The following is a 72,089-nucleotide window of genomic DNA, read 5'->3' on the forward strand; positions in this document are numbered from 1 at the left end:
TTTTTGTTACTTTGGTTTAATAATTAATTTCTCTATAACTTTTATGTTAAACAAATTTGATGAATCAATTGTCTATATGGTCAAAAGTATCTTGGAATAGACGAAGCAGTCTCACAAGTGACTGTACAGGACTACACCAGTTTACCATCTTGCTCGGATCATATCAGAGTCATACGATGTCTGATTTGAGTGATTTTAGTTTTTCTAGTTTCAAAAAATTTTTTCTATAATTTTTTTTTGGGACATTGACTGAATTTATAAGAAATAGTACTTTTTTGACCTTTACAAACTAGACAGTTACAACAAACCCATCTGTGAACATCGATCCATTGGTCTGGTGTTTGGTCCGTATCTTGACCATCATGGTCAGATTTATGAGTTTTTGGATTTGTTGAAAAGGGAAATCTGTTGTCTACAAAATTTGCTTTGGTGTTGTCCTTCAGTTTGGAGTGCAATAGGGTCTAAATGCCCCTGCATTGAAAACTGCCAGTTTTCAAACTACGCAGTTTAGCTTTGGATCATCAGGATCCATTTGTATCTTGGATCGACTCTTTGCCAGATCCACATCAAAAGAAAGTCTATTGATTTTACGCATTTGGCAGCTTGAACAAATGATACTTTTAATGGACTTGAACTTTATTGAGATGGACTTATTTTTTTCAAGAAAGTCAACAACATGCACATGCACATTCCCAAGTTGTTGATGTGAAACATCCCAACTGGAGTTTTTAAATCGTAGAGAAAAGAAAACTCGATGCTTAATATCAACCTTGTTCCTTAAGTTGTCAAATCTATACAAGTCTCCTACTCTACTCCTATCGCCACTTGCCTGCCCGTCCTCTTGTCTGGATTGAAAGTAATGTATGAGGTAGCTCCCGTGTCAGGAAACCAAACTTGATCTTGGCTATAAGCTAGTTTTATGGCAGCAAGAGCCTGTGGAACATCTTAAGCTTGATAGACATGATTAAAGTGATGCCAACAATTGATGGCACTGGGATTCATTTTTTCACATATTTGACACAAAACCCCCTTTTCTTTTTCTTAGTTGATTTTGGCATTCGATTGATTTAAACCAGATTTGGTTCTGTTTTGATTGAATCGATTGTCACCTTGTCCAGCTCGGATAAAGTCAGGTCCCTTTTGAGCTAAATTGTTGCTTTGTGTTGAATCAAAATTTTTTATTATTAAAATTTTGCCCAAAAAAGGTAGAGTACTCATTCACACCTTCTTCATACATGATGCGCATGGTTTCACGCCCTTGAAGCAAGTCAACCATATAATCATATGATGGAATGGGCGACTTTAGCATAGTTGTGATAAATGCATCGTGCTCATGGCCAAATTAACCCATTCAAGAGCCAGAACACCATGATTTCATCTTCAACGGGCTTCCCAATAGCTGCGAGTTCATCACAAATCTTTTTGAACCCATTGACATATTCATTCATCGAGATACTTCTTTTCTGGTAGGATTGCAACTTTTGTGTCAATAGAAATTCACATTCTTTGGAGACATGAGTAAAAGCCTTGATAAGAGTATTCCATACCTCACTGGATGTTTGATGGCCAACGATGAGATCCAACACTTCCTTTGATAGAGTGTTTGTGATCCATCTTCACAGCAGCCTCTCAGATTTTCTCCAGGTAATAAACTCCAGATTTGAGATGCCATCTATGGTTTGCACTGGAACTAGAGTTTCACCATCTACAAAACCAATCATGTATTGGCTCTCGATGAAGCCAAGCAACTATATTTTTCACACCAAAAGATTTGAATGATTGAGTTTAATTGTGATAAAATCTGCCACATTGAGGTTGAAGGGGTACGAGAACTTGATGAAGCAGTCAGTGGATGTTGATGCCATTGAAGAAGACAATACAATCACCCAGGATGCAATAAGCTCTAATACCATAAACAAAAACATGTAAGCCATAAACTCACAATATTGACGTGGTTCGGTGAGCAATCACCCATGTCCACAATACTCCACTCAACAACTCACATGTGGAGTTTTCCACTATTTAAATAATTACATTGTCCGTCAACTTCACTTGATCGATTCTTTTGGTTATTCTCCATTCGGTTACATTTGATAAGATTAGCTACACTGCTAACTTGATCTTGTTGGACTCTTATCGTATTAGCCTCTTGAGTTGGAATGATAATCTTGATTTCATCACATACATCATTATTGTGATCATGAGCTGGAACGATAATCTTGATCTCATCACATTTGTCATTATTGTGATTCTCTGATAGAGTCCCATTTGATGCAAGCTGATCTTGGATAAGCTGATCTGTAATTATAGTGATAAACTCGATTTTATCGAGTTTTATCTATTTTAGCAGTATCATATCCTGCGTTATTAGCGTGACCTATATTCTCATCTTATCCGACGATATTATCGTGATATGCATTCTCTGTTAACATTGTTATTAATAAGGTGATGGATGAGAGCAGACATTGTCAAAAGCTAGGTGAGAGTTTACAACCACAAACCCACGCTGACAGGATCCGCTCTTGTGATGAACTGGTTGCGTCAATTTAACCTGTTTCATGTGGTTCATAGTTGGCGCGCAATGATGGGCTGTGCTAAATCAAGCTAGCACCTCGATAGATAAGCACTCAGATTGCTCGTGCTGGTTTATAGTTGTATCATGCATGTTTTTATGATTTATCATTAATGGACTGCTACATGTCTACCTAATCCCAAATTGCATATCAAACAAGAAAAGCAATTGATTAAATGTTCTCTGTCATTCAAACAAATTCAGTTCTCGTTTATGTTTTTAACCAGTGCTTTCACCAAAACTAAGGCTCCGTTTGGGTGCCTGTCGTGGAAAGAGATGGGATGTAATAGGAGTTAATATGACATAGTACTGATGAATATGGGTAATTTGGCTGACGTTTGGGAGGAGTTGGAGGGAGGCGAGGATTTCGGCTGGAAATCAACCGACTCCAACTCTTCTAAATTCAATTTTTTTACCCCCATTTACCTGGAATCAGATCAGGTCATGCTGAACATCAGCTTTTTTGCTCATGCCAACATCGTGGCCGTCCGTTTTTGTATATTGAAAATTTAAAAAGTCAACGGGCATTCATCCAAAATGCAAACAGACGGCCACAATGTTGGCACGAGCAAAAAGCTCATGTTCAGCATGACCTGATCTGCTTTCCATTTACCTCAGTAAATCTTATATTCACTTATTTTACCTCATTATTAAATGCAATAATTGTTTAGTTAAGAGGCTAACAACTAGGGGTGGGCAATGAGCCAACCGGCCAGCCTGCTAATGGACTGAGCCAATCGGGCTGTTGACCAGCCTAGTCAAAGTCAGATCCATAAATTGATGAGCTGAGACAACAACCCTCTTTGGGCCGGCTCGTGGGGAAAACCTCAGCCCACGGAAATGAAAACCTTCCCAATGGAAAACTCTCTCAAACCTCCTAAATGAACATTTTATTAGATTTTTTATATTTTTTAAAAATTTGGACCATATAGATGTGATATATATGCTTGTTTTTATAAGAACGCGTTCTTTGAGCATTTGATTCCAATGCAGGGATAGGTTTTTATAAGTTTCAAAATCAACAACAACAAACAACAACAATGCCTTCATCCCAAAACAAAATCAACAACATACAATTTTCATAAATTTTTTAGGCTCAAAATACCATTTTTGCTATACAAAATTCATGATCCAAGTATCGATTTATAGTAAATCAATGAACACATCTGGATGGTCAGACTTTTGAAAAAATACCAAAAAAATTTCATTTGAGAGGTTTGGGAGGGTTTCCATTAGAAAAGTTTTCATTCTCCTAAATATGTATATATATATATATATATTATAAAAAATATATATACTTACGATCCGATCGAGTCGGGCTGCTAGGACCAAGCTTAGGCCTAATTTATAAGCCCTAGCCTGGCTGAAATACCATGCTACGGGTTTCCAAATATGGTGAAGAATCTGGAGTAGTTGCAAGCCTAAATCCTGAGTTGTTTATGAAGTCCACAGCTCCTCCCAAATATATTATCCTTGAATTCCAGTAATTCTACTTCCTAGGACTCCTTGCAACTCCCTCCAAGTTCCTACACGGGTTCCCAAACAGAACTTAAATTAACATGGCTTTTCTTGGATGGATTTTGTGGATGCTGTTCGAGAAACACAATCACTATGACTTGGACACATACTGCTGGATTGCTAGTTGTCCATTATTGAGGTAAAAACAGATTTACAGTATACTGAGAATACACAATCAACGTTTTGAACCATGATACCATATGATGCATGCACATGCACTATGTGTCGTTCTAACCTTGTGGACGTGTGAAGCATGATTTGTTTAATATGGTAATATTTTTCATTATCTTTGAGGTACCATAATATTTATCTTTTAAAATAGTGAAATCGAGGCTTAGCAACTTATGAAGATGGAGGTGGTTTAAAGATGGCTCAAAACATCATATCAAAGTGAACATGATCCAAATGTTTAGTTGCTTTTGAAAATTGGATCTATGTTAGCACCGAGAGAGAGAGAGAGAGAGAGAGATCACTTGCAACAAGAGTGAAATGCCTGTAGGTTCTAAGGATGCTTACTCTGCCTCAAAAGCCAAGAACCAGCACGGCCCACTCACACACAAAGTCAACAAGATGGGAATTGGGAATCTCATGTTTCAACTTCCCAAGGGATCGACCGAGCGGGGGAAAGCTTACGTCCAAGAGACCAAATCCACTGTCAGATCACCCAAACCGCTAACCACCATTAACAAAATAACAAAAGGCATCAAAAGGCTATGATGACTGAGGGCTTTATATAATTTGCAATTCCCATTGGTTGCTTGCTCCATGCTAGAAGCAGTCCACGGCAACACACAGAAAGAGAGAAGAAGAAGAAGAAGAAGAAGAAGAAGAAGAAGAAGAAGAAGGTGGGTGTTCCTCATGGCCGAGAGAAGCGGTGTTGAAACTCGCCAGCTACTCTCTGCTAGTAACGCCCTCCCCCCGCTTCCCAAAGGTTGGTCTCCTTCGATCTCAACCTTCCCCTTCAAGCTCACCTTGTTCCTCTTTTCCGGTTAACGTTCTCGAGCATCTGTTTCCCCAAATTTCCCCTTTTATCTCCGCCTCCTGTTCCTTGCTTAAAGTAAATGCCCTAGTTCACCCCATGCTACGTTCCTTCCCCCCTTTGGTCATGGAGTCTTCCCTCTGATCTAGACGTTGGACATTCCGAAACACGCAGAATCCTAAACCCACACTCATTCTCGCGATATATCAGTTTTTCAAGGGTTCAGGTTTGTTTTTTATTTTGATTTTGATGCTGTTGAGGGTGTAATCGGACTGTGGTAAACGCAGAGAGCGAGCCCTTGGAGGGTTCAAGACGCAGGTCTGGTGGACCACCGAAGAGGAAGGCTACCAATTCCTCGTCGTCGGCTCCTTCCAAACGTTTCGCCAAGGAAAGAGCTCCTCCTATTCTTCCTTTGCATAATGGTCCCTGTACTAGAGCTCGGCAGTCTCCCAACAAGTTTCCTAGAGCAGCTGCCGCTGCAACTCCTGCGAAACCAGAAGGTCCCCAGTTGCCGCAGGATGTTGCAGAGGTACCGGACAAAGTTGAACAGAAGCGGGACCCCGAGGATCAGACACCCGAGCCCCTGGTTGACACGGAGTTGGAAGCTGTTAGATCGCGGGATGCCAATGTCCATGTTATTCCTGTGACTGCTGGTAAATGTGAAATCCTTCTGATGCTTGACGTATTTTGGATTCCCCACTTTCATCATGTTTCTTGTAATTCCAAAGGTTCGAGATGTATTGCGTCTGTTAAAATGGTAATGTTAGCCTTTTGATGCTACGATGTGGAATTATATGACATGCCCCTCATGGTACAGAACCGAGATCCTTAAATTCATTCACATACATCTAACAAAAGGAGGCTATCACTTTGGTTCAGCAGGAGATAGGAATCTTAGCTCAAAGTAAACATTTGATGCTTGAACTAGAATTGCAACAACCTTTGCCTATAATTATAACTTCTAATGATGCTGGAAGACAAAATTTCTGCTGTTCCTATAAGTTTTTATTTTCCTATTTCTTTCTGTTGGACTAATATGTTTTTTTTCTCTCTTTCTAATCAGTACCTAATTTATCCCATGCTCGGGAGTTAGGTTATTGGATAGGTATCTGCTGAAGTCATCATTTGGAGGTTTTGGCTGTTAAAATATTGATGTAATTTTATGTTTCATATATATATATATATATGTATATATTCTTTTCTGTTTTGTCCAAAATACCCGATAGGGGTATTTTGGTCTTTTTTATAATGTAATTTTATTTTTTATTTTAGGGTTTTCTTCTTTTTCTCTTTTTATTTCTTTTTGTATTTTTACTTTTTTATTTTTGGGACCATTGGGGGCCCCACTTTAATAGACGTTGGGAACCCCATAGTTCACTAATGTGACCGTTGGGGACCCCAACGTCTATGAGTGGGAGCCCCAATGGCTCCCTCTTTTGTGCTTTTCCATCTTGTATATATAGGGGTTCTCCCCTCCTTTGTTTGCAAGTGTTTTTACCCTCTCCCTTAATGAAGATTCATTCTTTTTAGCTCTTTTGGCTTCACCCCTTTGTGGGTTTATTCAAAATCTTGTTTTAATGGGTCGTTAATAATGTTTAGCTTTCAAGAATAATTTGATATTAATCTCACTTGTGTGTGTAACTTTAAGAGTTTTTGTGACTATATTGTAGATAACAAGTTTTGCATACGACTTAAGATTGATGAATATATAACTTTTTTCTTGAATTATTGTTTTTTTATATATATGACCGTTGGTGCTTTGAATTTATATACTTAACTTTATATATATCTATGAAATTTTTATCTAACAGGGATCACTTAATGCATCATATCATATGAGCAATATTTAATTGAAAAAGTTTTATTATTATTATTTTGAATTAAGAGTAGTTTCTATTAAAAAGCATAGTCTTGTATTGTTATCATATGAAATATGGTTATCTTTTTGCATCTTGACGCTTTTAAAGAATCTCCAATTTGATTGTCTTCAAGTGTGTCCCATTATAAAATTTATGTTTCCTTTCAATGGTTGTTGCACATTTGTTGAATTATGAGTTAGTTCTAACCTCTTAAGTCATATAATGTGGTTTACTATGCATTAAGAAACTTATAAGGTTGCCTTAGTGCAATTTTATGTCGTACAGTTACAACAAGTCTATAAACTTATTAATCCTTTTAGTGTGGGTTTTGTCCCACTTGTATAAAATATATTCTTCACTTTTTCATTTGGAATCTCTCTTGAGTATTTTGTGTGTGAACCCTAGTGTTTGCTTTGTGTTTGAACCTTTATGGTTCTTGAGAGAGCTTGTTCGTGAAGAAGTATTTGAAGTTTGTTTAAGGATTCCTTTTTAAGTGCGGGTTTTTTTCACTTTAATGAGATATTTTCTTTTCTTTTTAAGTGTTTTAGTTCTTGTGAGTATATGCTGTTTGTGAGTTTTTCATCGTTATTGTAAGGAGATTGGTTGTGGGCATCATTTAAAATTTCAATTGTGGACTTCACTTACTTTCATGGTTTTTCATAAGCCTTTTAAACTTCACCTTTATTAAGCGTGGCTATATTGGTCTAAATCTATTATTTGCTCATTCAAGATTGTTGTCATCCGACATCTTATGTTGCATAAAATTGCATCTATTATCATTTGGTATGCATATAATTACATTGTTGAAACTTGATCCTTGGATTATCCCAAAATGGTTCTTTCACATGGCATTGCGTATTTAAAAGAATGTCCTTTTTAGAGTATTCTTTGCCCTTTATGACACTTATGTTGTCCATCACAGGTTGTTATTTGATCCTTTTTTTGCCGTATTATTGTTATATCAGAGATGTTTGTTGAGGTGAGTTATGGGCACCTCGGTTTAGGTCAGTTTTGGTTGTCACATGTGGTTTGACTCAAATTAACTGTTTTATGTTCTCTGATTATGAGTGTGTGGTATCACTCAGTTTTTCTTTGGCCATTGATTTCACTATGGATGCTCTTTATTATGAGTACCTGTGATGAATATATATTGTTTTTTAAACCATAGTGTTTCAAAATATGTTTAAAATTGTCAATTTTATTTGCATTAGTGTTTGTCATCACAAGTCTTCTTAACTCAATTGACTTTCTCCTTCTATGCCTCCTATCTAAGTGTCACCTTATGTAGACAAGAAATGTTGTTCACACTTTCGTGTGTGTTTTTAGCCTATTGCTGACTTTGTTCTCTTGATCTAGTAGCTGGTACACTTGTTTTGAGTGTCATTATATGTAGACAAGGCTTGTTGTTTCACACCATTGTGTGTGATGTTGGCTCATGGTTGACTTTTGTGTTCTTGTTCTAGTCGCTGATACACTCATTTCAAGTATCATTTTATGTAGACAAGAGATGTTTTGTCACACCTTCATGTGTGTTTTAGCCCATGATTGGTTTTGTACTCTTGTTCTAGTCGCAGAACATACTTGATTTTGAGTGTCATTATATGTAGACAAACGATGTCTGTTCACACTTTTGTATGTGACTTTTAGCCCATGGTTGGTTATTGTACTCTTACTCTAGTCGCTGATATACTTACTTCAAGTATCATTATATGTAGACAAGAGGTGTTTATACACACCTTCGTGTGTGTCTTTCACTCTTTAGTGATATTATATTTATGTTCTTGTTCTAGTCGCTTATACACTTGATTTGTGGGTTTTGGAGGTCTAATGAGGCAATTGCTTGTAATGGATGAACTTTTGTTGAGATTTGCAAACTTTTATATTTATGAGAATTTATAATTTATTTTTTATTTGCATTTTATCATATGAGATTTCCTTTTAATTCCATAAAGATTTTTTAATCCCTACTAGTTTTTCTATATCATCGATATGATATATACGCATATTTGAAAATCTCTTGTTTTTACCTTTTTTGCATTTACCCTATAATGAATTTGTGAATTTTATACATTAAGTGCTTACAGTGTTTAGCCTTCTAGTGGGCTTTTGTATTTTCAAATATTTCATCCCTCAATATGTAAGGTTCTCTATTCAAATAACATTCACTCTTGTTTCATGGGTGGGTGTTTTGGTTTATTCAATCAAGCGTTATACTTGATTGGAGTGTGTTCTTGCAAGATCATACATGACATTTGTTGGCGTTGATTTATTTTCATTCTAAGGTGTGTGAGAAATTATTAACTCATCTTTTGTTGATAAAATTATTTGTGTCTTCTATATTAATTTGTTTATTGAACACACTTTCTTTTGTATGCCCTTGTGCACATCCCTTTGTGAAGAATTAGTTTTTGTATGAACATTGTCTCTTTGAAGACATTTCTAATGCATGAAACCTTTCTTAAAACTTTTTAGTGCTGATTCAATAAAAAGAAATATCTTTATACCTTTATGCATATTGAACTCCTTTGTGAGTATTCCTTGTGCCTTTGTGCACATATCTTTCCTTAAGAATATAGTGAGTTTATCAAAGTGTGTTTGAGTTTAATCCTCTTAATGATATTTTCACATAGTTCTCGATTAAAATACGTAGAATATCTTTTGCATCATTGTCTTGATGAATCATATGTTTCTCTTGATCAATGTTATGATTTCTTGATTCATCTTGTTTGAAATATTCTACTTGATTGAAATACAAAAATATTTTTTACTTGAAGCTTTTTGTTTTGTTCCACAGGATCTTAAGGATGAGATGGAAGAAGTACTTATGATATATCATGAAAGGTGCTTGGGGATGATCATTAAAGACAGTTGAAGGCTGACATTTGCAAAATTCTTTCATGTGCTATAAAGATGATGACTTCTATTGAAGACTTGAAATTCTTTCTTTTGTATTTTTCAAACTTTTCGTTCCCTCACGTAAAGTTTGAGGGGGAGGGGTTCTTAAAATATTGATGTAATTTTATGTTTCATATATATATATATATATATATATTCTTTTCTGTTTTATCCAAAATACCCGATAAGGGTATTTTGGTTTTTTCATAATGTAATTTTATTTTTTATTTTTAGGGTTTTCTTCTTTTTCTACTTTTTCTCTTTTTATTTCTTTTTGTATTTTTACTTTTTTATTTTTGGGACCATTGGGGGCCCCACTTTAATAGACGTTGAGGCCAGAGTTACCAATTAAGGAAGCGGGAGCGGGAAGCGATACGGGAAGCGGGAGCGGGAAGCAAGGCACTTTCAAAATTTTAGGAAGCGGGGAAGCGTGAGACCACTTAGAAGAAAATTCTGAACCGTCTCAGAAGCGACCTAGGAAGCGAACCAGAAGCGAGGGGGAAGCGAAAAAAATGAAAAAAATGGGGAAGCAAGGTGGAAGCGTGGGGGAAATGCGGGGGAAGCGCGCTTCCCCCCATAAATGGGAAGCGCGTTTCCCATAAAAGGGGGACACTTCCCCTCACGCTTCGGAAGCGCGACGTTTCGCACTTCCCCTTTTGCCTAGGCGCTTCCGGTAACTCTGGTTGAGGCTCCCCAATGTCTATGAGTGGGAGCCCCAATGACTCCTTCTTTTGTGCTTTTCCATCTTGTATATATAGGGGTTCTTCCCTCCATTGTTGTCAAGTATTTTTACTCTCTCCCTTAATGAAGATTCATTCTTTTTAGCCCTTTTGGCTTCACCCCTTTGTAGGTTTATGGGTTTGCACTTTATGTGCATTTGGTTACTCCTTAGTGGGTTTGTGTATTCACACTTTATGTGCGTGTTTATCGGTTCATTTTTAAACCTATTGCATTCAAGGTCATTTTCTAACATTGGCAACTGGTGCAACTGATTCATGTGTTTGTTGTTTCATTTTCTTACAATAAGATGGGTAGTCTTATCCATTTCTTTAGTTCTTTCCCAATCATTCTCCTTGTCAGCCATAATTAGGTGCATCTGCGTGGAATAATTGAAGAACCTTATTTTGTATTGAACAAGGGCATACTATGTCACCTAACATGATAATTGTTCACATTTTCATGCATGAAAATGCAGTGCTCATGTCATTGAGTTCTCATGAAAAAGACCACATATTTGCTGATGAATCAAGTTGTTAATAAGGAAGTGTGTCGTTATGTCAATGACAATGTATTCTAATTTTTTGTAAGTTCAATGTTTGGATTAAGCAGTTGAATACCTTTTGTTCTGTCATAGAATTGCATGTAAATAAGAAATTGGAAGGTAAACCACATCGATACACAATACATTTCTCCTTTTTGTTTTTAGATATGGTGAACAGGAAAACATGTAGGCACAATTTTTCAATGATATATAGAAATCATGAAGGAGAGGAGATTATATTCCCCAAAGCAGCAACCACCCATCTACAAAAGAGCAAGCTGTCCTTACAAACCTTCTAAGTTTTCCTTGTCTCTATTAAAGAGAAACCATTTCTGAAAGAATTGCATAATCTGTTGGGTGGTCCTTGGATTAGGAAGGAAGAAAGGGGATTCAATCCATTGCATGCACTCTTACACACCCCTCTATCATTTTTATGGGATTCTATAGACCTTTAGAAAACTCTCTTTAGGAAGAAATATGAGTTCTATGGCCTTAAACATCTCTCCTACAATTGTCAATTTTTAGTTCATTTTCATTGGGCACTTCTTTGGTGTTAAGAGGAAGACAATGGTCAAGTTCTAGTGATATTTCTTACTTCTATAGACTTTTTTGTTTCATTGTTTATTCATGTCACTTTCATGTTTGGGGATGCAAGTTATTGGTTCCATTATAATAGTGGCAATTAAAAGATGACTACCATGAATTGATTTTTTTTTTTGGTATTGATTGATATCTGAACTTATATGAGGCTTTTCATCCATTGGATGTCCCTTCCCTTGCGTGGGGTTAGGTATGCTTTAATGGGAATGGTAACTGGTTAGAAGGTTTATGTGGTCTATCTGTAGGAGATGAAACACCAAGTGTAGTATAGCATCTTCAATAGGCCAAGGTTTCTTGTCCTTCAAACTAATCTAACTTTAGTTTTCTCTAACCAAAAAGTTAACAAGGCTGCCATCACATTCAAATCTTCATCCACTTTTCCCACTGGTATAAAAAATAAGTCATTGATATTCATGGTATCAGTTTGAATGCTCAGAGCTATGTCAAGATAATAGAAAGGAGGACCCTGGTGCAATCAAAACTCCAAAAAGGATGCGAGTATGCACCACTACATTATTTTGTCTTTGGCATGAGATACATTTATTGACCAAGTGATTTTAGGTCGACTAGTTCCACCTAGGCATTGACTGCTTTTGACTTCTAAGCTTTACTTACTTTTGGGGACAGGCTTGAGATCTATGTAACTTTGATTGAGGGCTATGCAGCAATTAGGGAGTATGCATAAAGTGTAATATGGAGCCTAATACCTTTTCCATGAGCTAATTCCTCGATTGTTCTTAGTGTAGTTTCTTATTGATCAATGTGCTTCATGTTGCTTTCGTTGGGCTTGTAAAATGCAATATTTAGTAGGGGGTTTAGGGTTAGGGGTTCTGTTAATAAAGTGTGCTTGCATAATTAATGGATCTAAAGATGATTGGGTTCTCTAAGGATTCAACATCATTTGATTATTCAAAGAGGCAGGGTGTGACATTGAGTAAAGTGTACTTACTAAGGTTGCTAGCAACATGATGGTCCATTCAGCTTGAGAGCTATGTCGCATAGGTGCGGGTGCGGATGCAGTGATACAGCACTTTAAAAAAACTTGGGTGCGGGGATGAGGGGAGGGTATATATATATATATATATATATATATATATATATATATATATATATATATATATATATATAATTTTTAACAGTTTTAAGTTAACATTACGTGTATGCATGTGCATTTATGTATTTATATATATAATATAGATAAAAATGGACTTGATTAGGGTTAACTGAATCTACTTTTGGATAGAAATGGACCTCAGCGTGGTGGACTTCACCTAACACAAAGGAAGTTGTGTCCAAGTGTCCCACCCGCCTGGGTGCGGGTGCGGTGCCCTGTTTGAAGAGTCCGTGTGACATAGCTTGAGAGGAACCTTTAAAAATTTGAAGGCATATCTTTTAGTATTCACAACATTCATAGATTATTATGGCATGGTATGAAGAATATTTTGGAAATGCTGATCAAATCCAAGCTTGAGCTTGGGGAAGATTGAATTGGAGACAATGATAAGGGTATGATAACTTTTTCTTAGTTTATTTTGCTTTCCTTTATAGTTGGTTGAGTAGTTTTTTCTTGTAGCCTTTGGCTAGTTTTTCACGCCTTTGTTTCTTGTGTGAACAGACCAAAACAGGTTGCCATGATTTTTCTATCTTCACTTCTTAGTAGAGCCATAGATTTTGTAGATTGGAACATTAGATAGCTGCTACATCACATAGGTAGAGGTGTGGGTACGTATGATACAACATGCAAATGTTTAAAAGCATGGGCACATGGATATGACTAATATATATATGTATAATGTATGTCTTATTTTTTATAAAGATTATATGTATGCACATATGCATGAGTTTTGTGTGTGTGTACATTCCAGTGGGCACAACTATCCAGAAGCTCGGTATCCCCTTTGTGTTGGCCTGTTATTGTTGTTTACAGTTTTCTACAGAGAGCGTAGACCATTTTTTATTTTGCCCTTATTCAGAAAAATATTTTCTTTTAGTTTCTTGTTTTCACGTGTTAATTTCGTTTTTAAAAAGGGCAGAATAGACATTTCATAAACGCATACCCCTTTAAAAGGGGACGCGTACCCCTTTAAAAGGGGGCATGTTTCTTCTTTTTTACGTGCGCTTCCCCATGCGTTTCGAAAGCGCCGCATTTCGCTCTTCCGAAGCGCGTCTCGAGGAAGCACGCTTTCCCTGATACATGTGCGTTTCCGGTAACTCTGAATTTTACCAATTCTTACTGAAATTGTGATATTATGGGAAACTTTTGCAAAGGTTTAGAATATTGTTAGAAATCAATTATGATGTCAAGTTCAATTTGATAGAATCCGTTTTATCACTAAGTTAAGGTCACTTTCGAAAACTATATCTTGTTGTTCGGCTGCATTGGTGTAATTGGTATCTTTCTTGTAAAAAAATGTTTTACCTTATGTTCTCATATGGTCCCTTGTCCATAGTAAAAATATTGGATTTCTCACCTGATTGTTTATAGTCAACCAAGTGATGAACTTGTCATATAACTATGAAGTTTCCTTCTTGATGTTAGCTTACATGGCTGAATGATATATTCTTGATGGTTGCTGTTTTTATATTGTTATCTGAATATCCTTAAACATGCTTTTGCTTGCCTGTTATTTGATATAACCTGTTATCATGATTGATTGTCTTTCAGGTTGGTTTTCCTGGACAAAAGTTCATCCATTGGAAGAGCAAGCACTATCATCATTTTTTAATGGCAAATCTGAAAGCCAAACGTCAGAAAAATATTTAGAATTAAGAAACCTAATCATGAAGAAGTACCACGCTAATCCACAATCGCAAATAAGTGTGAAGGATTTAGCTGACCTAAATGTTGCAGATGCCAAAGAAAGGTGGGAGATAATGGAATTTTTAAGTCACTGGGGTTTGATAAATTTCCATCCATTCCCACCACACAACACTGTTGCAGCTTCCAATGGGGTTGATGAAAATAGTGAGGTGAAATCTTTGGCTGAAAAACTTTATCAGTTTCGCATGCACCCAGTTTCCAAGGTAGGCCTCCAGAAGGGCTTGCCTGCTCCAACTTCGATGCATCGAATCCTTCCAGAATCTACCATTCCAGATGTACTGCTTCCGCAGGAAGGTCCGGCTGTTGAGTACCATTGCAACTCCTGCTCAGCTGATTGCTCTCGTAAGCGTTATCACTGCCAGAAGCAGGTATGAATTCATAGAGATGCATCTGATATGAGGTTTATTTTTGCTCAAAAAAGGCGATGTTGGCTTGTTTGCTTCTTTTTGTGATCAATTCACATCCTTAAATGTTATCTTAAAATATCAAATATCAACGAACAATGGTGTACAAAAAATACTTGCTGATCTGATGTCGATTTTTCATTTTTAATGTGGGAGAGAATCCTTGCTAAAATGTTTGATATCCAAAGAGGACCATTGGATACTTTTTCTTAAAAAAAATAAGGCATAAGTTTCTATAGTTAATGATCTATTTTCTTGTTGAATTATGTGGAAAATTCGGAAATTCATTGATTATCCCTTCCAGTGAGGTGTCTGTTAGGCTAATTATTTATTGTGCAACCTCTCTTTTTCATTAATTGCTTCTATTGTTTTATTATGTGAATTGTGGCAGGATGGTTTCCACTTCTATAGGAATCCAAGTTCCCAACCATCAAATTTACATAGAACAAAGGCCTTTCTCTACTATGCACATAAAAACAGAACTTGGTTGTGGCAAACAGAAAGTCTTTATGTTATCTTTTCCCCTTGTGTTACCCAAACATACTCTTGGAACCCAAGTTGCCAACCATCCAATTTATAGAAATTGGCAGAACAAACGCATTTGCTCTACTATTCACACAAAAACAGGATTTGGTGAATGGCAAACAGGAATTGTATTTTACCTTTTTTCCTGTGTTACTTAAACACACTCTTGGGGAGTACAGGTTTCTGACTTATGCCACTGTAATTCCCAGGAAAACCTTCTTGGTACCATTTGTGTGTCGACTCTCTCCCTCTTTCTTGTATGCTGATAAATGGATAAGTTTCTCATAGTTCATTGTTTGAAAAACTTTTCTGGGAGCCTCTCCAGATTCTCTTTTCTCGTACAGGAAAACAAGTTGGTTGGTATCTGCCAGATGCAACTTCTCACCAAATGCTTTCTGTTTTGGCAGGCTGATTTTGATTTGTGTCCTGAATGCTATAATGATGGAAAATTCGGGTCTGGAATGACATCGGCCGATTTTATCCTTATGGAACCTGGAACAGAAATGTCAGGTACAAGTAGTGGAAGTTGGACCGATCAGGAAACACTGCTTCTTCTTGAAGCTCTGGAACTTTATGGGGAGAACTGGAATGAGATTGCTGAGCATGTTGCCACAAAAACAAAGGCTCAATGTTTCTTGCATTTTGTTAGAATGCCTATTGAGGATATGTTTTTAGAAGGCGAGGACACTTCTGACATAACTAGTCCTGAAGTTCCGGATTTGGCTGCAGTCACCAAAGATCCACCTGCTTTGAAGAGTTCTTCAGATCTACCCAAAACTGCTTCAGAGCAGCCCGATACTGCTTCAGAGCAACCCACAACTGATTCAGAGCCACCTCCAGCCATGAGTGAAACTACTGACAAGCAGCCACCAGCTTCTCCATCTGATGCTGTTAAACCAAGTCATGCTGGTCATGTTGATGATCCTCAGGCAAATGTCGATAATTTTGCAATTGATGCATTAAAGGCTGCATTTCAGGCAGTTGGTGCACCGTCTGGGGCAGGAGGTTCACTTTCATTTGCAGAGGCTGGGAATCCTGTCATGGCATTGGTATGTTGAAGGAATCTATGTTTGGTTCTGTTTAGGTATGCTTTTGGATACTTACCAGAGGTACTTGGGAACAGGTGGGTTACTTGGCAGCCTTGGTTGACCCTGATGTATCTGATGCTTCAATACGGAGCTCTCTAAGGGCATTATCTGAGGATTCACCCGGTATTCAGCTCGCTTCTAGGCACTGTTTCTTCCTTGAAGACCCACCTGATAGCAGCAAGGATTCTGTTGCATGTGAGAGGTTTGGATACCCAATTGGCTGTAGTTTTTTTTCTTAACTTTCTTTTAATTTGTTGACATTATTTGGATTATGTTACTTGCAAATTTGAAACAGTACTGTTGAAATGGTTGATGCTGAGCCTCAAAAAGAGGAAAAAGAAACATTAGTTATGGAGGGCAGTGAATCATGTAAGGAATCAACAAATAAGAATGGCGAAGATATGGTTCTTGAGACAACAGATGCATCTGTACCCTCAAAAGAATGCAAAGAAATACCTCATGTTGCAACTGAATCAAGTGAATTAGCTTCAACCAAGGAAGCTACTTCAACTCTAGAGGCGACAAAACCGTTGGATGTGGATTCAAATTCAGTTCACCCAGAGGAAGAGGGTGCTCAAGAAACAGTCAGCTCTGACCAGACAGTTGAAACAGGTTCTAGTACAGGTAAAATATTCTGTTTAAATCTAGTTAATTGTCAGTTACCTCTGGTCAGTAGGGTTTATAGATCCCATCATATTTTGTTTTGGTCTTTTATATACAGTAGCCATGTTTTTAAGTGGTTCCTTTGTTTGTGATTATGTGAACGAAGCAAAGAAGATTTTGTGTTCTGAAAGCAAAGTGATCTTGGCTACATGTGATATCATCCTTTCTAGTTTCTGAATATTGAACTCAGTGTCCTGATAAAAGACTCTCTATGGATCGCTATGAACCAGGTCACTTAATGGGCTCGCCTCTCTGTGAGGTAAAACTCCGGGTTGAGGACACGACCACCCAGCCTTACATGCCCCAACCGGGATAAAGCAATGACAGCCCATTCTTTTGTTGATTATGGTGTATTTCTTGAACAAAAATGAGAATAGCATATGGAATGTTATAAAAATTGATATATGTTAAGATTGTGTATCTAATATATATATATATATATATATTCAAATGTATGTAAACCGAAATACCCATCAGGGGTATTTCAGTCATTTCATGTTGTAATAGTAGTCAGCCCATTAGGGGCTGACTTTGTCCTTTCTATTTTTTTTGTATTTTATTTTTCAATATTGTAACATGTGACTGATGGAACAACTCCAACTAGCTGTTGGAACTGCTCCCAACGGTCACAAATGTGACCATTGGGGGTGAGCCCAACTAGTTGGGCTGCCCCCACTGTCCCTCGTTATAAATAGGGGTTCTCCCTTTGTATCCTTCAATGCTTTATCAAGCATTTTGTAATACAAATTTTTTTTTTTTTTATCCTCTTGACCCTTGCATGGGTGATGCGCATTGACCCATAAGTGGTCCGTTGTGATTTGGTTGTGTTGTAAGCCTATAAGAGGTACCCATTTGCTCTTGTTCTTATTTTATTACTTGGTATCAAAGCCTTGGTGCTCTTGGGTTATGATTCATTCGGAAAGGCCAAGAGGAGAATTGTGAGATTAGTGGAGCATCGGTTTGTGGGATCGTTGCATTGAGAAGCACACCATCAAAATTCTCTTCAACAAAATTCTTGCTACCCTCTCCTCTCTTTACCTCCCTCTGTCTTTCTCATTATTGTAAAAATGAAAGATGAAAGAAAAGTGGTCGTCTTTATTCCCGTGAGACTTAATGATACTATATGATGTGTGCATCCATAGTAAAATATAAAAATATGGGAAAAGGGTTTATGGGGTTTGGTTAATGGCACCGAAAGAGAGCCTAAACTTATACTTACCAAGATAAAAAATGGAAAGGAAGTGACTTTTCAAGGAGAAGAGATGTCTAAGGCCGTCATTGAATACGATAAAAAATGAAAAGAATGGAGGATGGGTCATTCCAAGATAATTGAATGACTCATTAATAATCTTGACATCAAAAAATGCTCTATCTTAGCAAAATTTAATTTTGCTAGTGATGCATGAAAATATCTTAAAGATATGTATAGTCTTAAGGATATAAGCTTATATATACAACGTGCAAAATAAGGTGAGAACTATGACCCAAAGAGAGATGAGCATTAGAGAATATTACGATGCCCTCTCTTCTTTGGGATGAATTGGCTCTCCTAAAGCCAAAGTGACATTGCCCCAAAATGTAGAACTCCGTGAAAAACAAATTATAACGAATCATTTCTACCAATTTGTTAATGAGCTTAGACCCAAATTTGAAGGGACCAAATCGGTCCTTTTTTATAGAGGAGGTGTACCTATCATAGTTAAAACACTTGAAGAATTAACTATAGAGGAAAATAGGTTGAAAAAACCCTCATCTTCTAAAGAGGAGGAATTTGTGCTTGCTATGTCAAAGCCCAAAAATCACACAAGGGTTTATAAACCTCCTCACTTTGGAAGAAGTAATGAGAATGGAAGAAATTTCAATGATTATGGAAGGAGTCAAAGCGATAAAAGAGGAGACCATGAATACAAGAAGAGTGGCAAATTAATATGCTATCATTGCTATGAGTCAGGTTATATTAAGCCCTTTTGCTCTAAAAGAATGAAAGAAGATCAAATAGATTATAAGAAGGTGGCTTCAGTGGAACCATCCCTTGAAAGAAATGGTGTAGATAACTCCAAAAGCATTGACTCATTGTCTTTGGCACAACTTATGGAGGCACTACAACTGATGTTCAAGAATCAGGTTTCTTCCCTCTCGGGCGTGACCGTATCCACATACATTAACCCTGGTAAGACTTCTTGGATTGTTAATTCCAGTTTTTTTTTCATATGACCCCAAATAAGTGAACATTATCTGAATGCCATATTAACCCAAATGATTCTTATGTTCCAACCACCGATGGAACTTCCTTAAAAATCAAAAGTTTTGGGACTTTACAAAACCATCAAACCTTTTTTGTACCCAATATTAGAATAGTTCCAAAATTAAATTTAAACCTTCTATTTGTTTCACAAATTGCGGATCATGGATGCAAAATCTTGTTTTCATCTAATAATTGTTTGATACATGATCTTAAGTTCGAGGAGTCGATTAGGCGAGGCCATAGAAGTGATTTCTATGTTATGGACAATCTTGAATTATCAAAACATATTTTTTATAATTTTGTGGAAAAGAAAGATATAAAAAATTGACACAATAGACTAGGACACCTTAGTGTATCAAAATTACATTTGTTTTCATTTCTCATAAATTATAAATAAAGGTATTTTGTTTGTGAAGATTGCATTCTTGGTAAAATAAAATCTTTACTTTTTTGACTTAGTCACTTTATATTAAAGAAACCATTTGAGTTGGTATATTTGAATGTATGGGACCAGCTCCGATTATGTGCAAATGAGGAATATCTTATCATATTAATTTTGTGGATGATTATAGTAGACACCATTGGATATATTTTCTTAAACACAAATCTGAAGTATTTGGTTGTTTCAAAAAATTTCATTGTTATACAAAAACTCAATTTAAATCTAATATTAAAATATTTAGAACCGATTCAAGAGGAGAATTTGTATTAAAGGACTTCAAAAACTATCTTGACTTACATGAGATTATTCACCAAAAATTATGTCCTTATACTCCTCAACAAAATGGACTTAGCTGCCGAAAGGAAGCATAGACATATTGTTGAGATTACTAGAACACTTCTTGTATCAAGAAATGTTTTAAATTCTTTTGGGCCGAAGCTGCTATTACAATGGTTTATTTGATAAATAGAATGCCGTAAAAAACTATCGAAAACATTTCTCTCATTAAAAACATATTTAAAACATCTCCCAATTATAAAAGGTTGAGTCTTTGATTTTAAATGCTTTGTCCTTATCGGCAAAAATGACAAGCTTTTCGCAAAAGTTATTCTTTGTGATTTCCTAAGCTATGCCAAAAATTAAAAAGGATATAGATGTTATGAAATTAAAAGGAACAAGCTATATATCTCAAGAAATGTCACTTTTCTTGAAAACAAAAATGAATTTGGTAAAAGATAAAATCCAAGAGCATTGTGACTATTTATTTCTTTTTGACTTGCCAATGAGCTTGTGAATTGTGATGACATTCATGATGTGCATGAAAGTGACAAAGTGGACACTCGTGATGCACATGAGAATGGAAATGAGGGTCTTGATAATATAAACCAACCTTATAATGAAATTCAAATCTATACTCACGTACCGAAGACCTTCTATGTGCTTTAGAAACATATTTTCAAAATCAAGATATAGATTCTTCTAGTGTTAAAAGATCCAAGAGAATTTCAATTGTATCTTATGATTCCTTTGAATCCAAATATAAAGCATATGATGGCTATACACTCGTATGTAGAATCATCATCTTATCATGATGTTAAAAATCATCAAGAATGAATTAGAGCAACGAGTGATAAATTGAAAGCTTTAGAAAAGGCAAAAACTTAGAAATTCAAACATTACCCAAAGGGAAGAAAACTATAAAATGTAGATGGGTTTATAAGATTAAAACTAAAAGTGATTGGGACATTTAAAAAATATAAAGCTAGACTAGTAGCCAAAAGATATAGTCAAGAATATGAAATAGTCTATGATGAGACATTTTCTCCTGTCGCTCAAATGACTACTGTTAGAACTCTTATTTCTATAGCATCAATTAAAAAATGACTCATTTTTCAAATGGATGTAAAAAATGTCTTTTTGAATAATAATCTCAATGATCAAGTTTACATAGATCCCCACCAGGATTATGTTTAACACATGAAAAAATTCTTCGGTTACCAAAAGCTTTGTATGACTTAAAACAACCCCCCAAGGCTTGGTGTGATCGATTTAGTAGTGTGATAACACAACTTAGTTTTAAATGTTGTTATTAGTGACGTTGCATTGTTTATTAAGCCTTCTAATGCAGGATTGGTGATATTATTTTTCTACACTAATGATATGATGTGTTCAAAACTAACTTTGATATGATAGACCTTGGTTTTTTACAGTACTTTCTTAGAATAAAAGTAACTTATTTAGTTCGTGGTTACTTGTCGCAAACTAAGTATGCAGCAGAGATCATTGAACGGTTAAGACTCTAAGATGAAAAACGAGTTGATACTCCAGAGGTCATCAATGCAAAGATGAAGATACATGATGGAGATCCTCTAAAGGATCCAACACCATATAGACAAATGATTGAAGTAATATCTTATATCTCTATTACTTGTCCTAATATTTCTCGTGTTATTCATTTTGTTAGTCAATTTCAGCATGCTCCCACTACAGTACATATGAGTGTTGCAATGCAGTTTATTGGATATATTATAAATTCTATTAATTGTGGGTTATTTCTTTCATCTTCTTCCCTGTTAGAAGTTATTGTATATTCTGATTCTGTTTGATGAGGGAATGTGAATGATAGACGTTGAACCACTGGTTCTTGTATTTTTGTAGGTGATTATCTAATTTCATGGAGATACAAGAAGCAATAGAAGTTGTCCCTCTATTCCACTGAAGGAGACTGCTGAACATTAGCGACAATTACTTCTGAATTAGTATGGTTGAGACAATTGTTAGAAGATTTTGAAGTTCACATTGCGGAACCCTCGAGATTATGTTGTGACAACAAGAGTATAATATACATTGCAAGCAATCACACATTCCATGAAAGGACCAAACATATTTAAATAGATTGTCACTACATTCGTGAGGAATTTATGAAGAAGACCGTCAAGTTGCCATATGTACCATATGAGTATCAACTGGCAGACTTCTTCACTAAAGCGCTTTCATCACCTAAATTTTGCTTTCTACTTGGCAAACTCTCGGTTGTTACACCGTGAGTTTGAGGAGGGTGTTAAGATTGTGTATTTAATATATATATATATGTATATATGTATATATGTATATATATGTATATATTCAAATGTATGTAAACTGAAATACCCTTGAGGGGTATTTTGGTCATTTTATATTGTAATAGTGGTCAGCCCATTAGGGGCTGACTTTGTCCTTTTTATTTTTTTGTATTTTATTTTTAAATATTGTAACATGTGACTTATGGGAGAGCTCCAACTAGCAATGGTCACAAATGTGACCGTTGGGGGCGAGCCGAACAACTAGTTGGGCTGCCTCCTCTCCTTCTCTTGTTATAAATAGGGGTTCTCCCCTTGTATCCTTCAATGCTTTCTCAAGCATCTTGTAATACAAAAGCATATTTTTTATCCTCTTGACCCTTGTGTGGGTGATGTGCATTGTCCAGAGTTACCGGAAGCTTCTTAGGTAGGTGGGAAGCTCGCTTCCCGGAAACTCACTTCGGAAGCGCGATACTCCTCGCTTCCGAAACTTTATGGGAAGCTCGATTCCCCCACACTTCTTCTATGCTTCTCATACACATGGTTTATGCATACTATATACTTTTCTCACGTTTCTTTTCATCTTTTTCGTGTATTTTCTCTCACGCTTTCACTCACTTTCCATGTACTTTCTTTAAATTGGTAACCATCATTGTTAGATTTTAACAAAAATTTAACTCTTTTACAGAAAAATCATGAAATATAAGAATGATTAATTTTATTTTAGTTTTTATTTGTTTCTTGTTTGATTCCATATTGCTTCATTTTTTATTCATATTTCGCTTTTAAATTGAAACTTCGCTTCCCGCTTCGTATAAATTTTAAAATGCCTCGCTTCTCGCTTCCGCTTCCCGTATCATTTCCCGCTTTCGAGTTTGGCAACCTTGGCATTGACACATAAGTGTTGTGATTTGGTTGTGTTCTTGTAAACCCGTAAGAGGCACCCATTTGCTCTTGTTCTTATTTCATTACAATATACAGAGCAGCTCGAAGGCTTAAAGCCCCCAAACCACTTCAATAGTGATGGTGGTAGTCAAACAGTAGCTAGACCTCCATCTCAAGTAGGAGCAGTTTGACACAGCCCCATTAATTTGAAGACGAGGCGGAAGTGTGGCTGGTTGTTGTTATAGTTGGCTCACATTTTTTGTTTTTAATCATTAGAAAGTTATTTAATCATTAGCTGCCCTTCTGATCTTTCAGTTGAAAATGAGATGAAAGCCACAGGGACTGCTCAGGAAACAGATGCTAGCTCTTGCAAAGGTAAATGATTTTAACCGGCTGATAGTTTGAATTCCTTGTGAGAAAACACATTTTTAATGATTAGATATTTTTCAATGCATGATTTTAAGATATTTCTTCGCTGTTTGGTCTTTCAGTTGAGGAAGGGATGAAAGAGTCTAAGGTCACCAATGAGATAAGTGCTGGCTCAACCGAGCAGAAGAAAGATGATACTGCTTCTAGTAAAATCAAACGTGCTGCAGTTGCTGCAATTTCAGCTGCTGCTGTGAAGGCAAAACTTCTTGCAGACCAGGAAGAGGAGCAAATTCGTCAGCTCTGCTCTTTTGTCATCGAGAGGCAGGTAACTCAGAAAACATAAAAGAAATCGGTTGCTTGCTTGTGATTCTGCATTTGACAAACTATCACCAATGAATCTTCTGCAGTTGCATAAGTTGGAGACTAAGCTGGGTCTTTTCACTGATATGGAAAGGGTATTTATGCGAGTACGTGAACAGATAGACCGAACAAGACAAAGACTTATGCTTGAACGCAATCAAATAATTGCGGCACGATTTGGGTTGCCTACCACTATACCTAGGATGGCCTTCCAGTCGACACCAACTAGCAGAGCTTCTCTGAACAACATGAATAATGCTGCTTCGAATGCACCAGGTTCAAGCTTCCCAAAGTCACAGGTTAAGGGCCTGCTGAAGGCATAGTTTCCTTCATATTCATTTATTTCAGGTATATCGACAGGGGGTTTGGGGCAGGCATTAAATCAATCAGGTTTTTCTTCTGCTGGAGCAAATATAGGATCTGGATCTCAAGCATAGTGGACATAGTCCAGGATTCTTGTTTGTTATCCGTGATAAATCACAACTTATGGGCTGCCAGCTGCACCAAGTAAGTAGCATGTGCAAATTGTTTGTTATTTAGTTGTGAATTCATTTATTGGGGAGCAACAGCACTCCCAAGAAAAGCACAAAAAGTAGTGCTCATTTTTTTAAACAAGGGTCAAGCAGCTGTGATAACTGTTGTCTTTCAACTAGCAACTTACAATCCCTATTCATCGTTTTGGAAAGCATCTGTTATATGCATTTTGTATAGAGATTCTGCTTCATCATGGGCATGATTCTTATGTTTCTGAACTTCAGCAATGCTGGTCCTTGGTCCGTCCCTGATTGAATGTCTCTCCGTTCAGGCTTTGGTTTTGCTACTCGTTTTGGAATTTTTGCTCAAACTGGAGCACAGAATATAATTGATGAATGTTGAAGCAGGCTTCTGTTGTGATTCCTCTTATTCCCACAGTCCCTCTAATGTATATGGTACTTGATATCTCTTTTTTTTTTTGGTATAATCTCTGTAGTTTGCATTTAGTTCACAGTTGATTCTTTTCCTCGTGTATTTGTCGAAGCTGTAATTAGTAATGCAACTGTCAGACCTGGGTATCTAAAGATCTTCTTCTGATTGTAGCTGCCGTTCAGGGTCTTTTTTAGCACGAGTTCTTTTCTCCCTTTGCTATTCTAGAAGGGAATTAGAGCAGCTTAAAGGATACTCTATATTGGCATGTGTGAACTGGTTGGCAAGTACTTGTTGGAGTTTCCATCTTTTTAGGGCATGTTTGTAACTAAAGAAAAGAAACTTTCCCTTGGAGGGGAAGTGGCTCTGTGAAACACTTCCTCGAAAGCTTGCATGTGTAAATTTGAGATCGTTGATAAGGCTCTGTTTGGGAGCTGGTGGTGGAGAGCAGATGATAGGAGTGAATAGTGATGGGAGTGGAAAAGAAAATTCCTGATGAGAATGGAGTTGTCAACAACATCCTTCTTTAGGATGTTGAAACGGATCTCCACTCCATCTCCCATCTCAACACCACTCCCATTTCCCAAATTCCAAGCTTCCAAACATGAACTTGGATAGGTGAAGTATACTAAATCCCCATATCCGTCTCTCAAGCAGATTCTAAATGATTCCCATGTTTGCTTTTCGCTGGGAAAGTTGCTATTTTATTTGGATGATGTCTCTTGCATCTTACAATAAATACCAAGGAACAATGAAAAAGGCGTGGAGGACATACAGATTTAGAGTTGGGTGGACTGGTGACCATCATCCAGACTTTTCTTGTATTTTGATTTCCCTCCATCCTCTCCTAGTATATGCCCGAGTCATTCGAAATGCCAATCACCAACCCAACAAGCCTTTCTCTCTCTCTCTATATATATATATATATTCTCCATCTTAATTGCAACCATCATGGAATAATATTATTTGGCGATCATTTGCGGTCGGGCTTGTCCAGTTAGTCTCTCTCTCTCTCTCTCTCTCTAATCCATACGTTGCCCTATATGTATTTTTTTGTAAATGTAAAGAGGTTTACCTTTTACGACAGTGAGTTTAGAATAAACCTATATTGAAGGGATCCGAATCAGGTCATTTGTCAAATGAGACTTGTCCTTATTTGACAATCCTGACCGTTGAAATGAATTTCAGGATTGTTACGCGTGGCTGTCCCTTTTCCCGCCCAAAAATATGTAAAGGCGTTGCGCCGTTAAGGAGAATTTTAAAAAGTAATAAAGTAATAGAAGCCTTAAATGAAGCAAAAAAAATCGCGACTTTCCGTTTTTGCTCTATCTGCAACTCTCTCTCCGTTCGCCATTACCTTCGTTTGTTTTCTCTGCAACGAACTCTCTCTCTCTCTCTCTCTCTCTCTCCGTGGATGGGGTTTCAGCAACGTTGCAATAACCTGGTCTCTCTCTCTCTGGTCTGTCTGAGCTCTCTTGCCATGAATTCCAACGCTACCGTCACCGTTCTAGTTCCATCGCCAAGGGGTCTAACGCATGCTGGACGCATCCCTGCATGTGTTTTCCTCTTCCGCTGAAATATCTCTCTCTCTCTCTCTCTCTCTTTACATGTGTTTCTGGTAACCCTGGTTCAGCCACTCTTGGTAAATGTGAATCCCTCTCTCTCTCTGGGTAGGATTTCAGCAACGTTGCAATAACCTGGTCACCTGGTCTCTCTCTCTCTCTCTCTCTCTCTGGAGTCATCCATGTGCCATTCATCGTTTTTTTTTTCCGGGGGATTGCTGCCGGACAGCCATTGGAAGTTAACCGACAAGCATTGTGCGTGATTCAAGAGGCTCTCAATGACTGGGGACCTGCGTATCTGCTTTGTCGGTGGGGTTTCGACATTGACTTGCCTTTCAGGTTTAAGTTCAAGTTCTTTTCCAAGCTTGCGGCTGTTTTCGATCGCTGCTTTGAGGCGGGGTCGTTGACAATGTCAGACCGTTCCTTAGGGCTGTTAGGAGGGAAGCCCTTGAGGAGTGTTCGGCCAGGGCTATGTTGGATTCACCGTTCTTCATAAGAGCACTTCCTCAGTGGGTGATTGCTCAAGGGTGGAAGCATGTTCATGCCCCCATGCCAAAGTTCCTTTTCAACATTACGGGGAAGAGCTCAGTTGCAAAGGGCAAGACCGGAGGACTGGTGGTGTGAAGCATGTTTTTCGCTAAATTTTAAGAGTCAAACGGAATGTCACAGATGTGGATCGGGGTTTCTCACACGTCGACACCTAGTTTGGAGGCGAGCAAGTTCAGGATCATCTCGTCATCACCACTCAACTGGGATGTCATCCGACATCGGTGCGGTGTCTGGAAAAGGTTTTCAACGTGAAGGTCGAAAATCACAGTGGGAGCGAAAACAAGTATCCTTCTCACCTTGGGTGCAAGTCGAAGATCTGGATGCACCGTCAACTTCCTTCCGTGCGTTTAAGGTTGGTAACATATGGACTTCTGTTTGGGGGGCACCATAATCAGGCCTGGCCGCCTCATGGAAGAACTTTTGTGAGCGTTCCTCATCCTCCGGTGGATGTCCAACGTCAACCACATGAACGATGCATTGACTATTGCATCCAAACACGGCCTAGTTGGTAGGGGGGAAGGATCGAGATGCGCTTTTCGGCTTCTCATGATTATTCATTTCACGATCAGGCAATCATGATGTCGGTTATAGGGTATCGACAGAGGTTGAGTGCGGGATGCCTCTCTCATGCCACTATCCTCACACACCTTCCAAGTGGGTTTTGCGGCAGGTATAACTATAAGGATGCGGGCTGGTCAAAGGTCCTTTTGCCTTCCGATTTCATTATCTTTTCATCCAGGCATAACGAGGGGCTGTGCATTAACATTATGTATTTTGATGCATGCACTCATGAGGCACATAGGACTATGATCATCGGCCAGGAAGATGCAGTGAGAGAGATTTATCATCATCAAGGGCTTTTGGCATGAGACCATTCAGCAGGCGATCAGGAGGAGGGTGAAGGACAATCAAGATTTATACACGCGGATGAGGACCTCGTTATTAAACAGGAGTTTAGGTTTGGGGGTACGATAGGCGGCCCACTTGCTTGGTATCTCCCTTTCTATGCCACAATTGGAGGCCATCTCTACGGAGATAAATATAAGTGTGGCGGCAGTGGTCAAGGCGGTTGAAAATAGTCAAAATGGATTTCAGGGAGAGTCAGTTGTGGCCCGGGGAATACATATGGTTCCAGACGACGAAGATCAAGATCACATGCAATGACCAACCATGCAGTATCTCCACGCAGGTCATCGAGACCTCATACACCACAGATTCTATTAGATTATGTACGATGAAGTTAAGCTGTTGGAATATTAGGGGCTTAAATTGCCCAACTAAGCGAATGTTCTTGACGAACTAGGTGAAACAGGAAAAGCCAGATATTATGGCCGTATGTGAAACAAAAATGGACAATATAGTGCTTGCAACCAGTGTTGTGAGAGGCGTACGCCTCAGTACCTGAAGCGTACGCCTCAGAGGCGAGGCGCACGCTCAAGGTACTGAGGCGTTGCTGTGATGCGCAAATTGCTCCTCATCACAGTTCCCCGGTTACAAATTCCCCGGTGGCGAACTTCGCCGTTGGCTGCTCAGTCTTCTCCGACCACCGGACGCGGCCCCCCCTCGCTTCCGTACCAGCTGGGTGCGTGGTCCTTCTCCTACTACCTCCCCTCCCACCGCTTCACTTCCAGTCCAGTTGTGAGAGGCGTACGCCTCAGAGGCGAAGCGCAGGCTCAACGCCTCGCTTCGCCTCATCGCATCTAACAACCTTGCTTGCAACCGTGTTAGAAATTTGGAGAGGCGCAGGTTACTATTTCAAGCCTGCGATCAACCATGCCAGAGACTTTCTAATCTTGTGGAAGCCATCGGTGAGAGCTACACAGGTGGACTTGGGGCTGTTTTTAGTGTCCATTACATTTTCTTTGCGAGCCGATGATCATAAAGTGGTGTATACATTGGTATATGGGCCAAATCACGCTCCTCTGAGGCCGGCATTATGAGAGGATTTAAGTAGAATTTTGTGCTCACATGGAGATCATCATATTTTCATGGGGGATTTTAATTGTTTGTTGTCAGTACATGATTCTAATAATTTAGTGTCCCCTAACCCGTCTATGCATGGTTTTCAAGACTTTGTTGATAGCCATCAATTCTACTCTGTTTCATTGTTTGGGGAGCGATACTCATGGTCAAACAAGCATGTCCGCCCATGCTGTAGGGTATTGGACAATTTTTATGTCTCCAAGATTGCTGGATATTATCCTTGATATCAAGGGGGTAGTGCTTGAACCTTCGATATCAGATCATGGTCATGTGATCTTGCATTGGGGGGGAAGATTTTCACTCTGCTCGCAAGTTTATGTTTGAGCAGTTGTGGTTGGAAGAGTCAGATTTTTCAACAGTTATTGTAGATTCGTGGAATCAAAATGTAAATGAAAATAGGGTCGCGATACAGTGTCACAGGAAGTTATGTCGGATCGCGAAGGACATCAAAAATTGGCTGCACAGGTGAAAAGTTGAGAAGTTTCACGATATGAAGGGGTGGGAAACAGAGATTTCTTCGTTGTTTCAAGCCTTGTCTTCCTTGAACGACAAGTCATACTTGCAGTTGGAGTCCTTGCAGATGAGGATTACAGAACTCTCGATGTTATTAAAAAGTTGGAGGGTGAAAGAGGAGTTGGAAGCAGCGTGCTTGAGTGAAGTGGTTGGTGACACGCGATGATAACACCAGATTTTTTCACTCCTATGTGTCTCATCGCCATAGATAGAGAATGGTATCGTCCATTTATATTGAAGGCATCTTATATCAGGATCAGACAGTCAGACCAACAATTACTGAATATTTTTAAAAGTTGTATTTCATATCAGCGGATGGTATACCTATCGAGGCTTGGAAATGCTTGGGTGAGAAAGGTTTAGTATGGTTGGAAAAAAATTTTAACAAGATTTGGCGGACAAATAAGATGCTTAATGAGTAGAGGAAGAGTACTTTGGTGCCTCTCTATAAGAATAAGGGTGATATACAAGATTGCATAAACTATCGTGGTATAAAACTCATGAGTCATACTATAAAACTTTGGGAGAGGGTGATTGAGTATAGGTTGAGGAAGGTTGCCATGATATCGGAGAATCAATTTGGTTTTATGCCTGGAAGATCAACTATGGAAGCTATACATCTTCTTAGACAACTTATTGAGAGATATAGAGAGGGGAACAAAGATTTGCATATGGTTTTTATTGATTTGGAGAAGGCATACGATAGAGTACCTAGGGATGTTCTCTGGTGGACAATGATGAAGAAATGTATCTCTCTCAAGTACATTAGTATAATTAAAGATATGTACGAAATAGTAGTAACCAATGTCTGCACTTGTGGAGGGGTGACAAACAATTTTCCTATAACGGTTGGGTTACATCAAGGATCTGCATTAAGCCCTTTCCTTTTTGCTATAGTGTTAGATGAACTTACGAGATCAATTCAAGAAAATGTGTCGTGGTGTATGTTGTTTGTTGATGAAATTGTTTTGATTGATGAGTCTAGAGTTGGGGTTAATGCTAAGTTAGAATTATGAAGACAGACTTTGGAAGCAAGAGGTTTTACGTTGAGTAAGAGTAAGATAGAATATATGGAATGTCAGTTTAGTAAGCAACGAAGTAGTGATGAGAGTGTAGTGAAGCTTGGTGAGCAAGAAATAGCGGTGGATGACTGTTTCAAATATTTGGGATCTATCATTCAAAAGAATGAATAAGCTGATGGAGATGTAAATCATAGGATTAAGGTTGGGTGGATGAAATGAAAAAGTGCAACTAGAGTGTTGTGTGATCGTAGAATGCCATTGCGGTTGAAGGGAAAGTTTTATAGGACGACAATTAGACCCGCTTTACTATATGGTATGGAATGTTGGGCTGCCAAGAGACATCATTTTCAAAAAATGAGTGTAACTGAGATGTGTATGCTTCGATGGATGTGTAGAAAGACACTAAAAGATAAGATTCGGAACGAGAAAATACGTAAGAAGGTAGGCGTTGCACCCATTGAAAATAAGATAAGTGATAATCGTTTACGATGGTTTGGGCATATTCGGCGAAGGCCTAATGATGCTCCGGTTAGAAGGATGGAGAAATGGGAAAATATATTAGCTAAAAGAGGTCGGGGTAGGCCTAAGAAGACTTGGATGGAAATGATAAGAAAGGATATGAAGGCTTTGAACCTCACTGAGGACATGACATTGGATAGAAATGATTGGTGGAGAAGGATTCATGTGGAGGACCCAAAATGATTTTCTTTTTGGTTCATATCGCCGACCCCAATTGTTTGGGATGAAGGCGTTGTTGTTGTATTTCATACCGGCGGATTCAGGTGGCATCATTGGCTCAGACTTTTTTTGGGATGATTCCACAACATCAAGCACAAGTTTTACAATGAAGGTTCACTGAAGATGAAATTTATAGGGCCATTAAAGAGTTGTCTGGATGGAAGGTGCCAGGAGTGGATGGTTTTCATGTGGATTTTTTCAACAAGTTTTGGGATTGCGTTAAGTTCGACGTGGTCCAAATGTTTGACGACTTTTATCATAATTCTCGGTTGCCCAAACCAGTTCATGTGGCTCTTATTTCTCTCATTCTCAAAGATGATGAGGCTGTAAATATCTCTCATTTCTGATCGATATCAGTAATGGGAGCTATTTATCGGATGGTTGCTAAAGTTTTGACCTCTAGAACAAAAACAGTGATGGACCAGATTTTTTTAGAGGCTCAGTTTGCATTCATCCCTAATAGGCGAGTTCATCAGTCTTTTATTATTGCTTTAGAAGTCATTCATTCCCTTGAGGTTAGTGGTCAACCATACTTTTCTTTAAAGTTTGATTTTTATAAAGCTTATGATTCGGTATATTGGCCATTTCTATTTCAAACATTATCCATTCTTGGGTTCGGTTGTCATTTTTTTAATTGGATAAGGGAGCTCGTTACTAAGGCACAAACCATGGTTTCTATCAATGGAGAACGAGGAGAGTTATTTGGTTTGGGGCACGAGTTACTGCAGGGATGTTCGCTATCTTCATTCTTGTTTAATGTTGTCGCAAAAGGTCTGGTAGTGTTACTCAAGCGTGCCGCCTCGAGGGGTTTCCTAGATGCCTTAGGCATTCAAGGTTTTTCAAATCACATTCTTCAATATGCTGATGATATGATGGATTTTTGGAAGGGCTACGGTCCAACAGATGCTTAGACTTAAATTGATTCTTTAGTTTTTCACCGCTTTATCCAGCTTGTCTCTTAATGAAAGCAAATGCTCTTTAACCATGTTCAATATGGATCTATTGACAGCCGTGGCAGGAGAAAAGATCTTTAATTGTAGGGTTGTGGACTTGCCAATCAAGTACTTGGGTTTGCCGTTACAGGTTAAAAATACGAATACGAGTTCATGGGCAAATGTAATCCAAAAAATGTGATGGAAGATACAAACATGGTAGACATGGTATTTGTCCATGGCAGGAAGGATCACACTGATTAGGCATGTTTTATCGGCAATACCATAATTTTTCATGGCCATATTTGTGATGCCAATAAAGGTGGAGAAGCATATTTCAAGATTACTGGCCGATTTCTTGTGGAGTGAGTGTGAGGGGCCGACGAAGCATCACTTGGTAGGTTTGGAGACTATTGTGTTGCCAAAGCGCATGGCTAGACTAGGTCTGTATACGCCCCGAAAGAGAAGTATTATGTTGGTGATCAAACAATGTTGGATGGCTTAGCGGTCGGGTAGTGCATGTGCCCAGTTTCTTTTGGCCAAATACGGGACGCCCTCTACTATTCTAGTCCGCCAGAGAGCTCGGGGGCCGACACTATCACATTTGTGGAGGATGTGGATCAAGGCACTTTCTTACTTTGTCGATCGGGATTTAGAGGGTGCAGAGGATGGATCTTGATTGTAGTGGGTGTTTTCGTTAAAGGAAATCTTCCAAACTCAAAAGGTATACATGTCTTATTACCACTGGGGGCCGATTGGATTCCGAAAGATGCTTTATGGGCTACCACCTAGGGCACGGGTTTTAGTATGGATGATTCTACATGACAGGGTCCAAACACATAGTACCCTAAAGAGGATAGGTTTACAGTTACCGAGTTGTTGCGTGCTTTGTTGTCGGGCCAAAGAAACGACATTTCATTTGTTCTGGTCATGCCCAGTGTTTGGGGAGTTATTCAATAAAACTTTGAGGTGTCCTGTGGTAGATGTTAAGGAGGAATCTTTTGCGTTGGACCTTATTTTGGGACCTGTAGTTATCAGACGCGATAGAAGGTGGCAAATCATCGGGCGAGTATGGCTATTTATAGCTTGGTGGTTTGTGTGGATGGCACGAAATGATGTTATGTTTCATGACGTCCCTTTCATACTTATTAATCTGGTGCATAAGGTTTTGAGTGATGTATATGCAATTCTTTTCATATGCATCAAAGATTTGCCTGTTTTGAGTGCCACAAGATATGGAGTCGGATTCCTGAACTGTTCCTCACTGACTGCTACTGCTGTTTATACTTTATTTTTATGTTGTTTCATCATTTTTTTCTGTTATGATGTTGCAATTGTTACTTGTACGCTGATGTTTGTGGAGGGAGGGTTCAATGTTTTGTTGATCTCCCATGCTGCGTTTTGTTTTGTTGAATGAAAAAAAAAATGTTCATCTCTCTCTCTCTCTCTCTCTCTAAAATCATCCAGATGACAACCAGGATGCTTTTTCGATTGTGGACGTGGTGAGCGTGCACAATCTGTTGCCCAAGGGGGCGTCTTAACCTCAAGCCCCTACGCTCTGGTGGATTTCGATGGCCAGGTGAAACAAATTCAGACCAAGTTTGGGGACCCCAACCCGACGTAGGATGAGACTTTGTAGAGCTAAAAGCGATAGTCAAGTCATTTGAATAGGTTTAAACTGAACCAATCTTTTTGTTTCTTAAATTTTGCTTCAGTAAAACACAATCTTGCTCTTATTAGTAGGATTTATGAGAATTTTGAAGATTGTAAATGAATATGGTTTGATTAACATGTGTTCCTTATTTTTGCTATTAAGAATGAATATTCGTGGTTCGTGTGAGCCGCAACAAATATTTTAAGAGATTAAAGTACCAATCACCAATATTCAGGACATCTTTTGGCATTCCAAAGAAGGCTAAATGATGGAATTTTGTTTTTATTCTTTTCTTATTTCTATTCTTCATGTAGAATATTACTAATAGTTGCCTCAGTTGAATGAATCTTGCCTATTTATTCTGAATCTTTTGCAATAAGTCCATCAATCCTTAACCAAAGAATATCTTTTTTAATGAGCTAGGCATCACTTGGATACCATTCTTTGGGTACCAATACTTAGACCTAGTGCAAGAATGTAAGTCCTTGCCCAACTTGTCTAGACTTGCTGTAACTTCTAGCTTTTGGACCACTTGAAATAGTGGTTTGTAAAGAATCGAGTTGAGAGACTATCATTCCTGCTTCTACTTTCTAACCCTCCAAACTTACCTAAGTCAGCATTCATGCACATGATTGTAACATCTACAAATGGAAAAAATAAACTATTTAAAGAATTTAAAAGTAAAGCTCAAGCATAATTGATTTTAAGATTGCATAAAGGACCTCAACATTATGTAGACAATGTATCACGGGTATAGAATTTTTTGCAAACCCACGACATGCCAAACTGTCCACTCTGACCAGCCTAATGGCCAAAGGTCACACACCAATACTTTTCCATGTGTTGAATCATTTTATTAGCCCTGTGCACCACCTCGTGCATAGCTGCCTAGCAGAAGCAGAACAAGCGTATCTCGAAATGCATATTCTATCTGGTCTATGCTACTTACGTGCATAGTTGTCTCATACCGTTTAGCAAGTGCATGAATGCTTTAGCCTCATGTGCCATGGAGCATATCGTAACTCTGTGGGCATGCCCAAGCGTAACCCCACAACAAAAGAGACAAGAACTTGCGACCCCCCAATTCAAAGACCAGTTGATGATTGTATGTCATAGCGAAGAGTACCACCCACACTCATTCGTCATCTCTTAAGAATTCACTTGTCTAACTCCAAGTCACCATACTCAGTTGGAACCACCTAAGGTGATCACTGGGAGAATTAGCCATAATCCACATGCACCCCTGTGCTTTCAAACGCTATGCATGAGAAACTCATCCAAGTCGAGAGGTCTTTAACTAAATCCTCAAAGGCAACATCCTCTGATCTGGTGGCACTACTTAACCAAAATGCTCCACGTCTCTGTCGCTACACACTGTCGCATCAACGACAATACTGTTTTCTATTGCATGTCATGCTACCATCACACATCACTGATCAAGCCAACACATACTGCATGTTCCTACATTAGATGCATTTTTCACTTAGTAGAGTTTTACACTGTGCATGCCTCATTCCGACGGCTCAGCCCAGGACATTTTCCCTCACCCAAACCATTGTCGTCCTTTACAATTTTAGTGCAAGTAAAAAACACAACTTTTACTAACATGTCAGTTTCTCTTTTCACTTATCTTTGGTCTTTATTTCTTCACCCTATTAAACTTGTTCTGGTTTCCATCTGTCATCGTTGCAACCTTTAGCATGTCAAGTCTCATTCCTCAATGCATCTCAAATCACTTAGACAACAATCTTCTCCTCTATCAACATCGAGCACTCTTCACTTGTGGGACCCCGTGTCATCCCATATACAAGAGAGTTATCCTCACCCACACAAAAAACTTGTCGTCTTCATGCTCATGGTTGGGTCATCTTTCGACCTCAACAAGGAAAATCCCAAGCCCTTCGTGGTCCGCACAAAGAAAAGTGACCACCAATATGTGTCACAAGGATATCAACTCATTTAAAGCACCAACTTGCAGTTTTTCAATGGTCCAAACTAGTGCTCAAGTGGAGGACGCCTACTCGCGTATCACCTCAAAGGAGTCTTTCAAAGCGTCTTCCCGATCACTCATCCACACAAGGGGCAACTTATGGCCCAATGATGAAACTCATATCCAGAACCAGCACGCTGTAACTCTTATATGAAGTCAGCAAATACATTCTCTCAGAAACCAAATTGACGAGCTATGAACAATAACTTTTTCTACACACACAATGCAGAGAGGAACTGCCAAACTCAAGGAACCAAAACAACACGCATTCTGCTTAAGATGGACACTTCGCTAACCCATAATCTCTAGAGAGAACATAGAAGTTCAATTGAGTCTACCATCTCAAAGGTACAAATCCATTCAGCCGAATACAATATGCATTCTCTGCATGCACAAGGCAAACACAACGCTAAACCTACGAGCCTGACACACAACTCATAGGAATCTTTGGCTTATCCACGTTCCCTTAATCAACTGAACAACAACCTTACACTTCTGCTTACCATCGACAAGATGACCCATACCACCCTGCCAACAACTTACTTCTGTACTCACTTAACCACATTTCAGCTTCGTAAATTTGTGTAAATAGGACAAACCATCACTGCCCTCTTCAGTGTCGCATTCAACGAACAACAAGGTCTCCATGAATCTTTCTGCTTTGATGCCAATTTGTCATGGGCATAGAATTTTTTGCAAACCAGTGATGCACCAGACTGCCTAGTTGGCTAGCCTAACGGCCAAAAGTCACACATCACTTTTCCATGTGTTAAATCATTTCATTGGCCCTATGCACCACCTCATGCACAACTGTCTAACGAAAGCTGATCAAGTGTATCTCTAAATGTGTATTCTATCTCATTCATGCTACTTATATGCATAGTCATCTCATACCAGCTAGCAAGCGCACAAATGCCTTAGCCTCGCATGCCATATAGCATATCGTAACTCCATGGGCACCCCCAAGCATAACCTCGACACAAAAGGGATAAGAACTTGCGACCGCTTAGTCTGAAGACCAGTTGATGATTGTATGCCATAGCGAGGAGCACCACCTAAACTCATTCGTCGACTCTTAGGAATTCACTCGCCTAGCCTTGAGTCACCACACTCGGTTGGAACCACCTAAGGTGATCCCTAAGATAATTAGCCCTAACCCACACACACACCCATGCATTCAAACATTATGCATGAGAAACTCATCAAAGTTGAGAGGTCCTTAACCAAATCCTCAAAGGCGACATCTTCTAATCTGCTGACACTTCTTAACCAAACATCACTCCATGTCTCTACCACCACACGCAGTCGCATCAACGACAATACCGTTTTGTATCACATGTCATGCTACCATCGCACATCACCAATCAAGCCAATACATACCACATGTTCTTACATTCGATGCATTTTTCACTTAGTAGAGCTCTGCACTGCACATGCTTCATTTCGAAGGCTCTGTACGGGATATTCTCACTCAAACCATCGTCATCCTTTATAATGCCGGTGTAGGTAAGAACACAACCTTTACTAACATGCCAGTTTCTTTTTACATTTCTCTTTGCATTTCTCTTTGGTCTTTTTTTCTTCACCCTACTCAACTTGTTATAGCTTTCATATGTCATCGTTGCAACCTTTAGCATGCCAAGTCCCATTCCTCAACATGCCTCATCACTTAAACAATAAAATTTTGCTTTATCAACATCGAGCACTCTTCGCTCGTGGGACCCTAGTGTAGTCTCATACACAAGCGGGTCATCCTCACCCACACGACCAACTTGTCATCTTTACACTCATGGCTTAGGCGCCTTCCAACCTCAACAAAGGCAATTCTAATCTTTTTTTGGTCCTCGCAGGGAAGAGTGACCACCAATGTGTGCCTCAAGGATACCAACTCCCTTAAAGCACCAACTTGTAATTTTTCAATGACCCAAACTAGTCTTCAATTGGGAGATGCCTACTTGCACCCAAAGCGATCCTTCAAAACGTCTTTATAGTCACTCATCCACACAAGGGGCAACTCATAGCCCAACACTGCAACTCACATCCGGAGCCAGCATGCTGCAACTTTCATTCGGAGTCAGGAAACACGTTCCTGCAAGAACCAAACCGATGAGCTACGAACAATGATTTTTTTCACACACACAATCCATAGAAGAACTATCAAACTCAAGGGACTAAAACAACGAGCATTTTGCTCAAGATATGTACTCTGCTAACCCATAATCTTGAGAGATAACATAGAAGTTCAATTGAGTCTCTCATCTCAAATGTGCACATCCATCCAGTTGAATCCAATGTACATTCTCTTCATGCACAAGTTAAACATCACACTCTACCTATGAGTTTGATGCACAACTGGTAGAAATCTCTGGCTTATCCACGTTTCCTTAGCCAACTGAACAACAACCTTACATTTTTGCTTACCATCGACAAGATGACTCATACTACCCTGCCAACAACTTGCTTTTGCGTTCTCTCAACCACACTTCAACTTCGTGAATTTGCATAAACAGGATAAACCATTACTGTCTTCTTTAGTATCACAATCAATGGACAATAAGGTCTTCATGAATCTTTCTACTCTAATGCCAATTTGTCATGGGCATATACTTTTTCGAAAATCCGCGATGCACTAGACTACCCAATCTAGCCAGTCTAATGGTCAAAGCTCACACACCAACACTTTTTCATATGCTGAATCATTTTATTGGCCTTTCATACCACTTTATGCACAACTGCCTAGCGAAAGTTGATCAAACATTTCTCCAAATGCGTATTATATTTAGTCCATGCCACTTATGTGCATAACTGACCCATATCAGCTAGCATATGCATGGATGCCTTAGCCTTGCGTGCTATGGAGCATATCACAACTCCATGGGCGTACCCAAGCATAACCTCGCCACAGAAGGAACAATGCCTTGCGACCCCCCAGTTCAAAGACCAGTTGATGATTGTATGTCATAGCGAAGAGCACTATCCATACTTATTCGCCGGCTCTTAGGCATTCACTCGCCTAGCCTCGAGTCACCATATTCGGTTGGAACCATCTAAGGTGATCCTTGGAGAATTAGCCCTAACCCATATGTACCCCCGTGCGTCTAAATGTTATGCATGAAAAACTCATCCAACTCGAGAGGTCCTTAACCAAATCCTCAAAGACAACATCCTCTTATTTGCTGGCATTGTTTAACCAAATAACGCTCCACGTATGTGCCACCACATACCATCGCACCAATGACAATACCATGTCGTCGCCACCGGCAGCCGGCCACGATGGACAGTCAATGGCGATCAGTCACCGTCGACCGTCATCGATTGCAATGATCGAAAGCTAACAAAAAACAAAAATCCTCTTTTGAGGGTTTAGCCCATTCTACTAGGCATTCGTCGGTTGCCGTCACCACTGGCGGTCGGCCATAGCAGCCAATGTCGGCTGCCCCCTTCGAGGGCGACCATCCTCCGTCAGCCAACCCCGTCCACCGGTGATACCAACAATGGAGGAAAATCATTAGAAACATTTTTTTTTTTTTGCAGAGGGTTAATTCCTTTATCCTAGCGTTCATCGATTGTCGTCGCGACAAGCTACCTACAATGACCAGTTTCGGCTGTCATCGACAATAGCGTCCCAATAACGATGATGATTGTCAACTGCAATGACAACTTACCCCCAATAGCCATCGTCGAAAGCTGGCCTTCACTGTCACCAGTGAAAGTGGCTATTGGCGGCCTGCTGCCTATGGGAACAACCACTCTGTTGGTTGTAATAGCTAGTAGAGAGGCTTGCAGGCTCTAACGGAGGAGCTAAATGTGGAGGGATGATGAGGCAGAAAAGATCGGTAGGAAAAACCTGGATTCTAACAAGCATCGCAAGAAGGCCAGTGCACCTACATATGCAGCGAAAGCATAGTGTGGCCTCATAACCTAATTAATGTTGGTGTAAACCAGTATGTAAAAACAAAAAGTACATATCGGTAGCCGTCATGGACGAAAGTGAGTGAAGGAAGCATTGATGCGGGTGTTTGGCGTTCTCCTCAGCCTATCGACACCTTCAATGAGCCCAGGCATTACGTCAAGAATTGTTGTTGTATCCCTCATCACGCTACCATGTGTCTTTATAGACTCTTGAGAGAAGCCTGTAGTGAGAGGTTACCGTAAGGGCCTTCCCAGTTGATGAGGAACTTGAGGTTCTCGCCCTACATCAGGTTGGGTGGTTGGGGTCCGGGGTCCTGGCTGGTCCGAGTTTGCTTCCTCTGACCATCTAAACCCACCACAGTAGTATAGGGGCTAGATGTTCTGTTGTCCCCGATCCAAAAGCTTTCAGGTTGTCATCCGGATGATTTCAGAGAGAGAGAGAGAGAGAGAGAGAGAGAGAGAGAGAGAGAGGCAGATCAAACAGAATACGGTAAATGGTGAGAGAGAGGAAAACGGTGAATCTTTTTTATGTGTTTAAGTTTTTTTTTTAAAAATCAACCTTAACGGCATAATGCCCTTTCTTTTTGGGGAAAACGGGATTGCCACGTGTAAAGCTGACCAATGGGGGCTCAGCATGGTTGGTAGGAGCTGTACTCCTTGTGGTGGGACGTTGCAGGTTTAAAAGCAGTAGTACGTTGAATAATAACTGGTGTGTCTGCATAACCCATATTGCCTTAAAAAATAAAAAACAAAAAAAAAAAAATCCTAAAACTGATTTTAATGATGAGACAAATGGCCTGATTTCACCCAAGTGTCACTTGACCATCCAGCAATCTCATTCAACCCCTTTGCTTCCCTGAATTGATCTTGAATGATGATCCTGTACAGGCAGATCTGCTTTGCCAGTTCTCTATTATGTACGATATATTTTACCAAAAGTCGAGTCATTTAACGGCCCGTGCCAATTTGTTGCAAGCAAATACATAGAGCAACACCACCGAGGTGTCAAGCTGAAGGCCCGGGATCAAATCCTTCTGACACATGGACATGGGGCAGCTATTGTTCCACTAAAGGTCCGCCTAACCCCCAGCTTGCCTTTCAAAAAATAAATAAATACATGAAAGTGAAACAACTACTTGGTAGGTTTTTTTAGAAAAAGAATGCTTTTTTTATTATGTCACTGAATGCACATGCTTAAAGATTTGCACAAGTGAGTCTATGTTTGTTTCATTCACTGTTCATGAGAAATTGCTGAGCTGATCTCTCTTTTCCTTTCTTTTACACAGTGTGTGTGAAACAAACATCAAATCAACATGGTGGGAAAGTGTTACGTTGGTACAAGTGGGGACTCAAGCTTTTCACCGCCTATCATCTTTTGATACCTCCGCCTATTAGGGCTGACAAACAACCCGAGCTACTGGGCTTGTAAAGAGCTCGTTCAAACTCATAAAATAAGCTTGGCAAGCTGAATCTGAATAATATGCACTCGGCTATGCTCAACTCGTATAAGTTTGTTGAGTATTAAAATATATATATATATATATATATATATATATATATATATATATATATATATATATATATATATATATATATATATAATCCGAATTTTTCCAGCTCCAAACCAATGTATTTTTTTTTTCAATAAACAAGCCAGCTTGAACTAGGCTCGTTATGAAATGGGAGCCAAACTAGAACTCTTCAAGCTCATATCTTTTAGCTGGTTTATCAGCCCTACCCCGTATGTATGAAACCGTGCGAAGCATTCTCATGGGAAGGTTGAAGTGACAGAATTTTTTTAGAAATCAATGTCTTTTGGAATAAAACAAAGCGGCGAGTTTGGTTTTACTATCTACCCAGCATTTTATCGAAAGAAATTGGTCAAAAAAGGCGATTTCGCTCTCTTTCCACGATGAATGAAATAATAATTCTTTCAGTGCTTCAATCTTGGATCATTTTGTAACAATAGAAGAATAAAGTTTTTTTTTAAGGGGACAAGAAGAAAAAGACTCTGAGGCTGCACGTTTACGTGCAGTCGACATCGGAGGGTCTCTCTCTTCCTTTTTAAAGTTTGCTCCATTACCGTCGGCTTTATTTTCCAATCACTTTCCATTCAGTTGTGAGATGATAGAAGCCTGGGTCATGGAGTTATGTGGATGAAATAAAGCAATAATATTATGGAGGACAAGAAGAAGAAGAAGCTATATATATATATATATATATATATATATATATATATATATATATATATATATATATATATATATTATTAACACGGTGTGTGCCTTTTTTCTTTATGTTTACGTAATTGGTTATTTGTCGGGTTACTTTGTTTTAGTTGATGTCGCTACTGGCTAACAATAATGCACATGTAAATGTGGTCCGGATGAAGTCCCACAAGAAGGAATATGCAAGCTCGTAAGTCAGTCTTTAACTATATATAACCAATGTGAGGTCTATAAAATCTTAAATTAATTGTGGTGGATGCATTTCCAAAAACTAATGAAGGGAATTAGTGTGTGTGTGTGTGTTTCGATGTACAAAATATTACTAAATATCCCCAAACGTGCAATCACGCACATCTGGACATCTCAACAAGTTCATCCGTTGGTTTAAAAAAAGAAGCAGGCATGGCAGGTTTATGAAGAGAATAGAAGAGATCGAAATAGGGTCGAGCTAAGGATTCGAATGTAAGTTTCAAACATCACACCAAAACTCCATCTTTCTGCAAATTCTACGTGGTGAGGATTACGACAAAACCGCAATCAGGACCAAACAGCTGAGCTGATCACTATGGTCGTCTCAGCTTTCCGGTAGGGAACCTTTTGCTTTGCGTTGCAGAAAGAAAGGGGTGCCCACACTAGGGTTGGAACCCGGGTAATTAAGTGGAGACCTCCTTATCCATGAGCCCCAGACCATGCATGGTGAGCACAACTCCTTGAGGATGAGGATGTTGGCACTTAATAATTACTAGAGGGCGTTGCTTCTGAACACACCCGCTACGAAGCTTAATTTTGCTCAAAAGCGACACTGATCAGGAGTCAAAAAGCCATGACAGTACTACGAGATTCTGAAAACAAGTGACAGCCCAAAATGATGTATACGCCCATTTTGTCCTCGAGATCGATGGTTTTCAGAGGCTCCGAAATGAGTCGAAAGTTCTGCAGCGTATGTATGGACCATCCCCCACCTAACAGTCCTCAATCCCTAAGATGGAAGTTGGACTGGTGCGGTATCTGTGAGCGGACGGTGGAGGTTGTGACTGTGAACGGCAATACGCTGCAGAGTGGGGCTTACCACATGAGGCAGGAAACTTCCCACTCCATAATATATATATATATACGCACGGGCGCTGCTGGCTTCTCCACTTATCTATACTCATCTATTGGGGATCTTGATCTTCCCTTGGAGGAAGCGTTTGGAGTTTTTGCGCTAGGGGTCTGAGTTAGACGGGGAAAGCCAAGAACCCACGGTCGTCCTTAGTTTGCTTCCAGACCGAGTCAGAAAGAACTAATTAGACTGTTCCTATGGGCGATCCCACCAAACCAATCGGTTCACTAGCGCTCTCTCAATCCCAGTCATAGTTTGTTGAGATTAGGATAAGATCATCTTATCCCAACAGATTTCCTGAAATCCTGTAAACTACCTGGGAATTTTATCTCAACAGATCTCTTAAGGATTTGTGATCCATTGTAGTCGTGATTTACTGTAATCTCTTTTATTTCGGTAACCTATGTAACCTTTATATAAACAAAATAGTATTGAAAAACGGATATGAAAAAAAAAAATTATACTCTTGGTAAAACTTCACATCGTATCAAAGCTGGTGTCCAGAAGCAAGCCTTCTTCATTCATCTTCGTTTCCATCCTCATCTTCGTTTCCATCCTCGCCTTTTGGAGTACTAGCCGGACATCAGCCGGTACTCGAACGAGTGCTGCAGGCTCCTCTGCCTCGTCGAGCTTCCTGACGTCCGCTGCAGCTAACAGTGCCTTCGACTTGTGAAGCATGACCGGCTTCCACTTCTACGTGATAGTGCAGTGGAAGAATTCTGTCCTGCCGACTCCCAATCCTACCAAAAAGATTTATTGGCAGTACCTATAATCATTTTTTTTTGTTACTGTCGGGTTCATTTTTTTTTGCTGCAAGATCCTTTGCAGTCGGCTTATGTTTTCATTTCCTGTGTTTTTGCTTTCACATGGCTGAAACCAGTCTTGCAACTCCTAACCCATCCGATGAGTTTGCAAGTTCGTTCTACCTACATCATTCTGACAGTCTAGAAATTATTCTTGTGTCTCAACTTCTTGATGGAGACAATTATAATACTTGGAGTCTAGTTTCAAAAATAAAATCAGCACTTCAGTTTTAAAGCCTGAACATGATTCATCATATTATCCTAAATGGATCCGATATAACATCATGATTCTATCATGGCAGCTAAACTTAATTTCTCCAGACTTGGCCAATAGTGCCATTTATGTCATTACAGCTTAGGAAGTCTGGGCAAACTTACATGAGCGCTTTTTACAAAGTATTGTTCCCAGGATTTATCAAATTTAATGTGCAATAGTTAGTCTTCGACATGATTCTATATAAATAGCCACATACTTCTCTAAACTCAAAGGATTTTTTGATGAATTATCCTCATATAATCATTTACCCTTGTGTACATGTGGTGTTGTCAAACAATTGAAAGAACAACAGGAACATAAATGAGTTTTTCACTTTCTTATGAGTCTTAAATGACTCTTATGATATAATAAAAGAACAAATTCTCCTTAAGGACCTGTTGTCGTTAGTCGCCAAAATATATTTCTTTGTTATTCAGGATGAACGAAGTAGGGAAGCTCGAGTTAACCTTATAACTGCATCTAATAAATCAACCTTTATTCAAGTTCTCCTCATAATGACCATCGTGAATAATCAATTAGTGTCATCCAATTTAGTTCAAATGAGCGAACCAAAGATGCAAGACGTGGTAAACCTAATTGTTCGCATTGTGGTATCACTAGACATGTTAAAGAAAAGTGTTTCAAGTTGAATGGATACCCACTTAGACATAGATTTAATAAATCAATCATGAGTAAGTCCTCTCCTACATCAACGGTTAATGTATCAGTATCACATAGAGATGAGGTGAAAGGAGATGCTGATGAGACTGTTGCGCTCACCTGAAGTGAGTACAACCAGCTCGTGGCCTTCATCAAAAGCAAGTCATCTACAACCAATTTTGTAGGTTTGTCCTTTCATTCTCCTTCAAATACATCTGGGGTCATTGACTCAAGAGCCAGTGATCATATTGTTTATTCTTCTAATTTTTTTGACAAACATGAAAAATTCACCATTCATGTCAGACTCCCAAATGGATCTTCTGTGGGTTCCTCACATCAAGGTTTGGTAAAAATTTTAAATTCAATCTCCTTGCAAAATGCTTTGTGTATTCCTTCGTTCAAATTGAATTTGATTTTTGTTAGCCAGCTAACCAAATCGTTGAATTGTTTAATCACTTTTTCCTAACTCGTGTGTCATTCAGGACCTAGCATTGAAGACGAAGATTGGTGTGGGTGAAGAGTAAGATGGGTTGTACATGTTGAATGCCTCACCACCTCTTATTGTATCCTTATCATCTCCCATGAACAACCCGGGTATTTGACATCAACTCCTTCGACATCCCTTGACTAATCGCATGAGCATTTTGTTTATATGATCCAAAATCAGTTTTCATATTGTATTAAGTCTATTAGATCTGACAATGAGTCAGATTTTTTTTCTCGTGAGATTAAAAGTTTTTTTTTAACACAATGGAATTAATCATCAACATAGTTGTGTATCCAAACCTCAACAAAGCAGTGTTGTTGAACAAAAACATTGGCATTTGTTAGAAGTAGCAAGAGCTCTAATGTTTCAAGCTAGTCTGCCATTCAAGTTTTGGGGTGAATATGTCTTAACCGTTGCTTACTTAATCAATCACACTTTTACTCCTCATTTAAGAGATCTATCACTCTATGAGGTTTTGTTCAACCAAAAATCAACCTTCAATCATCTTAAAGTTTTGGATGTTTATGTTATGCTACTATCATTGATCAAAATAAATCCAAGTTTGATCTAAGAGCCAAAGAATATATTTTTATTGGATACCCTTTTGGACAAAAAGCTTACAAAGTATACGATTTGAAAACTCAATTAACTTTTTTCAGTTGTGATGTTATTTTTTATGAATCAACTTTTCCATATCTTACGATTAAAGAGGGTGACAATGACACAGTGTTGCCAATCCTTGCATCCATGGATAAATTCTCCACAGTTTGTGATCCACTTAAAATTCGTTCTGCTCCAACATCCACTTATGTATACATTATTCCTCTAAGTAACCATAGTACCCAATTATCTAACATTGAACCAAATATTCGAAGATCAGTTTGAGAAAAATATCCTTCTATCATGTTAAGAGACTTCTACTGTACAGTCGCTTAATCTGATCCTACTCCAATCGAAACTTCGACCAATGCACCAAAAGGTACTCATTTTCCCTTAGTCAATTGTATCTCCTTCCAAAAGTTTTCTGCACCACATCAAAATTTTCTTCTATCTTTGTTATAGATGAACCCACTTCATTCCATCAGGCTATTCAAGATGATTGCAGATGTGATGCTATGAGTAAGAAAATACAAGCTTTGGAGGAGAACAACACCTTATCTGTCACTCCTCTCTCAAACGAAGTGAAACCTGTTGGGTGTAAATGAGTATTAAAGGTCACATATAACCTTGATGGTTCTATTGAGTGATACAAGGCATGACTTGTGGCAAAGGAATACTCCCAACAAGGACTAGATTACCATGAGACATTTGCACCAGTGGCAAAATTTGTTTTCGTTCAATATCTTCTTGCTATCACAATCATTAAAAACTGGTCTTTCCATCAAATGGACATTCACAATGCCTTCTTACATGGGGATCTCGATAAAGATGTTTACATGAAATTACCTCCAGGGATTGAAAAATAATGGGAGAATTTGGTATGCAAACTCAACAAGCACCCAAAAATTGGTTTCCAAAACTTTTTACCACCTTGACTCAATATAGTTTTTCTCAGTTTAAAACTGATTACTCTTTATTCACATTTTGCAAGGACAATGTGTTTATAGCTCTTTTGGTTTATGTGGATGATCTAGTGATAGCAGAAAATTATGATGCAACTATCACTGAGTTAAAAAATATCTAAATCAAAACCTTCGTATGAAGGATTTGAGTCTATTAAAGTATTTTTTAGGAATAGAAGTATCTAGATCCAAGTCTAAACTATATTTGACTCAAAGAAACTATGCCTTGAATATCTTAGATGAAGTATGCTAAAAGCTAAGCCAATTGATTTATCAATTGATCAAAAGTTATCTCTAACATCCTCTGATGGTGAAGAGTTAAAAGATCCCTCCATGTATAGAAGATTGGTTGAACGTTTAATATATCTAACTATTACATGTCCTGATATCATGTATGCACTTCATATTTTAAGTAGGTTTATGCAGAAGCTAAGAAAATCTTATTTAGAGGTTGCACTTCGTGTGATATGTTATTTAGAAAAGGGTCCAGGCCAAAGAATTTTGCTATCAGGTGTGTCTAATCTTCATATCAAAGTTTATTGTGACTCTGATTGGGTTGGATGTCCAGAGTCCAAAAAATCAGTAAATGGGCATTGTATTTTCTTAAAAAAAAGTCAAATTTAATGAAAAACCAAGAAGCAAAGCATGGTTTCACGATCATCTACAAAAGCTGAGTATCAGATCATAGCAAATGCAACTTGTGAAATAACATGATTGCTATTTCTCTTTAAAGACCTTCAAGTGAAGCTCGCATGGCTTGCTAATCTTATGTGTGATGATCTGACAACTATTCATATTGCTACCAACCTGGTTTTTCATGAGAGGACACATAGATATTAACTGTATCTTATTCATGAAAAACTCATCAAAGGTGTCATCCAAACACGATATGTGCAATCAAAAGATCAGGTTGCACATCTTTTTACCAAAGTTCTAAGAAAAAAATAAATTTTGTGACTTATAAACAAACTGAGAGTTTTGGATATGCACTTTCCAATTTGAAAAGGAATGTTGAGATTAGAGAGTTTTATCTCAACAAATCTCTTTAAGATTTGTGATCCATTGTAGTTGTTTCCTTGCAACTTACATTGTACAGTTGCACTTAGGGTTTGTTTTGCATTTGTTTAGTTTGATGTAAGCTGCCCAGTTCAGGTGAATCAGTACCTCGAAGGGGTAGCCCGTATACTTGAACTCTAATAGCTTGCGGGCAAAATTGTGAATGAAGAAAATGCGTTGAGCTTTCTTTTGTTCACCCTCATTGTGATTGCTTCTTTTTATTGCAATTTTTCTCCCTCTATTATCTTTTGCTCTCTGATTACAAGCTTCCACAATCGGCAAGCGAGCTGACAAGTAGGCTTGCGGTGGTGAGGAGGGTATGTCTCGCTGCGCTGGCCCATTGAAGGAAATAGGTCCGTGACAGGTGGTACCAGAGCCCGTTCTCATGCTGGGGAAAGGACTCTGGAGTCGGTGTCGACAGACACGCCGACAGACTGCGATTTGTGAGCAAGACATCATGGCACCTTATCAAAACTTACGCAACACCAAAGGCAAGGCAGTTGTCAAAGCTGAGGAGATGGGTTCACTTCGGGGCCAAGAAGAGTTGGCTGCAACTTTTAATAAGTTGGTCGAAGATGTGACTTCGCACGAGGAAGTGATTTCATGCGTATTTGAATTATTCAGTGGACTGAATGATGTGGTGGCGAGCCTGCAAGAGCAGGTAAACTTACTAATGGGGCAGGTCACTTCGTTGACGACTACAATGGCCGACTTGCAGACTGAAGTAGGGGAGCTTCAGTTGAAGAACCATATGTTGCAGTGGACAGTGACCCTAAATGGCAGAAATGGTGAGAGGCCATCAATGATTGATGTGCCAAGACCCACAAAATTCAATGGTTCTCATGATAGCAAGGCCATTGAAAACTTTTTGTTCTAAGTAGAAGACTACTTGGATATCCAGAATGTGATCATTGAAGATCTGAGGATTAAGGCTGCAGCAACCTTACTTGATGGAGATGACATCGCTTGGTGGAGGCAGAAGTGCAGCAACATAAAGAGGGGTCAATGCGTGATAGACAACTTTGACGACTTCAAAATGGAGTTGCGCAACTATTTCATGCCAAGAAACGCGCAGAGTTAGGTGTACCGGATGGTTCGTGAGCTCAAACACTCTGGTTCATTGCAAGACTATATCAGAACGTTTCAAAAGCTTATGCTGAAAATACCTAACATGCCAGAAGACAATATGCTCAACTGGTTCATTGTGGGACTTCAGCCATGGGCACAGTCTGAAGTGAAAAGGAGCAACCCTTGTATTTTAAAAGATACATATGTGGCAGCCGAGCGCTTAGTTGACACTCAGCGCAAGCCTTTTACTTCATCCACCAAAGTCGGGAAGAAGCCTAACCATAGAGGCAAGAAGGATGAGTGGCGCGATGATAAAGGTGAGGTGTCAACACGCCATCAATCCGAAAAGAAACAGAACTACACAAAGCATAACTATAGCAACAAGGGTACGATTGTGACATGCTGGTTCTATGGCGTTAGGCACATCGTCAGGCAGTGCCCAAAGATCCTCGTGAAGGATGATGGGCAAGCCAACACTGCACAAGAAGAATTCAACGATACTGAATATAGTGACACTGAGACGATGCAACCAAGGATGGGGGCCATGCGATGGATTAACACAACTAAAAGTTGCGCGGCTAAGAACATGCAGGTCAGTAAGAAACTTATGTACTTAAAAGTCATTATGAATGGAAAGTCTAGCTACTTCAACAATGATAGACTCAAAGGCTACACACAACATTGTCTCGCGGGAAGAAGCAAAACGGTTGGGATTAAAGCCTAAGCCAAAGCAGAGGAACATCAAAATGGTAAACTCTGCGGCCAAGCTCATCCTTGGTGAAGCAAGAGACGTGGCTATTCAAGTGAGAAGTTGGGTTGGAAAAGTCAACTTCTTTGTGGTGCCCCTAGACGATTTCAAGATGATTTTGGGTATGGAGTTTCTGCGAAGCCAGAATGTTATGATGTTGCCAAATTTTAACATGTTGACGATCATGGGGTCAGACATGTCTCACACAGTGCAGTGCCTTATGCAGAAAAGCAAGTCTTTAGTGGTATCAGCAATGCAATTGAAGAAAGGTGTCAAGCATGAAGAACAAACATTCTTAGTTATAGTGCACGCAGAAGAAGGGAAGCTAGAAGCAGCAGTGCCACCGACCCTAGACCCACTATTAGAAAAATTTTGGGTGGTGATGCCTCCGAAATTGCCAAAGCATTTTCCGCCAAGACGTGCGGTCGACCACAAGATTGAGTTGACCCCGAGAGTGAATCCTCCTACAATGGTTTCATACTGTATGGGGTCAGTTGAGCTGAAGGAGCTGCGCAGACAGCTAGATGAGATGTTGGATGTAGGCATTGTTTGTCCATCGAAAGCCCCATTAGGTGTCTCGGTCCTTTTTCAGATGAAACATGATGGCTCCAAGCGGTTATGTATGAAATACCGTGTTTTGAACAAAGTCATGGTGAAAAATAAGTACCCGTTGCCATTGATAGCGAACTTTTTTTATCAGCTCAGCAGTGCTCGTATCTTTTTTAAGTTAAATCTGTGATCGGATTACTAGCAGGTGAGGACTGCGGAAGGTGATGAGCCGAAAACAACTTGTGTCACTCGCTATGGTGCTTACGAATTCTTAGTAATGTCATTTGGGTTGACAAATGCTCCAGCCACGTTCATGACTTTAATGAACCAGATCTTCTACCCTTAGACAAGTTTGTGATAGTCTACCTGGATGATATCGTGATCTACAATAGCAATATGGAGGAACATGTCGGGCACTTGCGAATCGTGTTTCAGGTGATGAAGGAGAATGACCTTTGTGTTAAACGAGAGAAGTGTCTCTTCGAACATGAGGAGATCAACTTTCTTGGCCACGTTGTGGGGCGTGGTGCGTTGCGTATGGATGGGCAAAAGATAAGGGTCATCCAGGAATGAGTTCCGCCAAGCAAAGTGTCAGAATTGCAGTCTTTGTTTGGTTTGACAAACTACTATTGAGGTTTCATCGAAGGCTATTCCCTCATTGTTGCGCCTCTCACCGATTTGTTAAAGAAAAATCAGGCATGGCTTTAGACAAGAGCGTGCCAAGATGCCTTTGATGGCTTGAAGAAAGCCTTAGTGAGGGAGTCAGTATTGCGATTGCCTGATCATTTGAGACCCTTTGAAGTCTACACGGATGCCTCAGACTTTGCCATTGACGGAGTTATTATGCAAGATGGTCATCTGATCGCATATGAGAGTCACAAGCTGAAAGATGCAAAGAAGCGTTACAAAGTGCATAAACGTGAGATGACCGTCATTGTGTACTGCCTCAGGACCTGGCAGCACTACCTCTTGGGTGCTGAGTTCGTCGTCAAGACGAACAATGTGGTCACGAGCTATTTTCATACACAGAAAAAGTTGATGCCTAAACAAGCTCGATGGCAGATATTTTTGGCTGAGTTTGACTTTGCCTTGGAGTATAAGGTTGGAAAGACAAATGTTATAGCGGATGCTCTGAGCCGTAGGGCTAAACTGACAGTTGCACGTGCGAAACCTTCTGAAGTGTATTTGGAGGGCGCATTGCTGATCCGCATCTGTGAAAGTACACAGCAGGATTCGACTGCACAACACCTTGTTTCTCTAGCACAGGCAGGGAAGACTCTGCGATTTTGGCTACAGGATGGCCTCCTTGTTACAAAAGAGAGACATCTTCGTGCCGCAGTGGGAAAACCTCCGTCGAGAACTACTTAATGAGTGTCATGATACACTATAGGTCGGCCATCCTGGTCAGGAGTGGACCTTAGCACTCCTTGAGTGTGGCTACTATTGACCACAGATGAGAGACGATGTTTAGGGATATGTGCGGACATGCCTCATCTGCCAGCAAGATAAGAGGACAAACCAGAAGGTTGCCGGTCTCCTTGAGCTATTACCAATTCCAGAACGTCCTTGGGATAGCATTTCCATGGACTTTATTGTTAGTCTGCCAAAGGTAGAGGGCCTCAGTTCTATTTTGTTTGTGGTGGATCATTTCTCAAAGTATGTCACCTTCATCCCAGCTTCCAAGGAGTGCCCTGCAGAGTTGTTCGTAAAGCATGTGGTGAAGCACTTGAGCATACCAAAGAGCATTGTGAGTGTTCGCGATGCTTGCTTTACGGGTAAGTTCTGACGTGAAGTATTTCGACTACTTGGCTCTGATTTGTTGTTTTCAACAAGCTTTCATCCGCAAACAGATGGGCAGACAGAGCGCATCAATGGGATACTTGAACAGTACCTTAGGCACTTTGTTAATGCCAATTAGAAAAATTAGGTGAATCTCTTTGATGTGATAGAGTTTTATTACAATCTGCAGAAAAGCGAGTCTTCAGGTCACAACCTGTTTGAGATAGCCACGAGACAGCAGTCACTGAACCTACACACTCTTGCCACACAAGAAAATGGAAGGTCATCTTTCGCCTATCAGTTTGTCCGCGATTGGCACGAGCAGAATGATTTGGCGAAGACATTCTTACATAAGGCGGCAAAGAGAATGAAGAAGTAAGCAGACAAGCATCGTCAGCCCGCGGGGTTCTAAGTTGGGAACCAAGTGTTGGTAAAGCTATATCCTAGCCGTACAGGCATATTCTGCAGGTGATGCCGCAAACTGCTTAGAAAGTATGAAGGACGTTTCACCATCATAAAGAAGATGAGTAAGTTGGTATATAAGTTGGAGTTGCCCCCAGACTTCAAGGTGCACCCGGTGTTTCACATGTCCAACCTCAAACAGTTTCATTCGGATGATAAAGACCCGAAACGCAGTGTGCCACAGCGCGCTTCCATCATGCAGAGGGCCCCGGCAGCACAACGGGCCGAAAAGCACCTCAGTCAGATCCTTCACCACAAGGTCAACTACTTAAGAGAGACAAAAAAAATACTTGGTACAGTAAGATAAAACTGCGAAACCAACATGAGAGCCTGCATTCTGAATGAACACCCGCTACCCGACTGAAGTCAGAGCTTACCACAAAACAGATGGCGCCGATGATGACGCATGACTTGAAGGAACAAGCATGTTCCCTTGCGACTTATATTGTACAATTGTGCTTAGATTCTGTTTTGCTTTGATGTAAGCTGTCAAGTTTAAGTGAATCAATACCCCAAAGAAGCAGCTTGTATACTTGAACTGTAATAGCTTGCAGGCAAAATTGTGAATGAAGTAAAATGCGTTAAGCTTTCTTTTGTTTACCCTCGTTGTGATTGCTTTTTGTGATTACAATTTCTCTTCCTTTATTCTTTCTTGCTCTCTTATTACAAGCTTTTGAGATCGACAAACGAGCTGACAAGTAGGCTTGCGGTGATGAAAAGCTGTCACGCCGAGCCAGCTCATTGAAAGAAATAGGCATGTGAGAGTAGTGGTGATTCAATTTAATCCCTTTTATTTCTATAAACTATGTAATGTCTTATTTAGGTTATCACACGTAACCTCTATATAAACAATAACCTTTATATAAACAAAATAGTATTGAAAAACGAGATTACGATCAAAATAGTCTGGGCATGTTGGTCAACATTGGACCCCAACACTAAAGCCACCCAACCATAGAGAGGGAGAGATCCAATTTTCAACTTCCAATCATATTTGAAGTACTTGATATAAAAAGTACATATAAAGTACCAATAAAATGATAAAAAGACATCGCTCCAGCTATTTGCCATCCAACCTCAATCGCGCTGAACCTGCAAAGGCGCGGGAATCTTTTCAACACCACGTCATGCAAGAACAGAAAACGCCAAAGCCAACCCTTTCTCCCCTAAACAACTCAGACCCTACCGTCCTCTGTATTTAAAGCCGCGCCATCCTTCTTCCCCATCTGCAGCTCACCGGCGTCGGCGGCGGCCTGATCAGGGACAGAAGAAGTGTTGGCCGTGCGATTTCTCCCGGAGAAGAGCGCCTCGGTTTGCTCGAGCGTCTTCCCTTTGGTTTCCGGCAGGAGGATGTAGAAGAAGACCCAGCCGGCGGCGGCGATGCCGGCGTAGAGGAAGAAAGCGCCGCCGATGGACATGGCCTTGGACAGGGAGAGGAACGTCATAGAGATGACGCCGCTCGTCACCCGGTTAACCACCACGCCCACGCTGGCGCCCTGGGCCCGGAGCCTCAGCGGGAATATCTCCGACGTGTACACCCACGTAATGGGCCCCAACCCTATGGAGAACATCGCCACGTAGGCCAGAATGGACGCAACGGAGAGAGCTATGGCCCACACGACCCTCTCCCCCCCGGACGAGTGCTGGTGGTGGTTGATGACCGTCAGCCCCGAAGCCAGCCCCACGAGCGACACGATCATCCCGCCCACGCTCGTCAGCAGCAGCGGCCTCCGCCCCGCCCTGTCCAGCGTGAAGGTGGCCACCAGTATGAAGAACGTCTTGGTGAACCCCACCGCCACGGTCGCCAGCAGAGACGCCGACTTGTTGAACCCGGCCTTGTCGAAGACGCGGGGGCTGTACAGCACGACCGAGTCGATCCCCGACGCTTGCTGGAAGAAGTGGATCCCGAGAGCCGCCATCAGGATCCGCCGGACGTGGGGAGCCGGCCGGAGGAGGAGCTCCTTCCACACGCCCTCCCCGTGGTGCTGCTTCGGCACCGACACCACGACGTCTCCTTCCTCCACCACCCCAGCCGCCGACTTGATGTCCGCCAGCCGGACCTCTGCCTCCTCCGGCGTGTCGGAGGTCCGCTCCAGCACCCGCTTCGCGTCGGCGATCCGGCCCTGCATGACAAGCCACCGAGGGGACTCGGGCATCGCCAGGACAGCGGTGGCGATGATGAGGGAAGGGATGGCACCAACGCCGAGCATGAGCCGCCAGCCGAACCGGAGCGGGAGCTTGGCGAAGGCGAAGTTGGAGACGTAGCCGAGCAGGATACCCAAGTTGATGAAGACCTCCGGGAACGAGGTGAGGAACCCCCGGGTGGAGGCCGAAGCCACCTCAGCGGTGTACACGGGGGCGATCATCAGAGCGTAGCCGACTCCGACACCGGCGATGAAGCGGCCCACCATGAGCCAGGCGTAGGATGGGGAGAGGCCCATCACCAGCGCGCCGGCGAAGAAGATGGTGCCAGCAAGGACGATCGTGTATCTCCGCCCGATCCGGTCCGACGTCCTCCCTGCGGCCAGAGCTCCAACAAGCGAGAAGATGTTGAGCACTCCGGCGATTATCTCGACTTGGACGTCAGTGATATTGAGATCCTTCTTTATGAAGATTATCGCTCCGCTCATCACACCAACATCTGGAGGAAAAAAAACATATATATTTATATATATAATCACATACATCGGTGGGTTTTTTATAAGCAGAAGTTACCCGGTAGCTTCTTTGTCTTGGACCTATACGATTCTTTTTCTTCCTCGTTATGTTTTAAACGTAGAACGAGGGGGCCTAAAAAGGATACTTTCGTTACGGACGGGAGAAAGAGTCATCAAGGGATGAAACACCAGTATATTCGAAGCGAAAAAGTCCAAAAAACGTAAGGAGCGTCTATGGTTCCTGAATGGAATGAAATCCATTCAGCTAAAGTTAATTATTTCTTCCTAGTAACAAAGAAATGCGATGCTTTCATGGCATCAGGTATGCACGTCAGAATTTCATTGAATTAAAACAAGGGGAAACAGAAGAAGAGAGAAAATAGTAAAAAGGAGAAACGAGGCTATATATATATATATATATATATATATATATATATATATATATATATATATATATGCGCTTTGATACGAGAATTACCGTAACCAGAAATAATCGAAGTCATAGACGCGAGAAAAGCGCAACCGTAAGCGTAGAAATTTGTCCGGCGTTTCTGCCGAGGCTGAGTTGCCAGAGATGCGGCTTCCGCCATTTGTCCGTCTTCCTCTTGATCTCTCCCTTGAATCACAGAGCTCAAAAAGGAAGGAAGTCAAGAAGAAGAAGAGGAATCATGAACTGTGGGAACCTGGTGCAGAAGAGCCACCTACGGATGACTTACTTAAATAGACACACGACTTGGCTGTCTGCTATGACAATTTACTGAAACACCCATACAGTCAAACTCAGTTTTTGGCGTCACATACAGTTACCACGCGGGGCTCTCACCAACCACACTCCGAGGGCAGTTTGATCATTTTGCATGAGAGAATAAACGGATGGGAGTTGTCATGTCAATCCAAAGAAGAGTTAAATGAAGTAGCAAAGGCATTCTTATTCTTTTTCTTTTTCTTTACTCTCCTCCATTATTATTTATTTATTTATTTATTTTTGCATTGAATCATTATTCAATGGCGCATGGTCTTGGGCATGCTCCTCCAGTCCTAGAACCACAGTACACTGACTGGACCAATGAGCATGGCAATCTAATCTAGGATTGACAGCGGCGTCTTCTTTCACGTCAAGGTCTAACTAGCTGGTCCAACTGGAGGCCTTCACATGTGGCGTTGCGTGTTGATTATCTAAAACTGGCCCTTTGGTGGTGTAGTGTTTTATTTAACTATTTACCCTTCGGCAATTGTAATACTTCAATTGGAAATGGTGACCATGTATTCGAGAGGGTCCCAGTTTTGATCTTGGAAAAAACAAAACCTATCTAGTTGCGGGTGCTTGTTTGCTTAATCTGAACCTGCACAAGTTTTTTCTCATTGTTTCCTTACTAAATAACATGCTGTCAATCAAATTGATTTATGAAAACAATTATGGATTTTACCATCACCTTTTAGCTAGTGTGATATGAGCTTGATTTTTTAAATTTATTATTTTTAAAATGTATATTTGATCATGAAAAATACCTAATCTAATCTGCATGTTAAATATACCTAAAAGTTCACATTAAGCAAGAAAACACCTACAACTACAATTTTGCAGCTTCCTAACGAAAGCGAGCATCCTAATGAAAATGCGGAGTCATTACTTTTAAAAGGCAACGTAACAAAGTTTATTAGATTTTTTTTTTCTTTTTCCTTTTTTTAATACGACGAACATATGAACCTTCCTGAACTCCAAAAGTCAAAAGAGCCACTAATATTATGTGGTAGCTATCAATTCTTCTTCGCTACGCGACCACACTAGTATGGATCCCTAACTGATGGGAGCCACCAGCCAATACAGTCCACTCACGAGTCTCCTTGGCTTGCTAAAAAAAAAAGTGAAAGTTTTTAGGCTTGCCTGGTCGGTGTTGCCCTCACCAAGAGACATCGACTATGCCATTTCACGGCCGGTGGTTGACCGGAAAATGGCTGGCCAGCTATTAACATGAAAAAACTCCAAATAAGGGGGAATGGCTGGCCACTCATTTTCCCACCAGGTTAAAAAAAAGAAGAAGAAGAAGAATGGCTGGCCGACCATCTTCCGCCAGCCACAGGCAACCCCAAGCAGGCCATTTCCTAACCGGATTCACACAGGTGTGTAGGGAGGTGGGGGCCAGGGGAGAGAGAAAGAGGGTGTTTTTTTGGTGTGTGTATTTTTTTTAGTTAGCTAGGTCACCCAAACACGCCAAAATATGGGGTTTGGGCTGAAAACCCAGTTTAAAACTAGGTTTGTGTGTCATCCAAACGGTACCTAAATAATTATGCGAGCCAAGCTTGATTGGGCTAATTGAGCTTAGTCAAGTTCAACTCATTTACAATGTAACGAGCCTGGGCCATTGCTCGAGCTCGGCTTGTTTACTTGGACAAAGTTCACTTTCTAGATGAACAGCATAATGGGTGATAAATGAACGGCTGAGGTTTGCTCAAAATAAAAAGAATTGGCAACTTCCTGATGCCGTTCATTTGCATGATGGACCACATCAGGGTCGTTGGACAGTTTTCTGCCCAAGACTCCATGGTGGGCCTGATCCGCAGTCGAGCTGGAACGATGGACAAGACTTAATAATTGCAGCAATAGTTTTAGTGTACACATCGCCCAAGATTTGGGCGTCCGAGTGATGGTTACGAAGCCATTCAGTGGACAGCCCACCACTTCTGTTGACTGCGGTCTCTTGTCAAGATAAGCGTCTCTATGGACAATAATTGTCCTACAGTCCAATCATCTGAAGGGAGGGGCTCGAATGGATTTCCTCTAAGCGATGAACCGCTTTCGTGCACCTAGCGTGGTCGATTTGCCATGGAAAGATACTTGGATCATGTTATCTTTTTATAAAAAGTTATGAATATTTATGATATTTATAAAAAATTTACAGTTTATTTTCAATTCTTATAAAAACCTACACGCACATCAGAATCTAACCGACGCAAGAGTTAATTCTTATAAAATCAAGTATGTAGAACACATGAAAAAGAACCTTTTGGTATGTTTTGGTAGGCATGGATTGGAGTAGGCATCTACCCTCCACTATATATATACATAGAATATTTAATGTATGAATTTCAAGCGAGAATATTTAAGAATTCTTGTTCACAAGGGTGAAGGGTTACTTGCTTTGCTAAAAAAAAGGAGAAAGAAAGTGTGGTCTAGACATATATTTATTTTATGCCAGTGATAAACTTTCACCAGCAGGTTTTACGCAAATGATAAACTTTTACTGGTGTAAATTTTGCACCAGTAACTGGTGCAAATATTGCGCTAGTGAAAAAAAAAAATCATTGGCGAATGTAAATTGCGCCAACAAAGCCTTTTACCAACGAGGCTTTTGTTAGCGCAGCGGTTACACCAATAAAACTTGAATTTCTTCTAGTGAGGGTCGAGGTAACATCACATACTTTTGGTTTCTATAAAGACTTCTCTGATTACTTTCTTGTTTTTTTATGTTGAAGGGTTAGTGGAGGTGCTAAAAGCTGTCAGACTCGACTTTTTGGAAGGTTAATTAGACCGTAGATATGAAAGTCTTTGTGAACCTGAGGCTATCGTAGGTCTTCGGGTTTTGGGTTCATATAGGTCAGCTTAGGTGAGCCATTAGTTGTGAGAAAGAGTTGCCCTACATCAACTGAAAAAAAAAAAATAATACTATAGGATGACCAATCAAGATCTCGTCTTAACCACGGAATTATCGAGTCCATTTTTGCCACTAATAAAAGAGTAGGGATCTTATGGGCTTAGTTTCCTTTTATAGAATGCAAAAGGTTCAATTTATGCCCTGTGAAGATCAACTCAGTGCTACATAAAATGGCTCTAATTAGAAAGTAAAGCTATCTTTTCCTGCAGTCTCATCAGTTTGATAGCTTAATTTATGTTAAAATCGCGAAAATTGGTCATTTACGTTAAGTGGTGAACAACATGACATGACGTACACTTAAAACATTTTGAACTTGGTCATGCAAAAAGTAATTGGAACACATTTTTCCAACGTTAAGGCTCCTTTTGTTGTATGAGAAAAAAAAAAGTTGGGCAAACTTTGTGTGAATAAAGTTTTTTCTGAGAAAAAAGTTTCGTATCTTCACGTCAGACTACTCTCCCAAAAAAGTGGAGAGAACTTGTCTAAAATGACTGTTTTTTTTTAAAGAGGAAACTATAGCCATGTTTGTTATGCACCTAGCAAAATGGGCTCGCGGTTCCCACCAGATTTAGAGAAACTTTCTCTTTAATTTTCCCTGCAATTAAACGGGGCTTCAGGATCATTGTCCTACACTCCCAGGCGATCCCAAAAAAGAGAATAAAAGACCCTGTTTGGAAACTGGAATGGGAAGTGGCAGCTGCCAAATCCTGCCTCCTATAGGTGGTAGTTGTCAATTCCATGTACTTTCCAACCCAAATGCATTAACTCCCATCCCATCTACCAGTTTCCAAACAGCCACCAAGTGGTAATTTGACCAACTTTTTGCCAAATTTGCCAAATGAATTAACTCCTATCCCAGATTCCAAACAGGCAATGCTCTCCACAAGAAAAGAGCGACAGAGACACTCACTGGCATGAGTGCCTTCGGGGAAGTGGGGCCTCCCTTTTTAATAAGTGGAAACCACTGCGTGTCACCATTGGGATGGGCCCAAACTCTGAATCCGCTCCAAGTGCCTTCTCAAAAAGTACATCGGTTTGAATCAACCCTGTGGCGCCATCCCTATCTTCGTATCCTTTTTGGGATTCCATTGATCCAAGTTGCTTGCTTGGATCAAATAAGAATCTATATATGTGATCTAGCTATTCATTTAGTGAAGATCAGGCCAAAGTTTTTTTGGCAATTCAAAACTCAACGATTGACAAAACACAATTTTGTGATTTAAAAAAACATTTTTTTTCATCAAAAAATATAATCCAAGAGTCAAATCTTATTAAATCGACCATGTTGAATCCGATCAACTTGCATCATGGGTATGAAAATGGGGGATGACATAGGAGATGAGTGAAACTAGACTCAAAGCTATAATTTTCTTTTACTATTGTAACCATGCACCATAGTCTTAAAAAAAAAGAGAGATTGTCAAACAAAATTTATACCAATTGTAAACACTAAAATTTCATAATGCCCAATTGCTAATATTTTTCACAATTGTTTGCAAGTATTAAGCAAGAATCAGGCATCCCACCATCTAGAAGATGGTTTTCTGAACTGTTGTCCATTACTAGATGATAGAATGGGAACGTCGTCCGTTACTAGACAGCAGAACAATAAAGTCGTTTGTTACTTGATAGTAGAATGGAGCGCCATCTGCTAGGAGACGACAGAGTCCTTTCGCCATCTGTTGCATACATCTTCTAGGGCGGGATGACTCTTCTTGGACAAGTTTTCGTACGAGAAGGCTCTACTAGATAGGCTTTATCCTCATCTAGGATAGACCTAAATCCATTTAGATCGGATTTGGACCTATAAAATCGAGTGATCTATATATGTTCTGAACTCTATAAATAGAGGCTCACTCTTATACCATAATCATCAGAAAATTATCAGACGCCACTAAAGAACGCTTATACCTACACGAAGGTGCTAACAGAGAAAAGAGAGCTAGAACAATAAAACATACCCTGGGTTCGAAAAAGATATTTTTTTAGATCCCTAATCTGTTTATTTCTATTTCATTTATTCTTTGGAATAGGTGCTTATACATGATTCTATTCTTACTTGCATATCAAAATCTGTGACAGTGTGATTCATGCTACGAATATCGAGAAACCTGCCCTGTCTTTACATTCTCGTCAGGCGAAGGACGATCAAAGCTTGCAAGCGGTGTCATAATATTAAAAATGATTTCAATAAATCCATGTAAGTCCCATCTTTTCCAACCACAAATATTTTATCAACAAATTTTTGGTGACCGTGATGGGACGTCATACTTTCTCTTAATTTTTGTGCATAGAACTGTATCATCGGAAGAATTTGAAGGCTTCATTTTTTGGGTTTCTGTCTTTGTTCGGACGACAATCCCTGTATTTTTGTTTGCTAACCATCGTCCAATGTTCTTTAGCTATTCAAATTTCATTGTTTGTTGTAAGACAACATTGTTCGCAGACCCTCGTGTCTGCATGTTTGGCCATCCATAGACCCTTGCATCGGCACGCTTGGTCGTCCATTATAGGACAACATCGTCTGCAATCCCTCACGTCTGTAGGTTCTGTTGTTCGGTGACAAACAATGTCATTCACGGACTCTCACATCTACATGCTCTACTGTCCGTGAAAAAACAGTGTCGTCTGCAGACCGTCACGTCTGCAGGTTCTGCCGTCTGGTAGGTCTTTGCCGCTTGAACACAGTGCATTCTTTTGCTTTGTTTTGTTAAGACCTATTGTTTAATTTTTTGTTAGCCAGCCTATTCCACCGCCCGAACGCGGTGCATTCTTTTGCTTTGTTTTGCTCATATCTACTGTTTAATTTTGTCTTAGACAACTTACTCCATGATAAACGACTTTTACATTAGTTTCATGCATAAATATTAGGCTTAGGTTTTCTTCTAATTATAGAAATCCTTGCTCGAGACTTGTATGCCATATAGAAGATAGAAAAACATAACCTTCAACAAGTTAGGGTTTTTTTGATACATTGTCTGATCTCATTATGTGCTCCTTATTTTTTTATCTTTCTCTCTCTTATGAAATGAGTTCTTTTATTGTGATTTTTTTCAAAAATCTCTTATCCTATCATTTGGATTTTTAGATCCGCCCACTAGTACCCTTAAGTTGTTAGCTTGGGTATATCGGTGTGGACCTAGAGAAGAACCCTGAAATCTTAGAACCCGAATAGACCTCGCGGATCAGTGGATACAACTTTTTAAGGTACCCCTTATTTCAAAAAATTCTCGATTACTTGTTGTGGGCCTATGTGGACCAATTGTTTGGGGTATAATATATACCTGATCTAAAGCCTGTAAACTTTAGATTCAATCCATCCTAGAGAAAATACCTCTAGAGAATCCCACATACGAGATATCACCCCATATAATGCAAAGCATCATATTCGATGAGGATCCTAAAGAAAGGTCTTGATGAGTCTATGGATGACTGAAAAGGGAAAAGACCTCGATGTTTCTTAAGTCCAGCTCACATTGGTACCCTCATCAATCTCGTAAAGTTTCACAAATGGGTTACGAGATGGGTAGTTCTAGTACAAATGAGTTTGCCAAAAAGTGAATCTCCAAGACCTCGCATTTTAAAACTTGGTTTGAAGAACGACACTCTCACCAGTCTTGTAAAGTCTATTATGCAGATTACAAGATAGAAAACTCTAGCACAAGTGAGTCCACCAAGAGACGAACCCCTAGGACCTCACATTTCAAAGCTCAGTCCAAAGAAATGGATGTGTTAGCACAAACAAGACAAAATATGCAAAGGATTAAGGAAAAATGAGAGAAATCCAAGAAAGGTTAGGACAAGAATATACATGAGCTAAAATAAAAGCCAGAAGAGCCTACAAATCAGAATATGAAAGGGCATTGGCCGACATAGAGACTAGAAGAAGGACTAGACATACTCTTCAGTCATAAGAGAACAATGAGTACAGTCAGTGGGGGACAGTCCCAAATATATGATGTGGAGAGGAGAGTCCACAGATCCATGACAACTTGTTCAGTCCAAACCATGTCCTCCGAGTCGTACAAAAAGATCAAATCACTAGAAAACATGGTCCAGAGCCTAACATCAAGAATGAGATACATGGATATAGACTAGAAAGAATATTTTATAAATGACTTTCTGGTAGAGGGATACAATGATGAAGATGATGAGACTCCTAAAAAATTTCTAAAGTTTAGTAGAAAGGGATACCCAATGACTCACTTGTCATTATTTATGAGAAGTATGACCAAATATCAAGACAATGACATAAAGCTAATTAATTGATTCTCCAAAAGCCTGAAGGGAGAGACATTGAAATGGTTTGTCACCTTGAACCTCCAAAACATAAGAGAATTCAAGCATATAATAAATTGTTCATGAATTGATACATATTTAATGTTGAGGCCCTTCCTGCCAACAGTCAATTGTATAATCTAAAGTAGAAGAAAAAGAAAGGTGCCCATGAGTTTATAAATCGATGGCAGTCTATGACCAGTAGGATGAAGGAGTCAATCTCAAACTCTCATACACTGGTCATCCTGATAAACAACTTCTCTCAACCTATACGGAGCCTCATCAACATTAGCTTAGGTTGAAACCTATGTTGAACTCATCAAGAAGGCTACAACCTTCGAGGTAGGAATCAAGAGAGGAGTATATGATGGGTTCCTAAAGAGCAACAAAGACAACAATATATATAGGAAGTCTAACCCATCTAAAGTCCAGGTCAACACAATGCGGGCCATGAGACAAAAGGTCAAGAAGAATGGTAGTTAGAGGCAAAAGGTAGAAAACCAAAAGGGATTCCCGAAGAAGCTGAATGAGAATGGATATGTGGGCAGTCCCAAGTGGACCAGAGATCAAAAATTCACCAAGTTCGAGCAGCCTTAATTACAGGTCCTGGATATACTGCTACAGGATGGCCTAGTCAAGCTACCTGATATGTCAGATCAACACAGATGAAGGATAAAGACCCAACTGAATATTGCAGATACCATGGAGTTGTGGGTCACAACACCGAAGATTGCTTTATCCTCAAGCACATCATCCAAGACCACATAGATAGTGGAGAGCTACTGGTGAATGAAGAACAACTAGAGTCTAGCAACAATGACCGAATCACAAAAAGATAATTCAAGTTTATGAAATAAGAGAGAATTAGTTCTCGAGTAAAGGTGTGGAGCAAGGACCATCTAGCAACACAATGGTTTGTAATGCATGAGTCATCATCTATAATAATTGTTCTTGCTCAATGCCTCTAGTGCCCCATATTTATTATCAAGGAGGGCGAAGGGTCTAAGAAAGAGGAATCCCATGGGAGAACCAGTAAATGAGACAAATAAATGTGATTCATTTAGGCTCATCAGACAACAACAATATGTAGACACCCATTTTTTCCCAAGATGCCCAAAATACTGACATCTTTAGAAAAATCAAACTATAGGTTGGAGTTCACAAATAGAACAATATGAGAAAACCCAGAAAATCCATTTGACAACAAAGTAGTTTAGCCGTCCATCGCTTGTCCCTTTTGAACAACTATCTCAGTTTCATTGTCTGACCCTGAACGACTATCTCAGTTCAACTGTCTAGCTGATCCAACATTTGACTTGTCCTTTCTAGACAACTATCTTAGTTCAGTTGTTCGACCCTAGATGGCTACCCCAGTTCAGCCCTCTAGTCTAGTTTATCCAATATTTGGTTTATCTTGTCTCCAGAGGATGACCAAACATGTTTATTCATCCATCTCTAGATGAACAAAGCAGTTTAGCCATCCAATCAGTTCGACCAAATGAGATACATTTGCCTAATCTCCAACCACTTTTGCACGATTTCGAGAAAATATTCCTCCCAGATAAACTTTCTCTCGAAGAAGACTCCTCCCAATTAACCTCATCTCTTATTCAAGATGAGTACATATCCAAACTTAAAAAGTCCCATAATCTAAAACTGTTCTAAATACCTACAAATAGGGGCCCGCCCGTTTGATTAAGAGAGAAAAATGGGGGGAGCCATTCGAAAACTGACTCTAAAAAGTACAAATCATACCCTTGTCATACCTATGCAGAGGTGCTACTAAAGTCATTGTAATCCTTATTGTAAATGCATGTAGGTGTTGTCAAACTAAATGAACTTAAAAGCTTAACGGATCCTCAAGTCTGAAAAGGTGATTTCCCACACCCATTTGTTTCTTTTATTCATTTATCTAGTTTTTATTTATTTGAATAGATACTTACACATTCTTTGATCTTATTGCATATATCAATCATGCAATTCGTGCTACGAGTTTGAAAAAACTGTCTTGGCTTTACCTTTCCTCTGGAAAAGGACATTGGAGACTTGAACAACGTCCTCACATCTTTTAAAAAAGATTTTTTAGGGAAAATAGGTAAGTATCAATTTTTTTATCAACAGTTTTTGGCAGTCACGATGGAATGTCATAATTTTTTCAAACTTTCATAGTTGAAATAGTATTTTGATTCCTTTTTATTTTTCTGTCTGTCTAGATGGCTAAACCGTATTTGGTGGAATGAAGAATGGCAGCTAGAAACTAAGGTTTGAACTGGTTTGAAGGTCTCTAAACTCAGATGAACTAAGAAAACACTATATCAACTCGACTCCTAGACCAAATGATTGAAAATAGACACAATTCTATATGAAATGATAAGGAATTCACTATAGAGTGAAGTGAGCAACAAGAATGTATTGGGTTTAAGCTAAAATAATAATCACCTAAACTAAGATGAACTAATTTGAAGCTTAAACGAACTAAATCCTAGCTGGGTTGACTAGTGTTAACTCAATTCTAGCTTAAATGAGTTGGATTGAGCTAAAATGAACTCCAAGAATGTGAAAAACAAATTTGAACTGAAACTGGACCACTTGAACTCCTGATGAGTTTAAGTTAAGCACAGGAGAATAAGATCTACTGAAGTTGACTAACTTTAGGATAATTTGGTTGAATTTGAGCTACAAATGAGCTCATTTTATAGAAAATGAATCAAATTTAGCTGAAATGAACATGGTCTATTCATTGTGAGCTAGAAATGATTGATATTCTAACTCTTCTAAGCCTACAAGGAGCTTGGTTGGGTCTAACTGACAGAGATCTAGGGTTACCTGAGGGCAAAATGATAATTTCTAACAAAATGGGGTGAAATGACACTTACATTGAAATGGACCTAGGGGTTAAACTTCTACACTATGCTAAGGTGTCGACATCTGTGAAAGGGGTATCCAGAAGTAAAGCTGGAAAATTTGAGGTGTTTACAGTGATGTATCTCTCATTCTTGACCACAAAAATTCACATGTAATGGCTTGTTGAAAAGATAACAATCGTGGCTATAACTTACATGTTTTGCATATTTGTTGATTCAATCGTCTTAATTGTTAAAAGTGGTATGGAATAAAAAAAACAGTCACTCGAGTAACTATTCAGGACTATATGAGTATATCCTCTTGTTCGGATCGTATCAGAATCATACAATCTCTGATTTGAGTGATTTTTGTTTTCTTGAATCAGTGATAAAAATACCTACAACTTTCATGTTTTACAAACTTTCTGAATCGGCCATTAAGATTGTATCAGTTTGTCCTCTTATTTAAGTCGAATCGGAGACATACGACCTCTGATTCAAGTAATTTTAGTTTCTTTAGATATGAAACTAAAATATCTACAACTTTTGTGTTCGAGACTTCGGCTGAATCCCCATGAAACAGTTCCATTCTGGCCTATCCCTACTGAACAGTTTCAGCAGTCTTGTGATCTGGTGTCAGTTTTGTATCTTGATCATCAGTGGTCAGAAATTCATGATTTTAGATTCATTAGAAAGGCGAATATGCTATCTACAAATTCCGCTTTGGTATTGTCAATCAGTTTGGAGCGCAACTGGGTCAAAACTGCCCTGAATTAAAAACTTTCAGATCCAAGCCATCATGTTTGAGCTTTCGCACATCAAGATCGGTTTGGATCGTGGATCAGCCTCTTGTCGGATCCACATCAAAGAGTGAAGTCCAAGTTTTAAAATAATTCAAATGAATTCCACCCATTGGCCACGTTGGGCGGTGCACTGGAACTTACATCAACATTTAACTCAGTCTTGCTGAGTTCTATAAGGGTTTTAAGAAAGTAGTGCTTAGCAGTTTTGCTTTCAATTTTGAGAAAAAAAAGAACTAAGGAAAATGGTGGAACAAGCCTAGTCGACCCTTACCTCTAGCTGATTTTTTGGTTGTGAACTTTTGGTTAAAGTCCACTTGCTACTGCAACATCTGATCTTTTGTGAGAAGCCTGCTACCTTGTGAAGTTGTTGCCCCTTGGATGTGTGAGCATCTTTGTTGTTGTTGAAGACTACTGTTGGTTTGGTGTAGGCATGAGTGTCAACCTGCTGCTGCTAGAACCTTTGAAACTTGTGGTTGCGCACTTACTTGAGTTGTTCTATGTTGTTGTCGTGAACCCCAGACATGCCAAGAACACTTTGCTATCATATATTGTTGTTGTTGTCCACATACCATTGTCATTTTTTAGAAGACCCATGTTATTGTTGAACACCATTTCCATTATCATTGTTGAACCTCAGAGTTATTGTTGGAATCATCCTACTCTTGTCATCGGCGATTTGGCTTGAATATGATTGATTTGATTAAGATTGCTGCATTTTGTTTGAAAGAAATTGATTTTTGAAGTTGTTTGAGATATCTTCTTTAGGAAGATTATCTATTTTGTAATACTTGTTGATTTAGACTAAGAGAAGTTGGGTTAATAAAGAAGGGATCTTTACATTATAGAAAATACCCATTAGAAGTGTTTTCTATGCAGGTTGAACTATAAACACAAACTAAAATTAGATTAATCTATATTTATGATTATAATGTTTATAACTGATTTAGTGCATTTCGAAATTCTGCCTATGGAGATCCTTCATCAGTATTCTGGACAAAACTCTGACATTTGAAGTCAAAAAATTACGTATCTTAGCATATTGGAAAACTATCAAACACCCCCACAAACTTTGTGTTTTGCCCTTTTCCTAATTCTAGCATTATCATTATCAAAAATGTCCATAAACAGAGAGGACAACCATTCAGGTGATTGTCCAAGCCTGTGTCAGTTTGGTTCATTGTTCAAGCCATATCTGGGACACTTGAGCTTAGAAATTCCTAATTTTTGTTTTGTTGAAAAGACAAAAAATTTATCTAAAACTTTTGAGTTTTATCAATCGACAAAAACTATCAAGTTAACCATCATTTTGGCATGTCACCAACTAGGCTCCCGAGTGTGAGTCTCCAAATCCAGCAATTTGTCTCCTTGTCCAAGTCATATCTCAACAACCAGTTGTCAAAAAATTATAAATTTGGGCTCAATAGAAAGGTGACAAAATTATCTACACCTTTCTTGTTGCCTCTATTTGCAGAATGGGTGAGTTGATAAGTCAAAACACCTCTAGACTGAACCCTGTCAAACTTTGAATATACTTTATTGCTTTCGTGTGTTGGATCCATTTGGATCTTGGATTATGGACTGACCCATAGTCAGTGCCACATCATATGAAGTTCTAAAAACATGTCTTGTCTTTACCTTCCCGTCACCTGAAGGAAGATCAAAGCTTGCAAACGGCGTTCCCATAATCTTAAAAAGGATTTCATTAAATCTGGGTAAGTCCCATCTTTTCCAACCTCAAATTTTTTATCAACATTAGTCTACCCCTATTTCAGATTTAATAAGGGTCAGATTACCACATGGACAAGATGAACCAAATAAAATCTAGAGCACGTGACTTTCGAGTTTTTGACATGGTCATTAAGTAGCCATCTTTACTTAGGGCATGTTTGGAAGCAAGAAAAAGTCTCATAGGAAAGGAAAAAGAATTGCCTATGAGAAGTTTTGATATGATAATTTTTTTAAAATGAAAATTTTTCACTTGTTTCAATAGCATGAGAAAAATAAAATAGAAAATCTTAAAAAAAATAAGAAAGAGAAGGGGTAGTGGTGGAGCTTCTTCAAAGCGGTTTTCTGGGAGATGGGTGATGGTGGGTGGCAGTAGTGGTGAGATGGATGGTGGTGATGATATTGTCATCGTGAGGTGGTGGTGGTTGACCTTCTCTGTCGTCGATTTTTGAAATGTGGGTGATGGTGGGTAGTGATGGATGGTGGTGATTGATGGTGGGGAGAAAATTTTTCCATGAGGTGGGTGGTGTTGATATGGATGGTGTTGGTGAAAAATCATCATGGTGGGTGGTGGTGAGATGGATGGTGGTGGTGATGGCGATATGGTTAGTGGTGGTGGTGGTGAGATAGGTAGTGGAGAGTGGAGCTCACCATTTTCTCTTGGTATGAAATATTCCTCCACCACCCACCTCTCCCTATGGAGGAATGTTTCCTATCAAAAAGTGTACTTTTTAGAAAAACTCTTTTAGAGAAACGTTTTCTCTCCTTTAGAAGGGTTGAAAAAAATGTACAGATTTTAACTTGTATGACTTTTCCTACATTTCTCACTTTAAAACTTGCCCTTATTGAAAGTTCAAGTGTAGTTAGAATAAGCCCATTTATTCTAGTGAAGCTATGGTATGGCAATACATATCCACCTAACCCAGTTCTTGGTTGTATAAAAAACAATTGTTGCATTATGAATGTGATGGAACCATTTCTTGGATATTTATTGATGTAAACAATCGCTGCATTAATGAATTTTCTCTCTGGCCTCCCACCTCCCTACTTGGGTGATGCCGCCAGACCCCTAACCCCCCTCTCAAAGGTTTCTCTCTCGCTCTCTCTCCTCCTTCTCTTCTCTTTCTTCTTCTTCTTCTTCTTATCACCTCTGTTGAACCCAGTTTGGGTTGGGTTCAACCCTATGTAACCCAGCCTCAGCCCACCTCTTGAAGGTCTCTCTCTCTCTTCTTCCTCATTCTTCTCTTCTCTTTCTTTTTCTTCTTCTCCCCTCGTTGTCGCCTCTGTCGAACCTAGACTCGGTTGGATTCGATCAGCTGGGTTCAGTTCTGTCGAACCCATTAGAGATTTTTGAAGGATTTTGTATGTTTATTAATGCTATTTTCTCTCCTCTATGTGGATGCTCATGATTGTGAGATATTTCATTGTGGCCGACCTTAATCAATCTGGGGTTCTTTAAAAATAATTAAATTTTAAGGGTTTCTTAAGGATTTTGTGTGTTTATTCATTTTTTGCTTCCTTTTATTGAGATATTTCACTATGGCTGACCTTACGCAACGTAGGTTTCTTTAAAAATAATTATATTTTAGGATTTTTTAGTGATTTTGTATGCACACACTACTTAGTTATAATTATGTTTAAACTCATTTATGTGCACACACCACTTGGTTGTGGATATCTAAGGTTGTTATGGTTAATTATATTGATTGAATCGAAAAATGTGCACACACCACTTAGTTGTGGATATCTAGGGTTGTTGCATGCTTGCCTATGAGTTTAGATGTGATTTGCTATGCAGGTTAAGAAAATACGATACTTAATGCTAAGTATCCAAATAATGAGGCAAAAAGTCTAAGCGCATTTAAAAAATGCAATGCAAATGAAAATGGGCAAAAGGCCTTGGGTAAGTACCAAATTTTGAAAGGAGTAAAGAGATCCTGCAAGTGTAGGATAGATTGTTTGGGAATATGAAGTGTGTGTGTGTGTGTATATATATATATATATATATATATATATATATATATATAGAGAGAGAGAGAGAGAGAGAGATAAATTGTGTAGTCAGGCTGAGCCTAGGAAAGGTAGGAGTGGAGACAAGAAGTGTGTGTGATGTAGATACCCTTAGGTTGCGTTCTCTATTGTGATCATATATTTTCAATGTGTATTTTATAATATAATTATTAGTTTATGTTTATGAAAATGGCAATAATAGCTAGGCATAACATCATTTCAGAGGCACATTATGTTTTAGTTACAAATTATTTCTTAAGAGTTTGTGAGGTGGCATTTAAGGTGTAATAAGTTTTTTGTGGTATATAAATTGGGAATTAGAAATTTGAAGGAGATGACTTGGTGTCTGCAATTTTAAATGTTATTTTTATGGTGACTATACATTTTCATGTTATTTTTAATGTGTAGTAATATGTTATTTCTAATTTTACATTCTTTCTAAATTACTAATTAGATGCATTTTTTTTCTTTTAAAATAATGTATTTATGCCCATTCTAGTTTTGATTCTTAGCTCTACCACTCTTGAAAGATTATTTTGTTGAATATAGTGGGGTCACCGTATATGAATATGGATCAATTGTGGATACATGTTCACAAGAGAAGTTTGAACCTTATACATCTGGAATTGATCGTTTCTTAGAAGCGGCAGATACTCATGTTGATGAAGCTGGTAGGATGTGATGCCCATGTCGGGAATACAAAAATACAAAATATAGACTTGTAGATTACATCAAAACCCACTTGATTTCACGTGGTTCTACCATGAAATTTATTCAGTCTCATTTGAGTATGGCCCAAACCCACATAGATGCATTACATGTACATGTGCATCATGATGAGAGTAGGATACGACAGAGGATCATGATTGGGTTGATGGATTGATGGACAACATTATTATGGGGATAATATTGGTTGTAGCTTCATATGATGATGGCAAACATAGTCCCCTTCAAGACTTAATGAGTGATACCCAGAGTGATCTATATTCAGGTTATACAAAGTTAACAAAATTAGCTTTCATTTTTAAGTTGTTACATGTCAAAACATTGAATAATTGGAGTAACATATCATTCGACATGCTAATTGATGTGTTAAAGGAGGCACTGCTTAAGTGAAAAAGATTATTAAACTCTCACCACAATGCAAATAAATTTATGAATCACACCAGCTTTAATTAAGTGAAGATAGATGCATGCATGAATGACTGCATGCTTTTTTTGGGAGGAGCATGAGAAGAACAAAACATGCCCACCTAAAGTAACTCAAGCAAGAAAAAGGCTTCAGTAACTGCTTATGCGTCCACCTAATTAAAAAGGCTTTAGAAAGGAAAGGCTTATGTGAAGATAGATGAAGAGTATTACGATGTTCTAAAAGATATTATCGAAATAAAATATAACAAACAAAATTGGGTGTATATGTTTGATGTGATTGGTTTGATAATAGGCGCATGCATAAGGACAAATACTTTACATGCATCAACATGTCTCACATAGCATAGGTGGATGCACCTTTTATTTTAGTCTTTCAAGCTAAGCAAGTATTTTACATTAGAGATCC

General features: G+C 39.3%; 2 protein-coding genes across 2 annotated transcripts; one reads left to right on the forward strand and one right to left on the reverse strand.

The window, feature by feature from the left end:
• Positions 1 to 4,861: 4,861 nt before the first annotated feature.
• On the forward strand, positions 4,862 to 25,120 carry LOC149841575 (SWI/SNF complex subunit SWI3D-like). Its single transcript, XM_089998556.1, has 10 exons — positions 4,862 to 5,021; positions 5,357 to 5,722; positions 14,350 to 14,873; positions 15,842 to 16,483; positions 16,558 to 16,724; positions 16,818 to 17,146; positions 23,631 to 23,690; positions 23,807 to 24,009; positions 24,092 to 24,551; positions 24,850 to 25,120. The coding sequence occupies exons 1-9, from the start codon at positions 4,949 to 4,951 to the stop codon at positions 24,365 to 24,367; spliced, it is 2,640 nt and encodes an 879-aa protein (XP_089854682.1). The 5' UTR covers positions 4,862 to 4,948; the 3' UTR covers positions 24,368 to 24,551; positions 24,850 to 25,120.
• A 28,416-nt stretch (positions 25,121 to 53,536) lies between these two features.
• On the reverse strand, positions 53,537 to 55,921 carry LOC149841576 (polyol transporter 5-like). Its single transcript, XM_089998557.1, has 2 exons — positions 55,698 to 55,921; positions 53,537 to 55,203 (listed from the first exon to the last, which is right to left on the reverse strand). Exons 1-2 carry the CDS (start codon positions 55,807 to 55,809, stop codon positions 53,738 to 53,740), a joined length of 1,578 nt encoding a protein of 525 aa, XP_089854683.1. The 5' UTR covers positions 55,810 to 55,921; the 3' UTR covers positions 53,537 to 53,737.
• Positions 55,922 to 72,089: the final 16,168 nt, after the last annotated feature.

The sequence above is a fragment of the Nuphar pumila genome, chromosome 3 (assembly GCF_984573655.1).
Source record: "Nuphar pumila chromosome 3, dmNupPumi1.hap1.1, whole genome shotgun sequence".
Taxonomy (NCBI): Eukaryota; Viridiplantae; Streptophyta; class Magnoliopsida; order Nymphaeales; family Nymphaeaceae; genus Nuphar; species Nuphar pumila.

What these genes read in the sequence shown, in the direction of transcription:
- LOC149841576 (XM_089998557.1), bottom strand. Translation starts at nt 55,809, where the DNA reads ATGGCGGAAGCCGCATCTCTGGCAACTCAGCCTCGGCAGAAACGCCGG. An exon ending in TTCGATTATTTCTGGTTACG is followed by an intron (nt 55,204 to 55,697) that starts GTAATTCTCGTA and finishes TTTTTCCTCCAG; the next exon opens with ATGTTGGTGTGATGAGCGGA.
- LOC149841575 (XM_089998556.1), top strand. Translation starts at nt 4,949, where the DNA reads ATGGCCGAGAGAAGCGGTGTTGAAACTCGCCAGCTACTCTCTGCTAGT. An exon ending in GTTATCACTGCCAGAAGCAG is followed by an intron (nt 14,874 to 15,841) that starts GTATGAATTCAT and finishes CTGTTTTGGCAG; the next exon opens with GCTGATTTTGATTTGTGTCC. An exon ending in GGAATCCTGTCATGGCATTG is followed by an intron (nt 16,484 to 16,557) that starts GTATGTTGAAGG and finishes ACTTGGGAACAG; the next exon opens with GTGGGTTACTTGGCAGCCTT.